The sequence below is a fragment of the Melitaea cinxia genome, chromosome 13 (genome assembly GCF_905220565.1).
Source record: "Melitaea cinxia chromosome 13, ilMelCinx1.1, whole genome shotgun sequence".
Classification (NCBI taxonomy): domain Eukaryota; kingdom Metazoa; phylum Arthropoda; class Insecta; order Lepidoptera; family Nymphalidae; genus Melitaea; species Melitaea cinxia.
Window position 1 is genome coordinate 4170619 of NC_059406.1, and position 60948 is coordinate 4231566.

The following is a 60948-nucleotide window of genomic DNA, read 5'->3' on the forward strand; positions in this document are numbered from 1 at the left end:
TTATGAATTATTATGAATGTATTATTAAATAAAAGGTAAATTGCGGTTTACGAATTATGACGTATTAAAAAAAACTGCTTACTATATGTCGTTCAAACCAATTTTCGGAGGAAGTTTGCATGGTAATGTATATCATATATATTTTTTGTTTTATCTTTCTCTTATTTTAGAAGTTACACGGGGATAGGGAACACTTTTTACCACTTTGGAAGTGTCTCTTGCGCAAACTATTCAGTTTAGAATTTTTTTTTATTAGAAACCTCAATATCATTTTTAAAAGACCTATCCATAGACCACGACCCCACACGTATGGGTTTGATGAAAAAAAAATTTTGAGTTTCAGTTCTAAGCATGGGGAACCCCGAAAATTTATTGTTTTTTTTTTCTATTTTTGTGTGAAAACCTCAACGTAAAAGTTTCAACGGTATAGTTCTTATAGTTTCGGAAAAATGTCAGTTCAGTTTCAGTCCGTAATATCCCACAGCTGGGCATAGGCCTCTTTCTTCATGTAGGACAATAATCAGAGCTTAAATCCACCACGCTGCTCCAATGCGGGTTAGCGGATATATTCCCTACTATAAGTAACGATCGCTACCAGGTGTACATGATAACAACCGGGACCGATAGCTTAACGTGCTCTCCGAGGCATGGTAGGGAGACCCACAAGGACTGCAAAAACACCCAGACAACGGCAAACATCTGTATGACCAATACAAATGTTTGGGGATCGAGCCTGCAACCGCCAGCGCAACAGCCAAAAACCAGTCCTGTGACTATTGCGCCAACGCGTCGTCGTCGTCGTCATGTCGTCTAGTAAAACAGATTAAAAAAAAACGTTTTAATTTATTTACCGCTTTAACTTCACGGTTAAAAATAAACGAGGAAGCTTGACCCAGATGTTATAAAAATAAAATTATTAAAGTCTCAACGATGAGAGAAATAACCATTAAAATTTTAAAATATACACTATCACAATTTAAAAATAAAGGCTAAAACAGGAACACAACACGAATCTTTGATTGAACTGTGCGGGTCAACGGAATAGCTGACTGACTGACTGGATAAACTGAATATTTTACAAAGTAACTCTAAAAGGTACTGATATTATATAACATTGAGGTCATATTTCTTCGAAGTCTTTTGTGTATAATAGAGACACCATCAGGAAAAGTGTACGTTTGAAACGTCATATTTTTGTAGGCTCCCGATCGCCGTATGGCACTTATTACCAGCTTACATGACCCCTGTTTTATGTATTCGTGTGTATTATTTCCACCGCATAAAGTTGTTTCAGATAACCGCAAAGATCTGATTAATCTAGTGTTATGTAGAAGCGAAGGGATGGTTAATGGTATAATAAATACGTGATATTGTTAAATTATTTTAAGAAGTATTAGAACTCTTTTGTTTTTATTTTTCTACTATTTCGAAGACGTAATTTAAAATGTACTGGATGAAAGATGTAAACTGTTAAAAGCTAAAAACTAGTAGCTTGGCACCAGAATTGACATTTTACTGACATTTCATGACTTAAGAAATCAATGAACCCATAAATTTGACCTTTAGTGTAATGATACTCTTATACCATATATATCCTCGCCTAAATTGTTTTGAATTTCGTGATTTGTGATCAAATATATACGAGTACAACGTCTTAGTCGCAGTATGGATTTCAATCATGCCAAATGTTTAAATCCATTCATTGGTTTCAGGTTGATGCATGGCCAAGACACAGACTAGTAAAAAATAGAAAGCCCTACAAAGATATTCTTTAAAAAAACTTTTATATAAGGAACTAGCTGTACTCTGCGCGCGTTACTACGCTTTATTATTATAATTTTTTTTTAGTTGTACCAACTCAGAAACATTTGTATGCTCATGCACAACACTTTGCTGAAAATCATGACATGATAAAATGCATAGTTTACGAATCTATAAAGGACATACAGACAAACATTCATTTATATATATATATGTATATATATATATATATATATATATATATATATATATATATATATATAGATTTGATGTGTTATTAGATTACAAGTATAATTATACTCGGTATATACTGCCTACTTACCACATATTCCAAAGTTATATCAGAATGCAATGCTACGTGTTTTCGTATCTTATGAGAAGAGAAAGGATTCTGAATGTTGCTATTTCTTCTAGCTACCAATTTTTATCAACATAAAACTACATTTTTTGTATTTTAAACGTATATTTATACTGTTAAAAATGTTTTTGTATTTGTATAAAAAATGTGTTAGGAGTAATTACGTACCAAGATTCAGTAATTTAAAAACTGTGTTTTGTAAAAATTTACTTATACTATTTATAATAATTTAATATAAAAAAATTACAACACACTTGTTAGAAGTATTGTAAAATTACAATAATTACGTAAAATTACAATAGTAAAATACTAATCAATTGATTCTCAAGACGCTTAGCACTTTTGGAACGAAATATTGTACTTATACTAAACTTACATTCCATTTACATTTAAGTATATTAAACAAAATTTACTAATTAAGCTTACTGCAAAAAAATATTACAAAGAAAAATACTAAATTGTAATCTTTTGTGACAACTTCCTTTTGTATGTATTGTTGTATGTGTTTCGTATTGTTGTATGTGTTTCGTATTGTTGTATGTATTTAACGAAAAATTCTAGTAAACCAAATTACAAAAAATAGTTTTTTTAAATGAAATTCGACGAATAGTTGCGTAAAATTACAAAACATGTAGAATTTTCACATGAAGATCACAAAATTACAACACATATAATAAATTTCTTGAGATCTTTTGAAAAATTACTAGAATTGTTTCATAATTTCGCAGTGGGAAACATCGATTTTTAATTTTATCCAACCATTGTTTTGCAAAATAATTGGCATTTTACAAATATTTTTAACAGTGTTACAAACTGTAGTTAGTACATGTACTGGCGTGAATAAAGAGGGTCAAAAAATTCTGTCACAACTGTGAAAGAAGAAATTTGTACTAACAGGTCCAACCACTTTCAGACTAATACTATTCACAGGATATAAAATGACAATTACGACTGTATTGTATAAAAATAAATTTATTCTAATCCAGTAAAAAATCACAAGTACAAATTGGGACCACAAACACCACGCAATAGTATCTAAAATATAATGCGTACTACTTAAATTACGATCACAGCTTAGTTTTATTAAACATTAAAAAAAATCATCTGCCGCATCGAATCATTAACTCCCTTCAAATATATCACATTAAGAAATAGAAATCGGCCATGCAAGGCCAAATTGTCCTAAGAGAATCTTTTGGATAGTACCTACGGATCCTCACGAAGTTTATTCCTTGACATCGTAACCCAATGCTTTCATTTCTCTATCAAACTGTTCATCGCGGTACTGCTTAATCTTCTGTAACCATTTTCTAAATGATCCGTGGTTTCTGCAAGTTCCCCCATATCTTGGGGGGAGGCACTCAGGATCGATGTGCTGATGTAGAGACTTTAGATCACTGCCATGAAAGAATATTTTATCCCACGCCTGCTGAGGTATAAACTTCTTAAAGAGGTAGAAGAATGTATTTAGTAACCAGGAGTAATTGATTATATGACAGGTTTTCATACGGGCTGGCATTGATACCTGAAAATAAAATGATATTATAATTACTAGCTGTGCCGGCGACTTCGTCCGCGTGAAATTTAACAAAAAAGTTATTGTTCAGTTCGCAGAGTTATAAAATAAATACATTTTTAATATAAAATCCTAAGTTACTCCTTACTCCTTAGTTACTCCTTATTACATCAGCTATCTGCTAATGAAAATTTCATCAAAATCGGTCCAGCCGTTTCGGAGATTAGCCGGAACAAACAGACAGACAGAAGACAGACAAAATAGTGCAAAATGTTATTTTGGTTTATGTATCGTGTATATATCCATATGCATTTAGTAAAAAGCGTTTATTTTAATATTACAAACAGACACTCCGATTTTATTTAATTCTATAGATTAGATGTATTTTCAATGGATCTTTCTACCGCAGTGTAAGGCTAAATCAGAGCTGTTATTACCTACATTACATGTTAATTTTCTAAATTGGTTGGAAATTATCGACAAAAGGACATATTGAACTCTAGCCCGCATCTCTTGAAAGAATCTCGCGGTGTTGAAAAACCAGTTATATTAAAACATTTTTTTTTAGAGATTAAACGATACCAAATATTAATTTATGTAAATAAAATAGATACATAGAACAAGTCCTCCTATAATAAATACAACGGGCATTCAAAAATTTTTTATAGAATCAAAGGTCTTTGTACTGTAATGTCCGTAAGTACAGTAAATGCACATGGAACTAAGGATAAAATAAATATTGTAAATACTTTAGAAATTGATAAAAAAACAGAAATAAAATTTACCCCCATCAAGGAAACAATCTGATACGCGACTGTAGGTGTGAGCGTCGAAATATGCCGTAGCGTCAACCCTTCCATGTCAACTATGACTGATCCTCCAAGAACTTGGAGCTTTGGCTGACGTATCCCTATTTCAGTCATCGCCATCCCTGCTCGGACTAAATCTTCGACTGGAAATTCACTCGGGTCCCATGTTCCTACAACATGCTTTATAAGTTTATAGATAAATTACCTAAGTTAAAAGTTAATTTAAACTATATTCTTAGTGATGTGACGACCTCGTTAGGTCGTCAACATTATTTTTTGTTACAGCACTTGTATATATATGCCAAAGTTTTAAGCAATGAAAATATGACAAACGTCTTTTTATATACCTATATATATATATATATATATATATACTAGATGACCCCGCAAACATTGTTTTGTCATATATGCTATTAACCCTTATAACTTAAGGGTATGAAAAATAGATGTTGGCCGATTTTCAGACCTACTCGATATGCACACAAAATTTTATAATAATCGATCCAGCCGTTTCGGAGGAGTATCTTAACTAAAATTGTGACACGAGAATTTTATATATAAGAAAGACAACCAGCTTCATTCCTTTTATTCAAATTTTAGAATAGCAATATAATGTCTCAAGCTAGTTTTAAATAGCATTCATTGCTTGTTCGATCCAGTCTAATATCGTGGCTACTGCCAGACTGTTTTGTATACTAGTAACAGGAATATTTTTTATTCTATTGCGATTTATATTGTTTGATGTATTGAAATATTTTCGCAAATTCTTTGTATTTTAGAAATTAACTTCCATATAAAACAATCAGAACATAAACTTTCAATAAACTAAGGTAGATAAAAGATTGGGAGTTTGTATGAAAACATAAACTAAGTTATCATATCGTGACGTAGATTTTTAACGATTGAATATATTGATAACGTGAATTTATGTTTTTTTCACGATATTTTGAATAAACTTTCGATGTTTAATGTACATTTACAGTTATTAACAAACACCGGCAAATATTGCTAATGTTTCGACATCGATATTTTATCAATCAATGTGCTAACACGATATTTCTCAATATACATACATTCTTTTCTATTCAATATTTTGTTTTTATACAACTGGGTCTGCAAACTAGCGTAAAGCTCACCTAGCAGTAGGCTATTAAATTTTTACCACCCCTAACCTCTGAAACTAGATACCCTATATCCTAGTAAGAGATAGGGTAGGACATTTAGGAAAATCGGTGCTCGTCGGAGATCAAACTCGTTCATGAACAATCATGACCGGCCGTTCCATAATTGCAGAAAATGATCAAGATAAAATATTTTTTGTCTGACCTGTTTTTTAGTTACCCATTGTTGTGAACAGTGGACATACCCATTCATTGTCATTTATAGATAATAATGTTCTTGTTTTATCTACACCCAGAAAAGCTCATCACAGAAATACAACACTGCTTGAAAGCAGTATTATTTAGCTGTGATTTTTATAAGGTCGAGATACCATCCCAGTCGGACTACGCCAGATTTTAAACTGAATATTTCCTACCATGCCTTACCTCAGTTAATTTTATAATGAAACTATATCTATCGATCTAAAATCATGGGGTTTCATGCACTTTTATATTTATATTATACTGTTACAGGCTTTTTAAAACAAAACAATATATATGATAATTAATTATACATGTGCACGTTTTAAACATACACATGCAATGAAAAAATCGATGGATTTAGCCAGTAATATCCCACTGCTGGATATAGGCCTTTTTCTCCATGTAGGAGATAGCTAAAGCTTAATCCACCACGCTGCTCTAATGCAAGTTGGCGGATAAATTCCGTACTTATGAGTAATGATCATTATCAAGTATCTATGATAACAACCGGGAGCAACAGCTTGAAGTGCTTTCCGAGGCCCGGTGGGAGACCCACAAAGACAGACGACCAGACCAGAAAGAAATATTGTAAATATAAATATCCATCCCATGCGGGAATCGAACCTGCAATCGCCGGTGTGTGAGCAACTACACGGTACACGCACCAATAGACCAGAACGACGCCTTAAGATATTTAATTTTTATATAATTTATAATTAATATAAACATACGAATGCACTAATTTTACGAGTATATCATAATAAAATAAACTTGTACACCTCCGCAGCTATTTAGAAATGCCATACTAAGTAGGAGGTGAACGGAAATTAAAAAGCAGAAACTACCACTCGTAATATTACAACTGTCGCTCGCTTATTGTTTCCGATTTTCTTTCTCCGGAACACTGGAACAACTTGGAACTAATTGAATGCATGCTTCCTGCTTTTATAATTTAGATAGTACATATAGAACAACGGGTTAAGATCGACTATGTCGTTGAAACAGATACAGATAACTACACAAACTATTTAATGTTCAATTGAATAGCTTGTTGCAGCTTTCTGTTGTATTATTATTTTGTATATATAAAATTGTTGAGTCACTAAGAACGAATTTTATGAAAGTCCACATTAAGGTAGTACCAGGGACAAAATGTTCAAAGTTCAACCATTACTTAATATTCTAATGAATAGATTTGTTCGGTAGGGTGTGATGCATGACAGCATTTTAATTGATGAATCGATGGTAAAATATTTTGACCATCATCAAAACCAGTGCGGTTTAGCCTCAAAAGCTGGGTAGAGCAAGGTCTACAGGATACTGCTATACTTTAGATTTTAACTACGGAAAGGCCGTCGAAGCTTTTTCTCAGCTTTAGGTTCAAGAAAGCCAAAGTGGTATTTAAGTAATTGGAGGCTGATCCAATTTTTACTAACTATAATCGCTTAGTAGATCTCAAAAACGAAAGATATCGTGCGACTGGCATCATAAGGAAAAATTTAACTAAATAACCGACGTGTACCGTACGTAGTGTCACGCATGCTACGTCGAAACATTGCGAGATACTACTTGATAATACTGCGTTATACTAATGCCATCAGTCACCATTACTTGCGATTAGATATGGGCCTGCAATCTCAGCGAAGCAAGAACATACTGAAGTGTACTCGGCCTTTTTACTATTATTTATTTATACGGACTTGACAGCGACGTGGCTGACGCTAAGATCACGAAGAACTCAATCAATAGGGATTTCAAGATGACATACTAAACTAAACGCGCTATGTCACGTATTATATAAAATAATATAAAGCTTAAGTCTGGTAAAAGATTTAAGTACTAAAATTTTCCTCCAATAGTCATTATTGGTTCAGTTATAAAAAATCGTCGTGAATAAATACTAGCAGTTTTAAAATAAACTGAAGTGAAGCTGCAAGCTCAAAGGAGAAGGAACCCCTCACTATGGGATTTTTTTTCTTCTCCATAGGATATAAAATTTTGGTCAAAATAGTGGGCTATTTTGGAGAAACGCATATGTAATGAATTTCATAAAGCAAATATCACTAGAGTCATTTAGTATGCAGATACATTTATATGTATTTCTAATACTTTTTTTCTGTTTCAATAACAAACTACACTTTACAGATATTTGTTTTCGCAACCTATACACCGAAAAGTTACAAATATTTTTTCTTGAACTTAAGTTATGAACAAGCTATCAGTGATTAGATATAAAGTTATTATCAACCGATGCCACTGTGCTGATACGCTTATACGGTTGAGATAATTCAATCTAACTAAGCCTGACATTTATATTAAGCCCATAGTGTGCCTGATTAATCCCAGTCTATTGTAGATACAAACAAGATTCTAACCCCACTTTGATTGTTTGAAATGTTGATATGACGAAAATTTGTTAAAGCATTTTTAAGGAGCTAATAACAAATATTTTAAAGTTTAAACATTAATTAAACTACTTTTTTCTCCGTATGTTAACACAGGCAGGACGCATCGCTCGAAGACTTTTGTCTTCAAGCATTGCGGAAGCTCTGAAGATTGATTATATTCTTCTGTCTTTTGAATAATCTGCCGAACAGTATGGATGTGGTCTACGGTGCTGTAGCCATTTCGAAACCCAGCTTGCTCCGGTGGTTGGAATTCATCGAGTCTTCTGGCGAAATGATTCGTAACAACCCTCGAAAACAGCTTATAGACGTGGCTCAGGAGTGAAATCGGTCTGTAATTATTTATAATTGTAATTAGACTTATCGCCTCTCTTAAAGAACAGTACCACCACAGTCCTGGACCACGCCTCCGCCGTGGTATCTCAATGGATGACGGCGTTAAAGAGTCTTGCCAAGGCTTTTAGGGCAGGTCGGCCTGCAGCTTTAAGGAGCTCAGTCGTAACTCCGTCATCCCCTTCCGTTTTTAAGTAGCCCAAACGCTGCACTAATCTCATCTTTTGCGAAGTCTGGGATACACTCCGAATAATGGCGCAACAATGGTGGACGTGCATCTTTCGTGTCCCAAGACGCAAGCTTGCGTGCGCTCAACGAGTACAGCTGTCCATAAAAATTCTCAACCTCTTCTCGGATCTGAACGCGAGAGTAAACGGTTCTGCCATCCGCTGTTTTGAGCTTCGCAAGAAGGCTTCTCCCCAATGGTCTTTGGAAAACTTTGGACCCCCTATTCTGCTCAGTCTCAATATACTATAAGCAATCATACAATCATCAATATCTCAATATACTAAAGTATTTTATATCAAACTACAGAATCGTTTTAATTATTAAATCATCATCATCACTCTGAATCCTTTTGTGTCTTCGTAGCCGACAAAGATTGCTTCTTCTCCTTTATTGTCCCACTTCAACCTTTTTTCTTTAGGTATGTGCACAAATACTCGTTCACCAAATACTCCTTTTAGATCATTGATGTTTACTTCCCGTTTATGAAAGGATTCATATAGTGATTGGCTTTCCTGCTTGCTAAAAGATCAAAAGTCTATTAAGAAGTTACGTGGTTAGAAAAGAAACAAAATGTCGTGATGAAATATTCTTGTCGCCGATCTAAAGGTGAGTAGTGCGGTGGGTGAAGTTGCAACCTTTCTCCTAATAAAAGAGGTAAGTAATAGTGACATATAATTCATATACTTACCAAATCTGAATATAGATAGCCTCCCAACATCGGGTCTGTCGAACATGATACCTTCGTAGGCGTCGTTAACCTTCATAAGGCTCCACAAATCCACACCCTTGTAAAGATGCTCGTTCTCTTCCCGGAAGGAACAATATCGGACTAGCTGCGAAAAAAGTAAAATGATTGAAGAAAAAAGTAAATAATAAGAATTTGCTCGTATGTTAAATAACAATAAAAGGGGTGAAATAAAATCTCGAGCATACGAACTTTTACCACGTTTAAAATTTTAATAAATTAAAAATGTTGTAATCATGATAATAAAATTATTACCTTACATTTTTTTATTAAATATATATTTTTATATTGAACCCTGCCATAGTAGCCGGGATTAATAAATTATCAAAACTGTTAACAGTCATCGGAAAGTCAAACAGACAAACATAAACTTAGATTAGGCTGACATATATAAACTTAGATTAGGCTTAGGGTACATTTTATTTGACCCAGCTCTGGCTATTGGTTACCATTCGGTTTGGATATCTGTCTTTGTGGGTCTCCCCACCATGTCTCGGAGAACACGTTTAGCTGACGATCCCACTCGTTTGACTCATGGACATCTGACAGTAATGGTTACTGGTAGTATGGAATATATATGCTAAACCGTGTTATTATGTATTGTAGTGTATTGTGTTGTTATACTAAATCTATATAATAATGTATATATATTATATTATTATAGAGCCGTGTTGTTCTTGTTAGCACATTAATTAGTATGCAGGATACGGTTTATGATTCGCGTTACACACATCTATTTATGGATAACGACGTATATATATATATATATATATATATATATATATATATATATATATATATATATATATATATATATATAATTAAGGTTGATGATGATAATATCGCAACGTATGTGATCGATTCAAAAACAATGTCAATAACCTTAACGAGATACCATATGTAAAACCTGTTTCGTCGGTTGCTGAATTGCGCCTATAGATAAGTTACTAATATTCTTAGCTTGCTTTATCACCAACTTATTTGCGCAATAAATCTGTTTCATCCCAAACTATAAAACAGGACCTTTAACGGGAGACATAGCCATACTCTAACTAATTGGTCATGATTCTACCCAACGCGAATGGATTAGCGCGGAATACGTAGTTCAGTATAGCAAACGTCGATATTGTATATAAAACGTATACTTACAAGTTTATGCGCTCGCGGGACTATAAAGTTCCTTGCTCGTAGATATCTCAAGAGAAATGCGTCATCTGTCCGATGCGGCTTACATTGCCCGCGTTCTGCAAACATTTGATTAATATAATTATACTAGCTAGCTTCAGCTTTTAATATCCCACTGCTGGGAATAGTCCTCTTTCCCCATGTAGGAGAAGGATCAGAGCTTAATCTACCATGTTGCTCCAATGCGGGTTGGCGGATATATTCTCTACTATGAGTAATGGTCACTATCAGGTGTACATGATAACAACTGGAACTGACGGTTTAACGTGCTCTCCGAGGCACGGTGAGGAGATCTACAAGGACTGCACAAACAACCAGGCCATGGCAAACATCTGTATGACCAATACACATGTTTGTCATGTGCGGGGATTGAACCCGCAACCGCCAGCGCAACAGCTACAAACCAGTTCTGTGACCGTTGCGCCAACGCGTCAATGTTATTATACATTATTAATAATATAATAATGTATATAATCTTATTTATTTTTTTCTTTGTGCCACTTTGCGGCAAACAAATATACTATATTCCGCCTGAGAATAAGCGAATAACGTAGCCTATGGACGCCTGAAGCTATAAGTATTCAAAGCGCGCGTACCGACCCTATCTGTTGTCAACGCAGCTGATCCTTCAGGCTACTTTACTTAGCATGGCACATGGCATGGAATCACATACATGGAACACCCCTAGAGAACAGTATTATTTTGTTATATATTCTAGGATTGAGGTACTTCATTATCTATGACGTTCAAGAGTTTAAAAAATGTTGTTAATTTAAACGGGACCACATGACAAGCACCACCTTGCGTTTAAAAAAATAATCATCGAAATCTGTCCAAGAGTTATGACGGTACACACACATAAAAAAAAACAAGTCGAATTACAAACCTACGCCTGTTGTGGAGGTCGATTGATATATGAGAGCAATTTTTTTAAATTTATTATTCAATCAAATGAAACCAGCTGAGTTAAACAATAACCCGCTTCAATAGGCGAAGTTATAAAAGTCATTAACTTCAATGTATTAACTTTTTACATTACAAACGTAGCCTGGTAGACGAATTTTTAAAATTAGTTCAGTTATTTTTGAGTTTCACGCTAATGTCCATCATTGTCATCATATTAGGATTAGGTTTTTCTTTTACTTGGTTTTTTTCCACACATAATATATGTGCAAATCCTTTTGTTCCTAGAATAAGTGTTTCTATTTTTCATTCTATAATGAAATAGTGTAAATACTGCTTGTGTTTTTTTTTAAGTATATTATATATATATATATAAAGCAAAACACATGAGTTCATGCCACTTTTGGCGTGAACTTTTGGAGGCCTATGTCCAGCAGATATATATATCGGTCGATTTGAGTAACCTCCTCCTTTTTTGAAGTCGTTGAAAATACTAGAAACGGTAACATATATAAGTAAGTAGGTACTTCAACATTTTATGCGTAGGAACAAGGAATTTTTGTACCAACACACGCCATATACTCGTACTACACTTATTTTCTACTCTTTGTATATTTGTGTAGTTTTAGTTCTAGTATTTATAGTATAAGTATTTATATTTATTTCTTATGCGTATGTACATACTCGTAGAGGTATATGTGATTTTACTACTGATGTAGGCGTGGGTAGTTAACGAATCGCGTATAAGAAAGTGGGCGTTATACGTTATTATTATGATTATAGGTTACTAAGAATAGAGTACTATTTATTTTGTTATTGTAAACTTCTTGATTATTTATTTAGGACACATAATAATGATTTAGTATTATTTAAAGCTTAATTATTATTTTTACATCTCTAATATTTTTGAGCAATGTATTTTACAAACCTGTAATTTAGTTTACTAGCACATGCTTGCATTACAGGTTCTCCTACAGTAAGCTCCCCGCTCCCCGCTTAAACAACTTCAAATATTTTTCGTCTTTTTTTTTGTTCTTCACATTTTGAGTAAATTTCCATTGAATCGTAAGCAATTAACGCTCAAGCAATGAATCGCTTGCAAGTGACGTGATCCGTATGCGAACCGATTCGTTAAAAATCTGATTTCGTAAATTACTGTTGTTAAAACTCGAACTCGTGAAATGATAAATTTGTTTGTTTCAATATAATAACCTATAATGTTTGCATTTGTGTGAAAATATTTAAAAAAATTACAAATAAAAATAATATCTTTTTTGTCTGTTAGTTATTTATTTATTTATTTATTTATTTATATGTATTTGGGAAACAAACAGTACAACATAACACAAATAATAAAAGATAACAACGATATATCGCACAGACCAGTTAAGTTTCCACCAATAACCAATACAAACAAGAAGCAGAAAGTAAAAAATGAGATACAAATTCAAATAATAATTCAAATAATCAAATACAATGTTGGAACTCATACAATTAAATTCTTAAAAATTAATTATATAAATAAAAATCATCAAATAATTTCTTAAAAATTAACTATATAGTTAAAAATTACCAATTAAATTCTTAAAAATTAACTAAATAAATAAAAATCATCGATCAAATTCTTAAAAATTCACTATATAAATAAAAATCATCAATTAAATTCTTAAAAATTAATTAAATAAATACAAAGTTTAATAATTTCTATTCATTGATATATTGTTATAGAAATGTTTGCAACTTTGCAGTCATCCCTCACACATATGTACAAAATCTATATTTAAAATGATAAATTGACGAACTTTTAAAAATAATATTTTTAGCAAGTTTCATATTAAGTAATAAATTATTTTTAAAAAACCGATTTCAAAGCAATCTTGATAAAATTAAAAAATCCTTCTTTTGAATTCATATAATTATAATATTTTTAACTTTTGGATGAAATAAGAAAACGAAGTAGTTTTGATTGTACTATTACCATTTTTAACGCTAAAATGTATCGTGATGTTTGTAATTATGCACAGAAAGTAATACGATGTACTTTCATATAGATGTAAATATTTCCGGTAGGTAGATTTTTTTTATATTTCTTTCCTTTTTTGTGAACCATTCTAGAAAATGTAGATTACATGTGTATAAATTATCAAATATTTTGTTTAGTCTCACGAACTATTTGTAACTAGCCCATATCCGTGACTTTCCACTTGCTTCTTTTTATATTAATGACGTATCAAACGTTCAAAGGAAAAAATGTATCAAGAATATCAAAAAACAAAATAGTACTTTACCAGCAAAACTTTTTCATAAATTCCTAGTACTTATAGATATTGTAACTAATGTGATAACTTCGATTTTTATAAACGTCAATTGGCAAATAATAGTAAATTGGCCAACTTAGGTACTTTTAAATTTATTCAGTAAATATTCCGTAATGTACGTACACCAGGCAAATGATACCATTTTATTTATATAGATTGTCAGTTGTCTGCTATATATTTCTCAGATAGTAAAAAGATAATTTTAAACTTTCTATAATAAAAAGTTCAAAAAGGCGTTAGAAACGTCCACGACTTTCTAGTTTAATAAAGGATGTCATTTGTTTTAAAGTGTGTGATTATTTGCCTATGGCTACAAAATGATATGATATATAATCTTAAGTATAAAATTCTCCTGTCACAATGTTAGTTACCATACTCCTCCGAAACGGCTCGACCGATTTTTATGAAATATTGTGTGTATGTCGGGTAGGTCTGAGAATCAGCCAATATCTAATTTTCATACCCCTAAGTTATAATGGAGGGGTTAAGGGGACTAATAATGTATATGGCAAAATAACGTTTGCAGGATCAGTAGTACATAAACAATTTACTCCGAAATATATATACGCACATGACTACCGAATGACAGCACCAAATTAGATCATTCTATTTTCTTTGTGTTTGTTATCGTCTGGACAAACTTTGTATAGGAAATTTTTTTTATAAATATCAATATATTCACGAAAAAAGGTGGCACGAAGTTCGTCGGTTAGTAATAATATTTTTTTTTAATTTAAAATAATGTTTGCTTGTTTTCACTAAAACAAGCAAACATAATTTGGTGTAGGGAAATAATATGAATTAGAAAAAAAACTTGAAAACGGTGACATACAATCGTAATACAGAAAAAAGTCGTCGCCCTGTAAATTATTTATGTTACAAGGTTTATGTAACATGTAGTTACCGGTGAAAAAATTAAATTAGAAAAAAAAATTTTCTTGGTTGTACAACTTAAGATTTTACATGTAGGTACTAAGAGAGGATAATTTACGAAGATCTTACCAAATATCATTTTTCTTAACTCCGTGATAGCTGTCGCCCTGGTAGCTGGATTTTCGTTGCATATTTCAGATGCCGCAGCCAGAAGCTCCGGATCCTCTTTAGTGTTTAATTCTGCTTCATACGCTATCTCGAGGAAACATTCATACATTCTGAGCTTCTAAGTGTTACTGTTTCTGTAAAAAATAAATTAACTAAATATACGTAGAAGTACAATAAAATTAAAATCAAGAATATATTAGGCTGTCAACTTTGGCTTTATTTGAACAATATGATAACATGAAAAGTTAATCCGATGAACGATCTCACTATTTTGTATTAGTTATATAGTCTAGTAATATAATAGTATTTGGATAGAAAAGACTACCCTTCTAAAAATATTACTTTACTAATATTGTAAAAATTACAACCACTTGGAATACTGAATTGAAATAAAACAGATTTTCTTAAAATTAACGTTCTAGTTAACTATATTGTACCAACATTACATTTCCAAACGATATTTACAAACGAGGTTGAATTTTTTGTGTAACTTAGTTACGTTTTATAAAACCCTATATTGTTGGCTTCTGAAGTGAAAACGCCGAATTTGACGCCGCGTTGGCGCAACGGTCACAGCCATGGATTGTGTCTGTTGCGCTGGCGGTTTCAGGTTCGATCCCCGCACATGACAAGTATTGGTGTTTGCCGTGGTCTGGGTGTTTGTGCAGTCCTTGTGAGTCTCACCACCGTACCTCGAAGAGCACGTTAAGCCGTCGGTCCCGGTTGTTATCATGTACACCTGATAGCGATCGTTACTCATAGTAAGGTATATATCCGCCAACCCGCATTGGAGCAGCGCGGTTGATTAAGCTCTGATCCATCTCCTACATGGGGAAAGAGGCCTTTGCCAGTAGTCGGATATTACAACTGAAACATGAAGTAAAAACAGGTATTTTAAGCCTTGAAAAGTCAATTAGACATAAACGAGTTGCTCGCTAAATTTTAAATCTTCAGCTATGTATCAATTTAAGAAATATGACGAAAAGATTAAAAGATTAGCTCACTAGAAAGAATTAAAAATATAATCATTTTTTCGTACACAATGACGTAATACATAACGACATAATCTTAACTCCAGCAAGCCATTAGAATACAGCAAAACGCGAAAGTGCTACCGTGTGTAGCTTTACCTTTTGCAATTTCGTTAAAGACATTCATTTTTGTATGCAATATAAATTTCCTTTCACTTAAGTTACCTTCGGTGTATTGATGCGTTGAAAATTTAAGAACAACGAGTACAAGGTCAAACTGATCGCTTCGAGAAACGTCAGTGAACTCTATAAATAACCTTAAACGCTTATATGTTAACTTAATGCTACATATACCGTTCAATTCCACCCTTGACACGTAGTAACAGACTTGTTACGGCTTGATAAACATTCTGCAAATCAAGTTTTATTTTTAAAATATTTGTCTGGTAACCTGAATTCGCATTTGTAATCAAGTTCATTTAATTAACTGACTTACTTATTTACCATCGTACAGAAATTATTGAAGTTTAACGCAATATTTAGTCAATAATTTTGTTGAGTCTTACTGAGTTTGTACAATAGTCATTTTTTATTTTTTTTCCGAAGACGGGCAGCAGCGTCAGCGGTGCGACAAAGCCAGCCCTGTCAGCCCAGGTCACCAACCCGCCTGCCCAGCGTGGTGACTATGGGCAACACATGTGAGTTCACGCCATTTTTGGCGCGAACTTGAGGAGGCCTATGTTCAGCAGTAGACTTTTTTTTAATATAAGTAATATACATTACACATTACCACGGGCTTTTGAACCCATGTCCTTTTTTATTTCTAAAATATGCATTTTTTTTAAATCAAGGTAGGCGTTACTCAGCAACATCATTGTTTAAATTAGACTAACTAATTGTCTCCAACAGAGACGTGAGTCCACCGACCGGTTCTTATTCTAACGTATGATACAATAGCAGTAGACTGCGATAGGCTGTAGTGATGAGTGACATTTTTAAAAACAGTAGTTGATAAATGTTCCACATTATATTTCGTTGAAACGATACATATAGTACTTATATTAAGGGTTATATAATTATGATAGAAAACTCCAATATGATATTTTGAAATCCGGGTTTTTTTTGGATAGAAATATTTGGGAAGGAATATATCTTATTTACCCATCTAATGGAGCGTTAACTTAAATCAGAGTTGGGAGAGATATCTTCTGAAGTGTAAATATTTTTTATATATATATGAGCAAGTATTCAATTCTAAAAATAACTATTAGGAACGAGCAAGTAAACGTAATTCGAAACAAACAATGATTGTACGTTTTGTACATACGTGACTTTGCTTTAAAAATTCTTTACCTCACTCGACGTGTCTTCAAGGTAAGTAAATAAATATGTGCTGTTACTGTCGTGGATTCAATTCCAGTTCGAAATAAATGTTCTTAGATACACTATCAATACATAAAACGCCTCACACACAATAGCTACTATGCCATTAATGTTGGTCTGTACGTTTGTCTTCCATGTTCCCAGATCTCCGAAAAAAATACATCCTGGAAGAAGCGTTGAATGTGAATTCAAAAATGAATTAGTACTGATTTTAAAAATACAAAGTGAATAACCTTTTTATAAGTGACGTACTAGCTTAATGGCATTATGTATAGAACGCAAGGTACTATTCGGGTCAAGAGTACCTAGAATCACGTTTTTTAAATAAAAAAAGGTGTTTTTTGTGATGTACATAATTAACCAGTACTTACGACTCTATTAGTATCAATTTTTTGCAACATTGTACAACTTTTATGACTACTGCTATGTTCTTTTGAATAATAATGCTAGGTTTTATAACCGAAAAATATATCTCTTATACTATTAAACGAGCAATTCTTGTATATATATATATATATATATATATAATCTGGATCTCGGAAACGGCTCCAACGATTTTCATAAAATTTAGTATATAGGGGGTTTCGGGGGAGATAAATATGTCTAGCTAGGATTCATTTTCAGAAAATGTCGTTTTATCCCTGTTTTTAGGGAGTGAAAAAAATATCGTTAGAATACGAAGGTAAATTTCGGATCTGTCAAGTTAGTTGCAATAGCTCGGTGGGAAATCGGCCAGTCGGGATCAACCGAGAAGATCATGGTTCAAATCCCCATGTCCCTGATCAATTATTTTTTCTTTTTTTTTCTAATTGCACTCGTTATTTTTTTATTTAAATAGGCAGTTCTTATTTTTTATTATTATGACAGTGAAATCGAAAAATATTATTCATGTTTTATCATTATTAATTTTTAATAATTTTTTATTTTTATTTATATTTTTTATTATTGTCGGTAAAAAAAAAATTATTCATATTTTATAAATATGTAATTCGTAAATATGATTTTCAAAAAAACGCGATTTGTTGGAGCGCCTATCAGTTTTGAGAAACAATTACACTCAATCTTGTAATTGTGTGTGACACGCGTTGGCGCAACGGTTACGCCATGGATTGTACCTGTTGCGCTGGCGGTTGAGGGTTCGATCCCCGCACGTGACAAACATTTGTATTGGCCATACAGGTGTTTGCCGTGGTCTAGGTATTTGTGCAGTCCTTGTGGGTCTCCACACCGTGCCTCGGAGAGCACGTTAAGCCGTCGGCCCCGGTTGTTATCATCTACACCTGATAGCGATCGTTACTCGCTTAGTAAGGAAAATATACGCCAACCCGCATTGGAGCAGCGTGGTGGATTAAGCTCTGATCCTTCTCCTACATGGAGAAAGAGGCCTATGCCCAGTAGTGGGATATTACAGGCTGAAGCGTTGTAATTGTGTATTTTGTATCAATTTTTAATTTAACGTTATTTTTTATTTTTATTTTGCGTTTATTAATTATTTTAAAAAAAACCGACTTCAGTTATATCGACAAGTAATACAACGTAGGTATACGAAAAAATAGTCAAGAAATACGCATTATCAAAGATTACTCCAAAAGTTGTAATCAGATCTCGATGAAATATGACCACATGATAAACATCGGCTTTCGATTAAGTTAAAAATCATCAAAATCAGTACACCCAGTAGTATGTTAAGTATTATGTAGTTAATATTAAGTTATGCGGATTTTCGAGAGTTTCCCTTGATTTCTCTAGGAAGTTATCCCCGAACATACATGAAAATATATATATACTAGCGACGCGCTCCGGCTTCGCACGGGTATAAAATATAATTATAGCCTATGTCATTCACTGAAAAATGATTAAAATCGATCCAGCCCGCATGCGTTAACTTTTGAGTAAAAGCCGGCCGGAACTGCCGCAAACGTTACGTATCGCAATTTTTCAATTTATAAAATCTTCAAAAATATTCTTTTAAATCATATGCTGTAAAGGGCCATATAGATCTATATTAAATCAACAATGTATTTAAGGTATTTAATTAGATAAGGATTAATGCTGTATTGGTTAAAATCGCTTTGAAAATTAGCCATTATTTGTCGTAAAAAGTATTTGACAAAAAAATGTTATTGTGGGGTATCCATAAGAGATAGACATATACCATAGCGGAGCTTTCTGTAGAACTTTTCAATGTTTATAATACTTAGTACATTATTTTGATAAATCTCGTAGGGTTCAGGCTGCGTTTGCAATGTAAGCGGAAAAAATGTAATTATTTACGACATCACATTAGATACCTCAAAAATAACAGTATTTTTCCACTATTTAATGGATGTTATTATACATATAAACTTTCCTCTTGAATCACTCTATCTATTAAAAAAAAAACACATCAAAATCCGTTGCGTAGTTTTAAAGATTTAAGCATACATAGGGACATAGGGACAGAGAAAGCGACTTTGTTTTATACTATGTAGTGATATATATATATATATATCGCACCTTCGGTGCAACAAAGTCAAAACAGCTCATTTCTTAATTTTACAGGAGAGGACTTTTTTTTTGGCTTTTACGTCCTCAGTTCTGGATTACTATTTATAGTAGGTTTGAAATCTTTATAAAATTAATAGTTTACTTTCTTTGCGATAGTTTAAAAATCTTATATTAAATTATCAAAAAGTCCTAATAAAAGACATAACAAAAAAAGTGTCCTGAATTGTGACTTTGTTGCACCGAAGGTGGGATATATATATATTGAGTTTCCTTCAGCCGAATTGAGTAACCTCCTCCTTTTTGAAGTCGGTTAAAAAAAGACTTCATCCAAACCGGCAGCGAATCATTTTAACTCTCTCTTCTACTACTAATCCTTCACGATTTACTAAAAATACCGAGCTGGGCTCGGTCACCCAGGTACTTATATTAATTCGCTAAAGTTTAAGATGTATGCCTCTCTTTTTAGAAAAACCTCATAATTACTCCATATAAACTATATATCATTTTATAGATAATTACTTGCTCTACCGGTATCTATAACTGAAAAACTTACACTATTTAAAAAAGAACGTTAGGTAGAATTAAGAAAAAGGAAGGCTATTTTTTTTTCAAATCAACGCAGGTGAAACCGCCGGGCCCAGCTAGTAGTATATCATTATTTTAATATACTTATAATCATAGGTAAGCCAGCCCCTGTTTTTAACCAAATTGTTCAATTGTTTGGCTATATTCTTTAATGCCGTAACCACACATCATCCGTAACAACACAGCATTTCACCACGATCGCCCGTTGACCCGCTGATTCAGAGCCTATATTAGAGTAGGTGGCAAACAATTTGAACGTTTATTATAAAACTACGTATTTGAAATTGTTGTTTAAAATATTAACAACACCCCAACCAGGTTAAAATGCACTTTCACTGATTTTCGAAATAAAATTCTTATTTTATTATTTGTTTTGGTTATAAGATAAATAGGGCTAGATAAACACAGGTAGCAATAACTCGGTAATTTGACAATAAAAAAATTGAGTTAAATACCATTTAAGAAACTTCATGAAGCAGGCATGTTTTTTAAACTATAGGCCACCTATGTCCCCTATGTTTTTCTATACCACAGGTGCTCAAACTTTATTATAAAAAAATCGAATACACTATTTTTCATTTTTAAGTATTTAAAAAAAAGAAGCTGTTGTGGCTAGAAATATTTTGTAATGCGCGTTAGCAAGGCCGATTATCCACGGTTATTTCCAGAGAAAATCAATTCGTTATTACTGAATTTGCAGCCATAGTGCCCAAAAGTTTGAACAAAGGTATCGAATTTCGTACTTAATTTTTTTTTTAAAAATCCTAGACCGTTGCAGATAGATTTTTTTTCTGGGTTAGCCCTGTGCCCCTCCACAAGCATCTGCGGGGTTATCCATTAATTACCGGACAACCTGTATATAAGATTATATATAGTGCTCGACTCGTGACTGAAATAAAACGATAAACTTTGCAGGGTAATGTAATCAAACAATTAATACATTTCAAACCGATGCGACTTGATATGTGGGAAGTGATATGATAAAATTTTAAATCACGATTGAATTAGTAACATCCCACTGCTGGGTATAGGACTCTTTCTCCATATTGGGGAAGGATTAGAGCTTAATCTACTGTGCTCCACTGTGGGTTCGCGCATGTATTACCTACTATGAGTAACGATCATATTTATGATAACAACAGGGACAGCTTAACGTGCTCGGGGCACTTTGAGGAGACCCAAAATTTTAAATACCTTTCACTAATTAGTAATTTATTTATATATAGTTTTACTAGTAAATATATTTTTTATCAAAAAGAGTATTTGAACCAATTCTACTTCACCTTGACCTCACGTCTGTAAGTATATAATAAATCATCAAATAAATAAATAAAATATCGTGTATTGCTTAAATTACCTTTATTAGCTTTTCCTTAACATTTTTCGTGTTTTAATTTACGTAATATTATTAATCTAGTTTGAATACACATAAACGGCATTACATCATGCTGATTTATTAATTAATAATTTTGATTATAATTTGATTGATAGGCAGTACAATAAAACAATAATTCGTTCAAAATCGGTTCACAAACGATGAAGTTATCCGCGAACATACATAAAAAAAGTATAATATATACGGTCAAATTGAGAAACCTCTCCCTTTTTTTGTTGGTTAAAAATATATTACATTATTACTACACAAATAAATGTGTTACTTGGTCATAATAATAATATATTCTTTATTGTACACCAAAATATAAACAAACAGTAGTAATTACAAAAAAAAAAGATGTACAAAGGCGATCTTATCGCTGAAGGGCGATTTCTTCCAGATAACCTTTGGGCACAGGACATGATATAGTAGTGACGGATAGGAAGTGTACAATATTCTTAAGGATGAATAAAAATAGTTTATGATAGATTTATTAATTCATACAAATACACATATAAGTACAAATATCTATACATAAATAATCAAAATAGTATTAATATACGTGTATAAATGTAAAATATATATTGATAATATAAAATATGCATGTTAAAATTCTGAATTTATCTATAATAACAAAATGAATCGCTAAGTGTATGATTGGACTAATTTGCCTAATACTTTTGTTAAGTTTTCTAACACATTCGTAAAAGGTTCTTACAGGAAGAAATTTTACAAATTAATTGGCCAAAAAACTTCAAAAATTTAAGAAAACAACAATTATTTAAACTTTACGCATTTTATAGGTTGGCAGACGGGAAGTCTGCCGGGTTAACTAGTTTACAATGTAAATAAATATATCACTGACACATTTGTGGTTAGCGAATTAAGAAAAAAATCCTCATTAATAATTATGTTGACAAAATCCTAATAATGCGTCAACATTAAATTTAAATTCGTCCATTGATACAAGTAAATACTAGTATGAGGAAATAAATAAATCCTTGAGATCTATATACGTAAGTAAATGAGTAGTGTTGTCTTTGATGCACGTATAAATAGTGTGGTGTGATTTCTCCATAGTACTGTCAGTTCAATACACTGTCAGTCACTGTGTAACACACTGTGTTAGTTAACACACAAACATAAACACATACTTAATCACATTCACACACTTATAAAATGCAAATTACTTACTAACAATTTTTATCTTTTGTAAATTTGTTTCATATTGTTACCGTTTATGTGAAAACGTAATCCCATAACAAGTATTCCTGATAACTTGTTGGGAAGACTCCGTGTAGCTAATATTTAAATATAAATATAAATATCTTATAACTAGCCCTTTTTATTTAGTTTTCGTAATAATTTTAGCGCGGGTGAGGTAACTCATAACAGTGCCTCAAAAGAGAACCTATAACAATACCGGGGATCCTAAATTACCAATAACAAAGATATTACTTAACCCATTTGAGCTAGTGACCATGAAATATAAAAAAAAAATTGAAAAAAATTTGTACGCAGAACGACTTTGTTTCTATTGCCCTACAGTTGTCTATAGAATAATATCCCGAGTAGAAATTTTTTCGTCTTCCTTAGAAGGACCGGACCAGGCATGCCTGATCAGGACTAGATAAGACATGTAACGCAGATGATTTGTCTGGACCTGATCAGGATGAGATGAGATTTCCTGATCTGGACCCGATCAGGAAATCTCATCTCATCCTGATCAGCCGGTTCGGTCCGGTCCTTTTACCTTTTTTCTAGTCGGGATACGTATACTAGCTGACGATGGCGCGAGCATTCCTGTACGAAGGGACCGAACCCTATACCTGGTATGTACGCAAGAGGAGAAGAGATTGCTGACTGACCAGGAATACGGGTCCGGTGAGGGATCGCACGTTTTAACCATCCATGAGGCGCAGGGCCAGACCTATGAGGACGTCATCGTCCTCCAGACAAATACAAGGAGGCTCAAGATCCACGACAGCGTTTCGCACGCTGTAGTCGCGGTGACTAGACACACCAACACCTGTGTCTATTACACCGACGACCGTGACGATGCAATTGGTCGCTTTGTGGCGAAGGCAGCGGAAGCTTCTAAAAAAGACATCCTCGAGCACAGCCTCAGGATGGCGATTCACCACAGGGATGCCGCCGTTATTGAGGGTGTGCTCGAAATGCTAAAACCTGCTGTGGTGTGAAGACAACACAACAGAATTGTAGCACACTTATTTGTAAGAGTAAATTGTATTTTAATGTAGGGAAAAAAATAACAAAATACTAGGTTAAGTGTATATTGTAAGTAGGCCAAGTAGGTCATAAGTGTACATATACGTTAACTAGAAAATAAGTGTACATATATTATAGATAGCAAGTAAGTGTATATATAAACATAGATAATAATGACAATAATAATTAAAGTAAGGCGCAAAAAATAATAAAAAAAAAAATTAAAACATTAAAATAGGGCTATCGCCTTTTTGCGGAACTGAGATGGCTATTCCCGACATACGAAACAGAAAGAGTGCGTCAGCTGAGCGCGAAATAAGTAAACAAGCGAGTGTTTTGCCTTCTCTGTCGCCCCAATGTAATAGTAAAGTCGAGACAGCGATTACAAAACAATCTGCATCGACTGAGTGCAACAACATATGTGAAAAAGCAGTAGACGTGCCATCTCTGTCACCCCGCTGTAATCATAATATCGAAACAGCGATGACAAATCAACCTGTCACGGCGACCTCTCCTATGCGCGCGATCATGATGACTCATGAACGGAGCACGGTAAATAGCCGATGGCCCAAGTCAAAGACGTTTTCCGAAAGCGTAAAGGATAAAGGAGAATGGAAAAAACAAGATGTAACAGACGAATGGAAAACCAAACAGCGGAAGCGATTAAGAAATAGACTGATAGGTATCGAAGGGAAAGCAAACGTACAACCGAATGAGAAATTCCGGGCGGCAAAAATCATGGATGCCCTTTTTATAAATAATGTGGACAAAGATACCACGGAAAAAGATATTCTCGACTATATTAAGCAAAAAACTAATGTTCTTGATATAACATTAAAAAAGATCCAGATGCAAAAAATAAGACCCTATAACGCTTATAAAATTTTTGTACCACACACCAAGACACAGATGTTTTTGAATGATGACTTGTGGCCGGAAGGAATAACGTTTCGTCGCTTTGTGTACTTTAATAGGGATAATTATAATCAGGGAGAAGACAAGAAATTAAATAAGTTTAATGGATAAATGCACTAATATGATAACCTTTAATTGCCGATCCGTTATGAGGTCGATTGAATGTGTGAGAGGTTTGTGCAAATCAGCTGATATAATAGCCTTGCAGGAAACATGGTTGCTACCACAGGATATCCCATTTTTGGGCAGCATTGATCCGGACTTTCAGTACACAGGAAAATCTGCGGTTGACACGGGCGCTGGTATCTTGCGCGGGCGGCCTTACGGGGGTGTTGCTTTAATGTGGCGAAAAAGTAAGTTTAGCTCAGTGTCGGAGGTGCGGTGTAAAAGTGATCGGTTAACGGCTATTAGAATAGAACTGGCGGATCGCCCGCTATTAGTGTTCAGTGCCTATATGCCGACAGATACGGCCGATTATCATAATATTATAGAATATACGGAATGCCTTAGTGAGGTTGCGGCAATTGGTCAGGAATGTGACATTGACTTAGTGTTTGTGCTGGGTGACTTTAATTCACACCCAGGAGCTCGGTTTGGAGAAGAGCTAAAGAATTTTTGTACAGAACAGAATTGGAAGTGCGCGGACATTGAGATTTTAGGACTGAACTCGAATTCACACACGTATGTAAGTGACATTTCCTATACTAAACGTTGGTTGGACCACTGTGTAGTGTCGGAGGCGGGATGGAAAGCAGTTGTAGATGCTAAGATACACTATGATGTTTACTGGTCAGATCATTACCCATTACAAATTAAATGTAATTTAAATACAATTAGGAGTGAGTTTGTTTGTAATAATATTAATGAAAATAATGATGTTATATGGGGGGAAAGAAATTTGGAAGAGATAAAATTATATCATGAGCAGTGCGATATTTTGTTAAAACATATAGAGTTTCCTGAGGTGTTAAATCAGTGTAGTAATATTAGTTGTTGTAATCAGGAACATAGGGTTATTATTGATAGTTTGTATAGTAATATTGTTAATGTATTAAAAATTGCATCTAGTCGAAGCTGTAGTAAAAATAAGAATAAGAGAAAAAAACATGTTGTAGGATGGAACAAGCACGTTAGGTTAGCACATCGGGACGCGCGATGTGGGTTTCAGGACTGGGTTCTATATGGTAGGCCTAAAACGGGAGATATATATAACAACATGGTCTATACTAGAAAAGTTTTTAAGGAAAGATTGAAATGGTGCCTAGATAATAAAGAACAGATACAAATGGACATGATAGCTTCACATCATTATAATAAAGACTTTGGGAAATTCTGGAAACAAACGAGTAAACTGAATCCCAGGTCGCGAGTTCCGGTTAGTGTGAACGGTGTTAGCGAGCCCTCTGAAATTGCAGAGCTCTTTAAAAACCAGTTTAAAGTAGAATCTGTACTTGTTCCATCGGAGGAATATTCATTGAATCTGGGAGATGATTCCAAGTTAGTTGAACAGGTGGTATTTTCTGAGGTAGAGGTAAAAGCAGCTATAAAGAGCATAAAGCGCGGGAAATCACCTGGACATGACTCCCTAAGCATTGAACATGTACAGTATGCGGGTGAGCATATGTCTAAGGTACTGGCGTTGTTTTATACTGCTTGCGTGTGTCACTCATACCTACCTGAGGAAATGATGAGGACCCTGGTGGTACCTATTGTGAAAAACCGTACAGGGGATGTCTTTGATAGACGTAACTATAGACCCATATCATTGGCCACCATCATTGCAAAAGTACTGGACAGTGTGCTCAGTAGCCGATTGGATACGCATCTAAATCTGCATGACGCACAGTTCGGATTTAGACCCGGACTGTCCACTGAAAGTGCAGTGCTGTGTCTTAAGCATACTGTCCAATACTATACGAACAGGAACACACCAGTTTATGCGTGTTTCCTGGACCTTTCAAAGGCCTTTGATTTGGTGTCTTACAATAAGCTGTGGCATAAATTAAAGACAGAGACCACACTACCTGAAGGCCTTATACGTCTATTGAAGTACTGGTACGGTAACCAGAATAACATTATTAGTTGGGCGGGCTCGCTGTCGGAGCCATACAGGCTGGAATGTGGGGTAAGGCAGGGAGGAGTGACCTCGCCGAAGCTTTTTAGCTTGTATGTGAACCGTCTGATTGAGGAGCTGAGCAGCACCAAAGTCGGATGCTCTATTGATGGTACATTTGTTAACAATATAAGTTACGCTGACGACATGGTGCTGCTGAGCCCTTCAATCAAAGCCCTTAGAAAATTATTAGGGATCTGTGAGAGGTATGCAGTGGCTCATGGCCTTAGGTATAATCCCGAAAAGAGCGAAATGCTTATATTTAAAGCAGGTAATAAATGTTATCCCACAGTACCGTCGGTAACAATAAGTGGCACCTCGCTTAAAATAGTAACAAAGTTCAAGTACTTGGGGCATTGGGTAAATGCTGACCAGAGCGATGATATGGACATGGAACGGGAACGTAGGGCGCTGGCGGTCAGAAGTAACATGCTTATCCGCAGGTTTGCAAAGTGCACAAATGAAGTTAAAATAACTCTATTCAGAGCATACTGTCAATCTTTTTACACTTGCAGCCTGTGGATTAAATATACTAAGAAGGCCTACAGCGTCCTGCGTGTCCAGTATAATAATGCGTTTAGGGCGCTGTTGGGGCTCCCGCGACACTGCAGTGCCTCGGGGATGTTCGCAGAGGAGCATACAGATGGCTTTTATGCAATTATGCGTAAGCGTGTGGCATCTCTGTGGAGGCGGATACGCGCGAGCACCAACAGCATCCTGCGTACAGTTGCGGACCGGTTTGACGGATCCATAATAAAACATTGGATCACCATGCATGTTATGCCGTCGGACCGAGCCGCTAAATAAATTAATAACATTAGCATGATAGGTACATACGATATGGATGAAAGCCACGAAGAGTGAAAGGAGGATTGAATGATACTGATTAACTTGATATATATATTTTTTCATGTCTATTTTGTGTTCTGTGTGTTTTTAATTCATTGTATTTAACTCCTTAATTATAAATTGTTAATAATGATAATGAAATGGTAAATAAATTAATAATTAAATTATAATTCACATTAATATAATATTTAAAAAAGGGAATGCACATTTTAGTTGTTTTAAAATTGTTGTTATTATTATTAAGAAATATTATTATAGTTATTGTTAATTCAAAATTTATTAAAATGTAATTATTTAATTATTTAAATGTAATTGTACTAACATTAGACTATAAGCATCATTGTTACTAACACTATATGGGCTAGTCCCGAAATAAAGATTATTATTATTATTATTATTATAAAAAATAAAAAAGTCAATGTCTTTTTGCATGTAAGATATCAATTAAGTTAGCATAATTTTGGTCAGTGGGCTCACGTCTACATTAGGGATACTAAGATAGAATAATTAGTTCTCTTAATGTAAGCTGCAGTAGTGTACCAAGTTAACGATCAGTAACAAAACTAAAAATATGAATAACAAAAGCACGGGCATTATAAGCCCGTGGACATAACTTTATATATAAAAATAATAATTTAAAAACACATTTTGCATTTGGTATATATAGTAACAGTGCCAGCCCGGATTTAAGCCGCGACTGGCTCGTATCGATTCACATGTTTTATTCATTGGGCTATAATCAGCTAATGCTTCATGTTATGCTATTTAATTGATTATTTTTTTTGTAACCGTTAGTTTTAAGCATACTGTACATTTATTTAATTTTTAATGTACACCATAAATACATTTTGAACAAAGTTTAAAGATAGTTACAGATTATGTTGTACAATGGACGGACTTACGCCGATTAATTATTTCTACTAGACAAAAACACAACAAGAAAGTAAATTTTATATCGCGAGCGGGTAGGTGATGTAGTTTGTGTATGTGTACGGAAGACTTTGTTACGATAGCACTACAGATGTTTACAGTGGCGTATTTTAAGTTTTAGTGCTCTGGGCCATTTTAATTTACCGCCCCGTAAATTGAGGGAATAAGGTAAAAAAGCAGCGTATGTATTAGGGATGTGTTAAAAAAACCTTTTTTTAAGCCTCCCCCATATTCCATTAAAATAATCGAGTCAAGGGAAATATCTGGAATATATTTCCGTTGATCCTTTGTTTATTTATACATTATTGTAAAAAATCAGTTATTTTTTTCACATCATCCCTAGTACGTATGTTTGGCTGGCGCCGTCCCTCGTGCTAAACTTCCATCGCCCCTCCTAGGATGCCGCCCAGAGCCATGGCCCTTTTAGCCTTTAGGGTAAATAAGCCCATAGTTGTTTAAAGTGTATCATAAACGATAACTCGACTTCTTCTTCTCTTTCTAAAAATAACTCGACTTCTAGGCAGTGTATCAAGATTAAACATGCACCAGATTTTAATGGAAAACCACAAGGGTCACAACCGTTAAAAACCCGTATTTTTTTTAGAAATTTTTTTGTGTTACGTAAAATTAAGTACAGGTTCAGGTATACCTACGAAGTTTGAACTAAAAGGGACTCCAAGCTAAAGAGATATAAAAATATAATCTTTGAGCAACTGTGAATTTTAGCAAAATGGTTTTTACAACCCTAATACATATTTTCTGTTTTATTTAAATATTTTTAAATGATATTAATTTAACACACGACTTTCTTTGTGGATTTTATAACGGATGCAATAAAAAAAACCTGGGTCGTTCCTAAAGAAATTTCACTCGGGTATAATGAGTATCGGAGGTGGCACCAGGGTAATGACCCCTGCTAGGGCTTACCCACCTAAGCAGAAAGGTGTAGCTTACAGAGTAGTACCCCAACAACAAAAAATTTTGAGCAAAGTGGGCTAACAAGTTCAACGACATATACAGAGCATTTGTATGATACTTTGTATAGGTACTATATCTGAGTATTTTTGTTTCATTGTGGACAACGCGTTGACGCAGCTGTCACAGTAGGTAACTGGCTGATATGCAAGCGATTGCGTGTTAGATCCTTACACACAATAAATACTTGTATGTTATTATTGTCATGCAGATGTTTCGTGACGTGATCTGGGCGTTTGTATTTGTATCGTATGCACCCGCGACCTCGACAAAAGAATTCATACCTTACAGGGGACTGTTCAGAGTGAACCATTTATCTACTTATAGGCAGGATAATGCTTAAATGCCTCGTAGACAAGTACGAATACAAAGAAAGGAATATTTTAAACCAAAGTTATAAAACAGACGTTTAACCATAATTTGTAGTACAATTTTTCGAGCATCAAAACACTATTTACCGTTTAATTTAAAGCATTGGTTTGTATTTCTGTATGGACGTGTCCAGAATATTTGATAACCCAGAGAGGTCGTTGTTCGATATTAGTCATTGCATTAGGTATGTTACGGAGCTCCGTAACACTAACCGAAGCTATCAAATAATCCGAAATAATTTTTTGTTCATTGACATCGAAATAATATTATTCATAAATTGTACCTGTGGGCTGCTTTTCCTGTTCCATTGATAGAACAGTATTAATAACGATAACGAGTGTACGCGTATATTTGTGTGCGTGCAAATTAAAAAAAACACAATAAATAAGATGAAGATGAAACTCGAAATTATAAATATTAGTAGTTTATAACCTGTGTTGTTGTAAAATATATACAGACACAATATCAGTTATCGTACTTGTATACGTATTTATTTAACAAAACACCTAAAATCGAATACGGTAAATTTGAGAATTGAGGTCATAGTAGCAAAAATAAAAGTGGGTATAGTTCAATTGGTAAATCTTTAGTTAAGTGGGCTCCAATTTATGGGGTCCTGGGGGAAGAGGGGGTGAAGGGAGGGGGGAGGGTGGGTTTTTTACCCCCCTCGTAGTGTGCTTTTCGCGTAAACCCCGTGGTTTCGAAGATATCGTGTTTGAAGTTTTGAGGTTAACTTTACGTGATTCAGAGATATTACAATACCTTAGAGCTCCGCGTCTGACTCCACCTTAACTCCGGTGCTGCGGGAAGTGCACTCATATGCTCTGTTCACCAACTTTCACACTTTATTTTCGAACAAATTTACGTAAAAACGATCTCGATTGCAAGATCAACAAACGATACGAACTGACGTTTAACGACTAACAAATAGACACCGTTGACCAAAATAAGGCGTCACTTAGCATTTCCTTTAAAACACAAAGCTTTAGATTAGGAAAAACCGAATTTCGGGACCGTGGGGGGAAGGGGGGGGGGCGCTACCCCTGGTACCACTGTCACACCTCAGAACCCCATGGTTATGGAGATATCCATGGTTAAAGTTTTGAGGTTAGAAGAAGAATTTCGAAAGTTAGAGGAACGCTTGGCTCCGGCGCTGCGGGAAGTGCAGCCCTTCCGCCCTTGCGTGCGAAAGCACGCTCACTCATGCTCCGTTCCGCAGCGGAGGCTGGTCGCCTTCGGCGACCAGCCTCAGCCGCTCCTCTACGCATTCGTTCGCGCGCTTTCGCACGGCGGGCGAGGGCTGCCCTCCCTCCGCGCCTCCGCGGCACAAAAAAAACACTCTAGGGGTAGGACAGACCAAGACCACGTGGACAGTGGGGTGCTCCGATTCGGTTTTGGGTATTTTTCGAATTTCTAAACCTATATTCTAGCACGCAATGTTACTAATTTTATTAGAATATTATGTCTGACGCGTTATTTTGTTTAAAAGTGTCGATTTGTCAGTCGTTAAGCGTCAGTTCGTATCGTTTGTTGATCTTGCAATCGAGATCGTTTTTACGTAAATTTGTTCGAAAATAAAGTGTGAAAGTTGGTGAATGGAGCATATGAGTGCACTTCCCGCTGCACCGGAGTTAAGGTGGAGTCAGACACGGAGTTCTAAGGTATTGTAATATCTCTGAATCACGTAAAGTTAACCCCAAAACTTCAAACACGAAATCTTCGAAACCACGGGGTTTACGTGAAATGCACACTACGGGGGGCTAAAAAACCCACCCTCCCCACCTCCCTTTACCCCCCCACCCCCATTTCACCCCATAAATCGGAGCCCACTTAACTAACGAATGACCGTTCAATTTAAACATTCAAGAAACAAAAAAAATGTGATCAACAATGCAGTTTACGATACGGTACTTACAAAAATATCGTTTACATGACTAAAGCATGACGATGATTATTTAAACATATAAAGGCAACAGGACCTTTTACTATAGGCAGTAATCAAAACATCAGCTGTTACAATTATTATCATATAGCCATTTACCGTAATATAAAATACGTTTACTTACATGCAGTTAAAATCACAAAACCAATTTGTATAATTAGTTTAATTTCAAAACACAATGGTACATGACGTTCAAGAAATAAAATAAAAAAAGTTATTAAAAGCACATCAACAACGCATCATCACAAGTCACAACACCACACCGCTCGAAAGACAACACAAAAATAATATCTTTGTCTAATCGTGTACACCCACAACCGAAACAGTATACATTCGATTCGCCTCAATTTATTCGGGAAAAACAACAAATATTTAAGTAAAGATTTAAAAAATTAAGAATATTTAAGTAATTAAAAAGTTAAGAATTCTCTATCACTTTGTCTGGTGTTTCTCGTTTGAAAACAATAGCACGATTTCACTTGGTTGCTTTTTAAAAATACTGTCGTGTGTCAAATGACATTGCTTGCCTACTACTGACGCAATACTGTCGGTCATTAATAATTTATATCGATGCGTAACAGCCAAAAAGGGTTAAGCGACATTTTTCGAGAAACTGTTAATAAGATCAAACTATATATATAACTCAGTTTCTCAAAAAATGTCGCTTAACCCTTTTTGGCTGTTAGGCATCGATATATAGACTAGAGTGACTTGCTGTAATGCACTAGTAGGTACGTAATTATTTTTTTGTTAAAACCTATTTTAATTAATCTACTAATCTTAGAATATAATTGTTACTTTTTTACTCTGTTAATTAAAAGTTATAAATATTTGTGAATCAAAAAAGGTTCAAAATGAATTGCTGTCAATTCTTAAAAAGTAATTAATTTCGACTAAGAAGAAATATTTTTAATCGATGTAATATATACAATTTGATATATCAAGCCTAAATACTCGTATTTTATTTATGCCGAAACCAAATCATACTTGTGCAGTGAACGAGCAACAGTTGTGTAAGATCTTATAATATCGGCTCGAGACGAGGCCACTCTTCTCGCCTTGACTTGAACCTTTAGTCATAACCGGTTGGTTTTATGTTCGCCTGGTACTTAACTTTTCGTTGCGTGTTATTTGGATTAAAATTTTTCCATAAGGTGTTTTAATTAATTTGCTTGTTATTATTATTATTATTATTTTTTAATTATTTATTTATTTAATTTCATTAATTTAAATCAAATTCTACACAGTACAATTCTGTACGAAGTTAACTTACAACGTTATTAAGATTTGAAATTTGACTGCAAATTAAGCTAGGGATTGACTGTTAACCTGTGTTTAGGATATCAAATAGCAATGAAAGCCATAATTTTGGTTATTTTTAGTTAAAATAATGTACAGATTATAAATTTTTGTTTTTAACCGACGTCAAAAAAGGAGGAGGTTACTCGATTCGACTGTATATACATATATATATTCTTTCCAATATATATATATATATATTGGAACGAAGTTCCTTACGGCAGGCTTGACATTTGGCTAGGCAACCGAACTGAAAAAAATGTGATACTAAAACCGTAATAAAAATATATAACGGAAGTGACGTAATATTAGCCACACGACTGTATAATATGACGTTTGTAAAACTAAAATTATTTATGTAAGTTATACTGTCGACAAAAATAAATAAGACATATGTTTTTTATTTCACTTAATAGTTTGAATTATTATTATTATTATTATTTTGTTTGATTTATTTTATTTTACGATTTTTGTTATTTTCTAAAATACTAAATTTCCTTAATACTTTTCTGTACTTAATTAAAAACCCATCAACAAAATTAAAAAAAAATCAAGAACTGGAAAATATATATAAAATTTAATATTATTTTTTTCAAATTGTGTTGCTTCTATACTATCCGAAGGAACTTCGTTCCTACCTGGTGTCCCATGACACCACATAATTTTACTTTATTTTTATGTATCTGCCAGTGAAAGTCCCGTCAAAATCGGTCCAGCCGTTTCAGGGATTAGCCGGAACAATCAGACAGAGGTTATTTTAATATAACAAACAGACACCCTAATTTTCTTTATTTCTATAGATAATATAAATGATTATAATAAGTTCAATGTACCTTTGTTACATTGCCGCTACAATTCTTCCGCTATTTCAAAAACTTGGTCCATTGGTCGCATTTGTAACTAAAAAGACGACGCCTTTGGCTTCTTTGTTTACAGCTAGCTCTTGATCCTGGATTTATTTTATTTATATTTTTAACCAACTTCAAAAAAAGGAGGAGGTTACTCAATTCGACGCTACATAATTTTTTTTAGAAAGGAGATATCCCTAGTTTGGTACCATGATGAGAAAAAAAAGATCTGATGATGGGATCCCAGAAAAATCGAGGGAAACTCTCTAAAATCCGCATAACTTTTTACTGGGTGCACCGATTTTGATAATTTTTAATTTAATCGAAAGCCGGTGCTTATCATGTGGTTACATTTAAATTTCATCGAGATCTGATTTCAACTTTTGGAGTAATATTTGATAATGCGTATTTACTTGACTATTTTTTCGTCTACCTACGTTGTATTACTTGTCGATATACCTGACTAGAAAAAAGGTCAGGCTCAACCAGATCATGTATCTGGACCAGAACAGGATAGAATGAGGCATGCCAGATCCGGCAAGCTCTATCAAGACCAGGTCTGGTCCAGACAAGGATAGCCTGATATAAAATATAATCAAGTATGGTAAGGCATACTGGATCAGGACCCGGTCTGGTCCAGATCAGGATAGCCTGATGTAAAATATAATCAAGTATGGTAAGGCATACTGGATCAGGACCCGGTCCGGTCCAGATCAGGAGAGCCTGAAAGAAATACGCGAACAGAGCCTGAATCGCGCTATTAATGTTTTTAAGCGCACTTAGTATATATACAGTTATCAGGACAGTCTAGCAGACAGTCCATTTCCACACAGTGGAGCAGTCGTAAGTAGTAGGAAGCAGTTAATTAGTAGTTATTTATTAGAAGTTAATAAATAAAATTAATAATAATTAACATAAAAATAAATAATTAATATTTAAAGTAAAAACATAAATAAATATTTACAATACATTGGAAAAAATATACATTCGTGTTTTTTAAAAGGATCGGACCGAACCGGCTGATCAGGATGAGATGAGATTTCCTGGTCTGAACCCGATCAGGAAATCTCATATCATCCTGATCAGGTCCAGACCAATCATCTGCATTACATGCTTTATCTAGTCCTGATCAGGCATGCCTGGGCCCTTTGAAAGAAGACGAAAAAATTTCTACTCGGGTAATTGAAGTCGGTTTTTCTTCGTTTGCCTGCAAACACAATTATTTAGTTTCGATTGCATATAAAAATTCTTTTAAAGTTTTAGCAGTTTAAAGTTTAGTTTTCAAAAATAATTAGAGCCACATATTTTTTAAAGAACTGAAAATTAAGGCAAACAATTTTACATATAGCATTGTGAATGTTTTTACTACAACCTGCTGTTATGGTTCTTGAAGTCCCCTGAAAATCTTCGCGGATTTGATTCCCGCTCAGGATAGATATTTATTTCTAGCCTGGTATTGGTACAAATATTTTCTCTGGTAGGTGTATTTTATACATATGTTGTAACATGTTAGGCTGTCTGTCTCAGTTGTGATCATATAGACATTATTACTTGTTATAGGAAAATTTATCGACTACCCGCAGTGAAACAACGTGGTGTTTAAGCGTCAACTCTTCAATATAATGTCTGTTACTGAATCAATCATATATAGTTTTATATCTTTTCTGTTCCTGAATTTTAATGGTTCGATATAGCCACTCGAAAACTTACAGGTATATCATTAACACTCATGAAAAGCCGGATCAGATCGTAAGTATATATATTTGTACGTATAATTTATTTTACGCTAATAATCTTTGTATTTTACTTATACATACATTAAACTAGCTTAGACTGGGTTTCATTGCAGAATGATTATACGAAATTACGAATAATAAATAAAAACGAAAAAACAAGTGTGCTTTAGACCACACGACTGAAGTAAAACTTCTTTAGCTCCATCTAACTTGTATCTCCCTATCAACTTCCGTTCGCCTCGCCTGATCACACTTTTCGTAATGTTTTCATCACTCATTCACAAGCTTACTCCCAAAATCAAGCGTGCGTAAAGAAATTTTATTTCAATTAAATAATAAAATATAATGCTAAAGAGAAAAAAAAATCCTATATTTATTTCACTGGATTCTGAGATTACAGGACCGAATGGAGTGGTGAGCATTAGGGGAGGCCTACAGTGGACTTGTAACGGCTGATGGATGGATATTCAATTCAAGAAGTAAACAGTAAATACTTGATAATGAATGCCCTTTGAGCAATTCATGTTTCAATTGAATTAACATCAACTACAAAATTTCTACTAACTAAATTTCTGAAAATGTTTTTTAGCTGTCTATCAAAGCGATCAATTTCGTCGTCTAGTATTTTTCCATTACTTTATAAATTTAAATGCTACGTACTGATTCTGAGCTATAAATTGTGATGTAACTTACTTTCACAAAACCGCAGTTTTGATGGAAGATTTGAATCACTGAGCGCACATATTACAACTGTAAGATTCGTTTAGAAATTACTCAACTAAATAACAATATAAAGTCAAATTAGTAATATAACTGTAAAAAGAACAAAATATTTTATTATGACCACTAGAGGCTATGACACGGCCATAAGTATATTAAAAAGTAATGAGATTATTCAGGAAAGAAGGCTGTGAGTTCTGCAGACTGTGGCCACGTGTGAGTATGCGTGACACTGCTTTCTGTACCAGGGTTGATGGTTCATACACTAATTTTAATTATGCACAAAAAATGAAATACACTTCACACTTTTAAATGTAATATTTGTGTCTGTTATATGTATTAAAACAAAATAGCATGTATATCAATCAGATATTGGCCTGTGTACATCTGTACCTATAAACTGCGAAAAAAAAAGAAGTCAATACAGTATATGTAATATATTATACATTATGTATATACTAGCTGTGCCCGCAAATAATATTTATAAAGAAATCATACAATTTTTTATTGTAGGTACAATCTCTTCGAGGCGACCTTTGGGCAAAGGATATGAAGAAAATATAGCAAAGAAAAACGTACCAATGAAAATATATATTTTCGCTTTTGCTTAAAATAAAATAAAAACATCTTACTTACTGCTTACAATTTAGTGGAATGTAATTTCTGCAGAGCACAACATATTAAGTTTTTCGGCCTTGATTTTGTAACACCACGATATCGCTGTTATGAAATGTTTAAATCTAGACCTAAATTTCAATCCAACAATAAATATTGCCAAACAATAAATACTTTTATAGTGTAACTCATGTAAACTACTAGCTGACCCGACGAACTCCGTATCTTCATATTTTTGTCCGTGCATACGTTTTTTTTTAATACTACTCGGTCGTCATACAAACGTATAAGCTCACCTACTGGTAAGCGATTACCGTCGCTTATAGACGCCTGTGACATAAGCATCGCAAGCGTGTTGCCGACCCTACCCTCTATCCCCCTAGGAGCTCTTTTCACCTTACTTATCACAGGAACGCAACACTGCTTGAAAGCAGTATTAGTAAGCTGTGTATCTTCTGTTAAGTCGAGGTACTTCCCCAGTTGGGCTGCTCTAATTTTGAGCAGGATATTTTCTGCTGTGACCTACCTCCGTAATTTAATTTTTTATTTTTGTCAAAAAAAAAAAAACATTTAATATATAAGTAAATAACTAGACACGGGTTTCAAGTATTATTTTTAGTTCTTAACATGAAATTACCGTTTAATGATTATAATTATTACCAAACTTTTTTGCTATATGTAGCTATGTATACACATATGTTCGTGTAAGATGTGAATGTATTCGTAGTTCGAAGGATGATTAAGCAAATTTCAGCTCTAATAACACAAATCCGATCTATATCAAATTCATTATTCGCTCTACAGTTTAAGTAACGTAAATTTTAAATTGAGATTTCTGTAAATTTTACCACAATTTATTTTCATACAACTTAATTCAAATTGTATATAGGTAGCTTTCCGTCAGGCTTCGCGCTCGCGGATCACACAATTTGTTCTGTTACGTTTACTCTTGTTAATATCGAGCCTTGCTTCTCAGTAATACCATAGCATTCTACTGATGAAAGAACTTTAATAATCGGTCGAGGAGTTTTTATGAGTTTATCCATTAGAAACAATGAAACAATCAAATCTTATCTTTGTCTGAAAATCGTTATTGTTGTTAATTCTCACAGGTACAAAGGTTATTCGAAGCGAATATAATAAATAAATTATTTAAATGGACTGCTTTATTGTCTTACATAGTGTATGTAGATTTGGTTTCCTTGTCTGCTTTGGCTAAAAATAACATAGAATTAAGAAAAAACGTGACTAATATTCCATCACGAAGTTCTGTTTTTTGTATTTATTTTCATATTGTTACTGTTTTAGTTCGATTTGTGGTATTTTAGTTATATAAAAATATAGAATATAATATTCCGGGTCATTAATAACAATAATAATTTTAACTAAGTTTGTATGTCAGTTTTTAAACAGTAAACAGTTTTTTGTCAGAAATTTACTCCTTAACTAATTAACGTATTATTTCAAAACTAAAATTTTCCGTTACATTAATTAAATCACAATTAATTAAAATAATAAAACTTTAAAATCAAAACAATAGTTGGTGTATACTATTAGATTATATCATTATCTTACATTAGTGGTCGCCCAGTGGTCGGTTCGACCGTAATTAATTTAAATTATAAGTTTGAATATTATTAAGGTTCTGTTGTCACAGACTATATATTATATATGTACATACTTCTATAATACTAAGCAAAAGAGTATATATGTGTGTGTCAAATACAAGGTAGTGTGTATAACGTATTTTTATCCATCATTTTAAAATGATATTAGGTCCTTGATAAGTGTGCGAAATTTCATACTCCTCGTTTCGCGCAATTTTCGTAAAAAGGGGTACAAAATTTTTTCTTCACGTATTAATATATAGATATTAATAAATAAATAAATAACTTATTTATTTGCTTGCTTGCTTCAGTCTGTAATATCCCACTACTGGGCATAGGCCTCTTTCCCCATGTAGGAACTTATTTATTATTTATAACTTAGTTATTAATAACTTATTTATTTATTCATTTATAATGATTTAATATTAATTAGCTTCAATCAATTCTTACCAAAACCAAATAACTTTGTACAAATAAAACGTTGTTTTACTCAATAATTATACAATAATTACAGGTTGAACAAGCAATTTCGATATCGAAATAAACTGAACTGCCCATTTTAATTAAAATAAATTGAAAGCTTGAAACCGTTTATAAAGGTAAACACAATTAAATAATTAACTAAAATCTATACATATACGAAAATTTTTAATTTTTAAACAATGTTTTTTTTAAATGTTTGTTTGAAGATTTTTTTCAACAAAGGTGAAAATGTCAGTTCCATTATTCCCTAACCACAATCGAGAGGTCAACGGTTAGCTCTATATTTCTGTATTATTTAAATAAAAAATGTTAAACAGTATTAAAAACAATTGGGGCACATTTAGAAAGTGATAATTATTTGTATGTACCATGTTGTGCGGGTACTACGAAATATGATTGTATTAAATTATTATTTTTAATAAGGGTAGCTCAGTTGCGTATTAAATGTTAACTAGCCACAAGTTATTTGGCTCCTATATTTTTATATTTATAAATACTTAAATTTTTATCAAAAAAGCAGTCTTTTACTGCTGCAATATATAGTATATGACAGGGATATAAAGGAAATAACTCTATTTCGTTTAGTATTTTGTATCGACATACACTACGTTTGTTAATACTTTAGTAGTTTTTTTTTTCAAAATATATCAATAGTCGAATACATTATTTGAATGAGGAAGATTTTAATGTCACGTTTTAAAAGAAGGTCGTATATGTCAGCGTTAGAATTTTAGTAAGTACTAGCTATGCCCGCGACTTCGTCCGCGTGGAATTTAACAAAATAGGTATTGTTTAGTTCGCAGAGTTGTAAATATAAAAAAAAACCTAAAATAAAAGTATCCTAAGTTATTACTTATTACATCAGCTATCTGCCAGTGAAAGTCCCGTCAAAATCGGTCCAGCCGTTTCAGAGATTAGCTGGAACAAACAGACAGACAGACAGACAAAAATTATAAAAAAAATTATTTTGGTATACATATGTACTGTGTACACATACACATGAATTTAGTAAAATGAGGTTATTTTAATATTACAAACAGACACTCCAATTTTATTTATTTCTATAGATAATATAAATGATTATAATAAGTTCAATGTACCTTTGTTACATTGGTCGCATTTGTAACTAAAAAGACGACGCCTTTGGCTTCTTTGTTTACAGCTAGCTCTTGATCCTGGATTTATTTTATTTATATTTTTAACTAACTTTAAAAAAAAGGAGGAGGTTACTCAATTCGACGGTACATAATTTTTTTTATGTATGTTCGGGGATAACTCCGTCGTTTATGAATTAAGTAAATAGTTCATATTATATTTATATAAAATAATAAAACATTTTTTTTTATAAATATATAGTTTATAAACAGCCATTTCATTAGGTCTGAATACGTTGGTATAAAAATAATTTTTTGAATGTGTTTGTATAGTCAGTTGTTTGGTTGTATATCGAAAGAGTGAAAAGGGGAAAACAAGAAGAAGAAAAGACATCGAAGGTCAGAAGAAAAGGGGTATCGTTAACCCGACAACTACTGCCCTTAACCTTACGACGTCAACATACTGAATTCTCTTTTACTAGCAAGATGTCTGTTACCTTAATGTCAATAAGTTTAGTGGTAGAAATGGAACCCTGTCATAATACAACAACAGATCACGGCAAACAACTTAACCTGAAATCAACCTATATGCTTGATATTGGGTCCTAATAATGTTAATACAATTAGAAACAAAAGTATGTCGATATTCACCTTACGCAAAATGTATTATATTATAGTATTTACTGTATGTATAGTATCTGTATATAAATAAAAATTAATGTAGAAAACGCATAACTCGATAGCTCGAACAATTCGGCTAGTTTGATTTTTTGTATGTTTTAAGGCTTACGCAAGGTTATAATACTAAAAAAAAAAATTCTACTATTAACTTTTGACAGTACGAAGTCTGTCCGGGCAGCTAGTATTCTTTTATAAAAATAACGCCTAAACAAAGAAAATAGCAACTACTATTATTACGCAAAATGGATACCTTCATTTAAACGAAACTCAGATCCGTTAATAACAAACATGATAAACATCCAGTTTTACCTCTTAATGATAATAGTACTAACTAAAATACTTAAACAAAATTTATCATGAAAATGTTATTTTTTGAAGATTACAGCTGTAAATATTATATTCACTACCTTCTTCTTCAAATAAAAGTACAAGACACGATGACACAGTACCATTAAAAATGTTACACAACTTTTTGACTATAACTTATTAAAGAAAATGACGCTATAATGTGACACATCAATGGTATTTTCACACTGCATCAATAGCGTACAGAGTAAATAATGTATGAGCTAACCTATCCCATGAATAGAGCTAAATGGACTCAGCGTTCGTAATACTCGTTATGTAACATGCTAAATGAAACGTCATTCAAAGGTACGGTAATTGTAGCGTTTACGGAATTAAGAACTAGATTACTTGACTGCTTGCATAGAAATAATATTGTATACCTAACAATGATAACATTGTGGGTCGTTTGGTGCTATTATCTCGGCCTTCTGCGACGATTACGAATGAACTATATTAAAAATAATATTATTATTATCAAAATACACTTCATAATAATGTCTGTGTATTACACACATACATACATATAGGGATATAGGATCGCCTAATACATAGTTATAACTCATAACATCAAATGTTCAGTATTTGTGTTAGTGTAAATAATATGTAACGTAACGTAAAAACGTGTTCTTCCGACATATATGTACGATTTAAATCTATACAAATGAATATAATTGTGTTTGCTCGCAAACGAAAAAAAAAACCGACTTCAATTACATCGACAAGTAATACAACGTAGCTCGACGAAAAAATAGTCAAGCAACTACGCGTTATCAAAGATTACTCAAAAAGTAGTTATCAGATCTCGATAAAATTTATATGTGACCACATGATAAACATCAGCTTTCGATTAAATTAAAAGTTATCAAAATCGGTACACCCAGTAAAAAATTATTGCGGATTTTCGAGAGTTTCCCTCGATTTCTCTAGGATCCCATCATCAGATCCTGGTTTCCTTATCATGGTACCAAACTAGGGATATCCCCTTTCCAACAAAACAAAGAATTATCAAAATCGGTACATCCAGTAGAAAGTTATGCGGTATAATACAACGTAGGTCGACGAAAAAAGCGTCAAGTAAAAACGCATTATTAGATATAACTCGAAAAGTAGTTGTTAGATCTCAAACATATACCAAAATATCATTTTTTATAATTATTGTCTGTCTTTCTGTCTGTCTGTCTGTTTGTTCCGGCTAATCTCTGAAACGACTGGATCGAATTTGATGGGACTTTCACTGGCAGATAGTTGATGTAATAAGGAATAACTTAGGCTACTTTTATTTTAGATTTTTATATAAACTGCGAACTGAACAATAACTACTTTGTTACATTCCACGCGGATGAACTCGCGAGCACAGCTAGTAAAAATATGAACTTTTAAACCACTAACTGCCTATACCATATAATTATGGAACATTTCATGAGCGAGTTTTATTCGAGCTTTGCGAGTTTTATTAACTTCAATATCCCCAACGTTATCGTATACACTTCCATACGTCGCAGCAGTTAATATGTTTCGAAATAATAATAAAAAACGTAAAGACAAAATTAACCAAACTTAATTTTCAAATAAATCTTAACAACGGCCGAACCCCAATATAAATTTTCATTCGTTATTTCATTATGCTAATAATGTCATATTACTTCCATAGAAGGAGTGTCTACTACATAACATTTGATGACAATTACTGTAACCTACATAATCGGTAAAGGTTAAAATTAAAATTATACTAATGTGCCTCTTTTGCATTAATTAATGGCATGATATGCAATAAATAAATTAAATACAAGATAAAATTAAACTGTGTGTTGAGCCAGTGACCACTCGCGATTACGTTAACGGTTGTAAGTCGATTCCAGCTCACGACACATTTATTTGAAAAGAAATGAAATAATACTTATAATATTAGTAGGCAAGGTAATGAGATGCTTCTTTGGCAATATTATCTATTGTAGACTATCCTTGTATAAATATTATCTTAAGTGTTTAAAATCATACTATTTATTTGTACATTTGTTTGCTCTTTTTTGTTAGTATCGACACTATCTTCGCGAAACTACGCACTAATTATCATCATGTAGTAAATACTCGTAGTAACAAAAATTATTTAAGCATACTTATTTATTATAATATTATGGTACCTGGGTGACCGAGCTCAGCTCGGTATTTTTAGTAAATCGTGAAGGATTAGTAGTAGAAGAGAGAGTTAAAATGGTTCGCTGCCGGTTTGGATGAAGTCTTTTTTAACCGACTTCAAAAAAGGAGGAGGTTACTCAAGTCGACCGAAGGAAACTCAATATATATATTTGGTAGCGAGAGAAAAGTGGTGTGAAGAATCACGTCCGCCATCGCAAAGGGAGGATCCTTCGACCAGACGGATGTAGTGCCTGGTGGGCTTACGCCCCGACGGTTGTTGTCAAGTTCTTGTATATATACTCAACCAATTTAATAACTTTGATAGCGCGATGTCGGATACGCCAGTTTTCTCTAGTTTGTATGCCGCGCGATAAATGTAGCTACATATATATGTATATATTTTAATGTATGTTCAGGGATAACTTCGTAGATTTTGATAATTCTTTTTTTGTTGGTAAGGAGATATTCCTATATATGTAAGTATTATGTATGTTTATTATTTTAAATATTGTCTATTAGTACTTTGTTCGAGTATTCTAATTCGCACACCAATCGTTTGTTTACTTCCTAACTGCAGTTTCTATTTCGCGTCCTATACCCAAAGGTTGTCTTTCAGTGATAAGACCGCCTTTGTACATCTTTCATATTGTGTTTTTTTGTTGTTTCTTTTAATGGTCTACAATAAAGAGTATTATTATTATTATTATTATTATCACTGGTGTGGTACCATGATAAGTAAACCAGGATCTGATGATGGAATCCCAGAGAAATCGAGGGAAACTCTCGAAAATCCGCATAACTTTTTACTGGGTGTACCGATTTTGATGATTTTTAATTAAATCGAAAGCCGATGTTTATCATGTGGTCATATTTCATCGAGATTCTGATTACAACTTTTGGGGTAATCTTTGATAATGTGTATTTCTTGACTATTTTTTCGTGTACCTACATTGTATTACTTGTCGATGTAATTGAAGTCGATTTTTTTTCGTTTGCCTGCAAACGCAATTATTAATAATGAATTAACGCAAAAAAAATTAAAAATAACGATAAATTAAAAATTGATACAAAAAATACACAGTTACAAGATTGAGAGTAATTGCTTCTCAAAACTAATAGGCGCTCGAACAAATCGTGTTTTTTTTTTAAATCATATATAAATACGAATTACATATTTATACAATATGAATAATATTTTTTTTACCGACAATAATAAAAAATATAAATTAATATAAAAAATCAAAAATAAAAAATAATTCAAAAATAATAATGATAAAATATGAATAATATTTTTGATTTTACCGACATGATAATAAAAAATAAGAACTGTCTATTTAAATAAAAAATAACGGGTATATATATATATATATATATATATATATATATATATACAAGAATTGCTCGTTTAATAGTATAAGATAACTACTGACATATCACACGTTTTTTTCGTTTAATATCGCCGATTGTTATTATTGCTATAACTTTCGAAAAGGCGGTGAAGTCTTCATTTATATTATTGTGACTGGACCCCACTAGGACCCCAAAGGTTTGAACCTCAGTAGAGACACTTGAGTATGAAGTATTTTTTATTATTAATTTTTGACAACAATGATCATAATATATATTTCAAACATATTTCAGATGTTTTATATAATCTTTAAAAGTCATTTGATAATTATTAAATTATAATTGGCAATAATTATTCATTTATAATTGGCAGAAATAGACGAAAAATACTAAAGGAGGAAGAGTGGATAAAGAACTGAGTTTTAAATACTACAGCAAGTAAATAAAATTCTTTAGGTTATTAATAGATTAATCTCAAAGGTGACCTCTCAAATTATACGGATTATGTGTTGTAGGTACTCAATAAGAATCGCTTTACAGACAAAAAAATTTACATCAATTGAATGAAGATAATATCTTTTCGCAAAATTTAGACTTTTTTGTCCCATAATACTAACGTGGTAATTTTACTGTAGGAATTTAACTATACAACCATAATGTTGTTCTGGTTCAGTTGTGCGTAGGTGCCTAAACGCAAGCGCTTGTGGGTTCGGTTCCCGGTTTTTTACAAATATTTGTTTCCAGTCTGGGCGTCAGCTTTAATGAACCTCTTCAGTAAGCGTCGTAGAGTACGTAGAGCTGTTGATCTATATTGTTATAAAAGACACCTTATAGCTAACGTTACTCGTAGTCGAGATTTATTCCGCTAATCACCCGTGGCTGAGCGTCATGTATTAAGCTTTGATCTTTTTCGTACAAGGAGAAAGAGGGCTATTCCGATCAATAGGATGTTACAAGTTAAATCTATTAAGCAGTATTTCACGATATTTGGTCCATGAATCCTAAAATACTAAACTAGGAATATCTCATTGGAGCTATTTACACTAGTTGCTTATATGATAAAAATTAAAATTAAGGGTTTGATATTTATTTAATTATTCAGAAGAGCTATGCGTCCAGAAATGTAAGTAGTCCCCTAATGTCAACTGATCTGACAGGTATTAAAACTCAACGTGGGTTAAACCTTGAGGGATTACTTATTATTAATAAAAATTATATATTCATTTTAATTATAATTATTATAATAATTTTATTTATATAATGAACTTTGTCCTCGCGGACGATAAAGAAACGTCCAGCATCTGGCTATTTGACCTACACTTGTTTTAATGAGTCAGACAAAGTAATAATTCATTTTGTTTTATTGTTATACAATGTTCTTTAGCCTGTAGCTATGACATATGAAAACGTTTGTCTCATAAAACATAATAGTAATAGTTTCCTGTCATAATCATTATTTATAAAAAAACTAGCTGTCCCCACAAACGTTGCTTTGCCATATATATTATTAACCTCCTTAATATCCCCCCCCCCCCTTATATCTTAGCGGTATGAAAAATAGATGTTGGCCAGTTCTCAGACTTACCCGATATGCACACAAAATTTTATAAAAATCTATCCAGCCGTTTCGGAGGAGTATAGTGACTAGCATTCTGATTATTTTATATATGTACAAGATAGAACTATTTAAAACTGTTAGTTAAAAGTAATTAAAAAAATACTTACATATTTTTTTATAATAAAACTATATTAGTTTGTAGAAAAATTACTATTTACACAATAAGTATACTTTTTAGGCAATTAATTTTGTTTTTAAAATCATTACATTCTTAGATAAGTTAATGATCTTGGCAATTAAAAAAAAAATATTTCGTATCGAAACCGCGTAATCATTGATTGTACGTCATAAACCTAAATAATTAATAAGGACAAATTGATAATACATGTAAGTATACTTAAGAAATATATTGACAATTTCGTCCAGTATTATCGCTTTTCAGAGAATAACTGACCACGGACCATTGTGTTATTTACTTACGTTTCTTTGCGACATGCGCTCGGTCGCATTTAACATTAATTTGTTATTTTATTTTTTAATTTATTATTAAAAAAGTAATCGAAGGTTTTTATAATAAGAAGGTTATATATAGTTCACTGGTTTGAGTGATTCGAAAGGCTGGAGGACTTGATAATAGGCGAGTAAACTGTAAATAGGCAGTTTAGTGCAATATAGATGACAAAAACGTGAGTGTACTTTGTGTATCTATTGAAGTGAAATAAATGAAAGGTAATGGATTTTGGAAATAAAGCTTAATATAATTCCGTTTACAGATAAGTATAATATTTTAATTTTGTCAGTAGTGCTATTATAAATTTCTTGACTTAGTTTTGGATGTATACGTAATTTTTATGTGATTAATAATGTTTCTAATGGAACTACTCTTTACATGTACAAATTAGTGTATTTCTAGCTCAGAACTCCTTAAAAATTTAATTTTATCAAAGTATTTCTTCAAAAACAATTTTTGTTTATGTTAAAGAAATCTTACCTAAATTTGAATATACAATACGAGAAAAAAATAAAAATTTAATGAACCTTAAATCGGGCTTGATATTTACTTGAATATTTTAGTTCCTTTATTCTAGTACTAATGCTATTACTTATATTTGAGTACTTCGTTTTAAAAGGATAAACTCATATGTAAGTTCCCTTTATCACGTTAACATGTCACTAGTAATTTCGATTTGAATTATTCATAGTCCCCATCCGTCGTGACATTGGCCAAGTAATCCGCGCTGCTTTGACGCTAGAGAAACTACTAATAGTAATTAATGAAATGAAGTTATGCAAAGTAGAGCACGCATGTTTCCTTGGTGTATTTTCGAATTTAAGTAACTGGTTTTAGGGTGTATGGTGTGACATGGCTGTTAACTAGGCGCACGTGTAATTACGGTGGAAGTTTACATAGGGTTAGTTTGTTTCAATCATTATCATTACAGCCTATATAGTCCACTGCTGGACTTAGGCCTCCACAAGTTGACGCCAAAAATAACGTGAACTCATGTGTTTTGCCCATAGTCACCACGCTGGGCAGGCGGGTTGGTGACCGCAGTACTGGCTTTGTCGCACCAAAGACGCTGCTGCCCGTCTTCGGCCTGTGTATTTCAAAGCCAGCAGTTGGATGGTTATCCCGCCATCGGTCGGCTTCTCAAGTTCCAAGGTGGTTGTGGAACCTTGTTATCCCTTAGTCGCCTCTTACGACACCCACGGGAAGAGAGGGGGTGGCTAAATTCTTTAGTGCCGTAGCCACACAGTTAGTTTGTTTAATCATTAATGATACTGACGGCATGACCTTTAAATTAGTGCTGTTATGTATTGTTGACACAGATTGACAGTAAATAGACTTTTAGAGTGTGATTATCTATACAAATAAATAAAATTGGAGTGTCTGTTTGTAATATTAAAATAACAGCTTTTTACTAAATGCATATGGATGTATACACTATACATATACCAAAATATCATTTTTTACAATTTTTGTCTCTGTCTGTCTGTTTGTTCCGGCTAATCTCTGAAACGGCTCGACTGATTTTGATGGCTCTTTCACTGGCAGATAGCTGATGTAATAAGAAGAGTAACTTAAGCTATTTTTACTTTAGAAATTTATTTATTTTATAACTTTGCGAACTGAAAAATGTCAATTGTTATTTATCTAATTCGACCCGAACGAAATCGCGGGCACAGCTAGTACATGAATATAACTTAGATTAAAATAGTAACAAAATAGATTAAGTAAATAAAAACTGTTGCTATTTTATAAAGGTAATAAATTTCCAGGTGTTAGTTATTTTATTTAAGGATCATATAAAGTAGGGCACAGCAGGATATCAGTCAGTCAGTTCAGCCTATCGCAGTCTACTGCTAGACATAGGCCTCAACAAGTTCGCGCCAGACATCATGGTTTTCTCTAATCCTCATCCAGCCTCCACCGGCAATCTTATCATAATCATCTCTTCCGTTACGCTCTTGTCAGAGCGGTCGTGGTCATCACTTCCCAGTCAAACGCTTGACGATTCGTCTCCATTCCTCCCTGACAGCTGCTTTTCGGGAGCACACGTGCAATGGAACGTACGGCAATCTTATGTAGATCGATTAATATAAAATTAAATACAATAACATAAAATGTACAAATAAGAAATAGTTATATACTAAATAGAATTTAAACAACGATCTTCTTCCATATTATTTGTTAAAAATTTGTGTTTTTCTGTTTACATTTTCTAAAATTAATTTATCTCAAAGAATGCGAAAAATCTCTGAGAATTTCTTCCGAAGTATGAAAATTTGTTGTCTCTAAGCAAGATATGAATTTTAAAAACTAGTTTAGCATTTAAAAACTCAGCTGTTTCGACCCGAATTTTTATTTATAAGCTTGCTAATATCGATTTATATGCACGGACAAATCAAAAAATAAAATAAAATAAAACTTACATAACTTCTGCGCTGATCGCTATGATTTATCGCTTATGACACATCGACAGTTTATTTCATATGTAAAATATTTTTCAACATTTACGAACGTGATATGAATTTATATGTGACCTTAACCTAATAAACTTATCAAATGGTGCTCTCTCTATAATTATACCAAAACTTATTCAATCGTTTTATATATTTACTAGCTGACACCGCAAACGTTGTTTTGTCATATATGTTATTAACCCCCTTATAACTCACGGATATGAAAAATAGATGTTGGCCGATTCTCAGACCTACCCGATAAGCACACAAAATTTTATAAAAATCGGTCCAGCCGTTTCGAAGGAGTATTGTAATTAGTATTGTGGCACTAGAATTTTATATATAAGATTTATTTATTTTATACGTTGTTTTTAGGATGTCCATATTCCAAGAAATAGCGTTTAAGGCGGAATTAGACCGGCATCTCGATCCGGAGTGCGAATACCAGGCGCGCATAATATGCGAAGAGGACTCTACTACACGCGATCGTGTCGTTCAAGAACTAAGGAATATGATCTATGGTAAAATCCATATATGGTGATTTAAGTTTATTTTTAGTTTTTATTTTTCATTTTAGTTTTGATATTTGATTGTGATTTTAATTTTGAATTTATATTAAATATGGTGATAATTTGAGACAATTTATTATATTGACATATTTTTATTTTTATTTGAATTAAATTGAGTAAGTCATTATTTTTAAGCTTTTAATTGATTGAATTTTACTTTTTAATTTAATTGAAATTGTTATTTAAATTTAGTATTGATTGAATTTCGATTTTAGTTTTAATTTTCATTGAATTCTAATATTAATTTTTGTTTAGTTTTTGATTTTAATTGCATTTTAAATAGAATTTTAGTATTGATTCTGTTTTTAAAGTTAATTATTGTAATTTTGGTTGAATTTTAGCATTTGTTTTAGTTTTTAATTTTAAATATTGTATAATATTGATTAAATTAGTATTGAATTCGGTGATGATTTAAATTTCGGTATTAATTGAATTTCAGTAAATTGATGTTGATTTAAATTTTAGTGTTGTTTGATTGGATTTTTGATTTAGTATAACTTGTTTTGTCACAATTATTGAAACTAACATAGTTAAGGGAAAAAAATGTAACTAACAAAAATATGGACATACTTCTGAAATAAATTATTATTATGTGACCGGACGCCACTCCACCCGCTCCGTATACAATAGATACACGTATTATATTACATATATAAATATAAGCGGGTGGAGGAATACGCCCCGGCAGGGAGATCAAACGGCCGGGGGTTAGGGCTGTAGGCTGAGAAACCGGCGGACAATCCTAGCCGAGTCAAGTAACACCACCTTCTGCATCCTGGCTGCGAGCGAACCGTCCCGGATCCCCAGTTGCCTCAGATGGTAAGCGAGGCTAACCGGGATCAAACCGTTGGCAGATATTACGATAGGGATTATTTCAGCGGACCCCACACCCAACATGTCGATAATCTCGTACGCCAGATCCAGATATTTACGTTTTTTCTCAGTCTCAGCTTTCACGAGGTTCTCGTCATGCGGAACGGTGATGTCCACTAAAAATACCCTCGATCGTGCCCTGTCCATCACCACGATATCAGGCTTGATCGCCAGTATCGTCCTGTCTGTGGCGATAGGCAGGTCCCAGTAGAGCCGGATTCCGTCGCGTTCGAGTACTGGCACCGGTGAATATTGGTAATACGGCATCCTCTGTTCCAGGAGATCGTACATAAGAGCAAGCTCTTGGTGGAGAATCTTGGCCTCTTGGTTATGTCTGTGCAAGTACTCAGTATTAGCAAGCGCGGAACATGGATTAACATTGACTTTTTAATGACTCAGAAATATACTGTACTAGTTTCGTTTGTTCTTTATCCAGTAAAATTTAACGTTAGTGTTTTAAGAGTTAAGACGTACCTACTACAGTTAAGTACTAATAGTTGTTATCCACATTATTATAATTGAAATATAATTAATTAATTATTCATACGAGAATTATTCATGCGATGAATTTTGACTATTCGAAGCATAGTACATAATAGTTCTACAATTTTTTTCTAATCTACTAAACTAGAGCAACGCGCATACATCGCAATGGACCGTAAGTGGAGTTTTTCAATAAGATTCTGTGACAATATCCTTTAAAATGAATTCAACTAGAAATCTAATGATAGAAATACGCCCCATAAGTTAATTTATGCTTCTTAATGAAAACATCGTAATATTTTCTCTCTTTTTCGTTATAAAATTGCTCTCAGCAACGAACAAGTAGCCATAAATTTCCAATAAATATTTTATTTTTGTTAATATCAATAGATTAAAACTAATTTGAAGTGATTGATAGTGTATTTTCAATATTAGGTTTAGTACAGCATTTAAAGTAAAAAGCGCAAGTGTTTGTTGCTATTCTCTCAAAATGAGTTTTCTGCATTTAAGTATACATTATTTACTTATATGTTTCTATATTTTGGAACCCGGACTCTTTAAAGACTAATAATTAATGTATTCCGCGGTTTACACGAATTTTGTTAGACTAAATTACCTTATAAATTACAAATTTTTTTATCAATCTGGACCGTCACTTTGTACTTGACTGCGATTACCAGGTGCTCATATATCTATAAGAGTTAATCGTATTCATTTAAATTATTTTTGGTTACGAAAGAAACCAAATTGTTAACCTTAAAATTACTTAATAAAATGTATCTCGTAAATAGTACTGAGCCATGAATATTTATTACAAGCATGAACAATATCCTGTAAAATAAGGTAAGATGAGCATTTTTTATTGAAATATAAATTTTTCAGAGCGAGGCGAGTGTCATCCACCACGTATGGATGACGCATTCTTGCTACGCTTCTTGCGCGCGCGTCTGTTCATTCCAGCGCGAGCTCATCGCCTAGTATGTTATGTTGCCCTTGTAACTATGACTCAGTTGGTTAATCTTGAGAAATTATTTATCCTGCCAATACAAATGCCAAAAAAATCATTTGAATGAACAGATAATAGATGGCGTTGGTGTTTATTTAATGCAAAAAGTAGAGCTACAATCTCTACCTATGCAATATTTTATATGTTAGAGTAACGTAAAATACTTTTGTGTTATACATTTTTAAAACATATTTGCTACTCGTAATATAAATGAGCTTATTCTATGCTATTTTTATACATAATGCACTATTCTATACTTCTTCAGATGGTGCGGTACTGTACATTCCGGGAACAAAACCCTCACTTATGGCGTGACGTGTACTGGTATGGGCTTACAAGACTAGACAATATTTTTGAAGGCGTTTTGTTTGATAGGCCGGATGTGGGTAGACTTATCATATGCAGAATGGGTTAGTCTTTTATTTGTTAAGATAAAATTGATCAGTGCTATCACTCATTATTTTTACCTCAGACATTAATAGCACAATAAAAATAAAAGTTCCTAAATTGAAAAGAGGTTTATATACATTTCTAATTTAAGCACTAAACAGTGTCTTACCTAGGTCGATTGGATTCAATAATGCGTTAGTTTCAATATTTGTCACTAGATGTCGCTAGTACGTAAAAATTCACGCTAGCGTTTGGTTCACATCAAACATATATATAATAAGAACTCAGTAGTTGTAGTATCTCTGGTTTCCCTTCAAAACGCATAAATCTTTCGCCTTTTACTAAAGATTTCCGTGGAGGGGAACTCTCAAATGAGTCTAACCAAATTTTTGATATCCTACATTATATGTAGGGCTTATGAGAATTGAAAATAAGAAATTAAATTGGCAGTCGTAAATCCCAATACCATATATTGCTTGCTGCTTGCAATTAGCATTTCATACCCTTGCGTCGCAATTCAGCTATTAAAACAAAAAGTCAGTAAGATAAGATCTTTAACCAGTTTCTTAAAAGCCGGGAAGAATTGCTTATTAAAATTATGAAAATGTAGCATGTTTGTCTTAGAACTACATAGCATACTCAATAACATAACTTTAACAGAACTTATTGCGAAAATATATACACAGCTAGGTTATTTAATAGTGTAAAGCATTAATATTTAACACATTTAAATTTTCTCTCTATCCTATAGAATTACAAGATTTTTTTTAGTGACACTTTTTAAGAACTACTTATTATAAACATTTTATTTCTATTACCAAAATTATTCTAAAACGAGATATTTACCATGTTTTTTATATTCATTTTGCGAAGCTAATATTTTATTTTTACAAGCCAATTATATTAATCTTTAGCATATTTTAATTTTAATAAATAAGTTTATACGAAATAAATTATGTTTATAAATGAGGTTTATCAAAAGTAAATTGTGTGTCCTAGGAAAATGGGATCCAAACGAGTACCCTGTGGAAGACCTAATCCGTGGTTGTCTTCTCCTCCTCGAGGTTGGCATCATGCAGCCTAAGCTTCAAGTATTGGGAGGTACAGTCATAGTGGACTGCGAAGGTATTGGCATGAAGCACGCTCGACAACTAACACCCTCTGTCGCTCTACAAGCTATAAATGTTATGGGAGTTAGTATTTTACTTTTTTTGTTATTTATTATTAATTATTATCAAAGAAGAGAACGGTATTTTGTTAATACACTATATTTTTATGCACAGGCTAGATAATTAAAAAAAATGTAGGTATTGATAGTTAATGGCAAGGCTTACAATTTGTAGATTTCTAGAAATTTTTGTTAAATTCGTTTTAATGATAAACATAATAATAACTATGACTACATATTTTTAATTCTCAGTTACAAAGAGTAATATGAATTATGTAATATTTGAAAAACCTTGTTAAGCAAAAAGTTCTTAGACATTGGGTTTTTTGTAACCAATTCGAAAATAGTTTAGATATGTGCTTATTTTTTTAAATATTAACTCTTTCAGTTCACTTTCCCGATCTACCAGCGCGGAGTCCACATAGTGAACTGTTCACGATTGTTCGAGAAACTTTTCTATGTGTTCAAAAGACTGGCGCCATCGGACGAAATGTGGCAGAGAGTACACTTTCACGGCTATGATTACAATTCTTTGCACAGGTGAAGTTAATTCTAAGCGATTTTTAACGAGTCACATCTATGTCTTCATAATGATACAAAAGTATATGATACTAATGTAAAATTTTAGTATTTTAATAGAATGTGTCATTAACCCGAGTAGAAATTTTTTTTTAAGGACCGGACCAGGCATGCCTGATCAGGACTAGATAAGGCATGTAGCGCAGATGATTGGTCTGGACCTGATCAGGATGAGATGAGATTTCCTGATCGGGTCTAGATCAGGAAATCTCATCTCATCCTGATCAGCCGGTTCGGTCCGGTACTTTTAAAAAACACGAACGTATATTCTTGAAAAAATTGTTTAACGAAAGAAAAAACGAACTGATATTATAAATATGTTACTTAACATAATCATTATGATATTTATTTTCGTTTATTTTTCCAATGCATTATTTATTTATGTTTTTACTTTAAATATTAATTATTTTTATTTAATTTTGGTATTAATTAATTATTATTATTAATTAAATTTTATTAATTAACTTCTAATAATTAACTACTAATTAACTACTTCCTACTACTTACGACTGCTTCACTGTGTAGAAATGGACTCTCTGCTAGACTGTTCTGATAACTATATATATACTAAGTGCGCTTAAAAATATTAATAGCGCGCGATTCAGGCTCAGTTCGCGTAATTTCTTTAAGGCTATTATGATCTGGACCGGACCGGGTCCTGATCTAGTATGCCTTACCATACTTGATTATATTTTACATCAGGCTATCCTGATCTGGACCGGACCGGGTCCTGATCCAGTATGCCTTACCATACTTGATTATATTTTACATCCTTGTCTGGACCAGCCCTGGTCCTGATAGAGCTTGCCGGATCTGGCATGCCTCATTCTATCCTGATCCGGTCCAGATACATGATCTGGTTGAGCCTGACCTTTTTTCTAGTCGGGAAGATGATTCGAACAATTATGATAATGATGATTGGACGGTTTTTTAGAAAATGGTATGGTGGAATGGAAAGGTGTTTTTTGATTAAGAGATTGTAAATAGCATTATGTTATATGTGCCATAAAGAAAAATTAAAATTTAATTTATTAATATAAAATGTCTGTTAATATAATACTGACAACTTTTCTAAATCATTTCGAATGTAAAATTATTTTTGTGAAACTATTATTTTATAGAGACTTAATCTTTTTTTAAGTTTTATTATATTTATCTCTATACTAAGACATCAAGTGTGTAGATAAAGATACACCATAATTATATCTTCTCTTCTCTTCTCGTTCTACTGAAATTGAAGGCATGAAATTGAAGGATAAGTCAAATCATTCTCTCTTTGTGCATGTCTCCGACTGCATGTTATGTACGACGTTGCATAAAGTTTCGAAGGACTACCGTATTAATATATTTTAAATGTACAGCACAAAATGTTTGATATTGTTTCTATTTATTTCGCTGACGTTGTGTGCATATTGAATTTTTATCATGTTCCAGCTTTTTCAGTTGATTTTCTATTAGTTGTTCTTCACGCAGGCGGGTTTTTGTTTTTTTTTTTAATTATTATTTTTTTCATCTGTATTTTAATTGTTTACAGGTATATTGACCCGGAATGTCTTCCAAAACGGTACGGTGGCTACCGTGAAACAGTTACAGTGAAAGAATGGTTGACAAAAATTAAAAAATACAAGAACAAGGAGTTCGATGAAGATTTGAGGACATTAGGATATGCTGTCGATGAGTAAAAAGACTGAAGCAATTGTGATTTATATTATACGTGACATATTGGTCCCACCACTAAGACTAGTGTCTGTCGATCAAGTTCCACCACGCGGTGTTACTGTAATCTGTAAGTTAAATATATTTTGTTATGTGAATAGCAATATTTTATTTAAACTTCAACAAACTCTACACAACAAAAACCGTGTACATAATAATGTACAAGGTTTTTATCATGTTGTCTACAGGTACATACTCGTATATAAGTGAGGGACACTTTAGTAACGTGAACCTACTACATCCGATTTTATACCTACATACAAAAGTTGTCGTATGATTTTAGATATATATATCAAGTGTTATATATCACGCAAAACTAAAAATGTATATCATGTCTAAAATAATTCTTCTATTTTACTGATTTTTATACATTACTAGCTGACTCGGCAAACGTTGTCTTGCCGCTAAACAATATTTAAAAATAGGGGTTGGTGGTAGAAGCGTGAAAATTTAGGGTTGTATGTATTTTTCAACGCCAAATCATAATAAAAGCCCTGCCTACCTGCAAGGACGTCGGCAGCGCATACAATTTGACGAAAGTTTTTCTGACTGGTGTGACGTCAAAGCCGGTGTTCCGCAGGGTGGTGTGCTGTCTCCTCTCCTGTTTTCTATTTTCATAAACTCTATTACTTTCAATTTAAATTCTCTCTACCACTTATATGCAGACGACTTCCAACTTTACCTTCCTATCCTTAATCTTCCTAACACTATAGCTGCGATTAATTCAGATTTGGCTACTGTCTCCGAATGGTGTAAGCAATATGGTCTTACGGTTAACCCATCAAAAAGTCAAGTAATCCTGATCGGTAGTCAGAAAATTACTGCAAAAATTGACTATACAAATTTGCCTCTTATTTCTTTTGATGGTGTTAAACTACCTTTTCTGGACAAAGTGAAGAACCTTGGTATCTACTTCGATCAAGCATTATCCTGGACTCACCAAATTAGTGAAGTGAGTAGGAAAATGTTTGCTGCTGCGGGGTCATTGAGACGTTTACGTAACTTTCTCCCTATTCCAACCAAAATTGCGCTTGCGAATTCACTTATGCTTTCGATTCTGGACTACGCTGACGTATGCTATCTCAACCTCACTGAATATCAGTTAAATAAACTTGAGCGACTTCAAAATGTTGCGATTCGGTTCATATTTGGCTTGCGTAAATATGACCACATTTCGGAATTTCGTAAAAAACTGAACTGGTTACCCATTCGTCTTCGCCGGAATTCTCATATATTGTCTCTTCTCTACTGTGTACTATTGCATCCGTCAACACCTGTTTACCTAAAGGATAAGTTCGAATTCCTTGGTTCACATAATGGGATTTTAAGGTCATCAGAAAACCTTAAGCTGCGTATACCCCTTCACAGAACAAACTTTTATAAAAACTCCTTTGCTGTGCAAGCTGTTTTGCTATGGAACCACTTACCCGTGGCCATAAGACGAGCTGAAAGTTTGTTTCTGTTTAAGAAGCATTTGAAAGCATATTACCTCAGTCTATAATTATTTTAAACTCACTACATTCAATTGATAAAAGATCATTAAATTTGCCATGAATCTATATATTATACGATTACTGTATTTATATATTAGTGTGTATGTAAATGTTTTTTTTTTTTATTGCGTACGTATGTGTATAATGTATCTTCTTATATATAAAAATGAATCGCAAAATGTGTTGCTAAGCGCAAAACTCGAGAACGGTTGGACCGATTTCGCTAATTCTTTTTTTAAAATGTTCCTTGAAGTACGAGGATGGTTCTTACGGAGAGAAAAATTCTAAAAAAAAAAAATTTAAATTTCCTGAAAAAGTCTAAAAACAACACTTTTCTATACTCCCATACAAAAGATTTGTAATAATACTTAAAAGTCAATTTGAACTTTAATACCATACGATAAATTTTGTGTTAGGCGATACGAAGTTCACCGGGTCAGCTAGTATGTATATATAATTGTTATATATTCTATTTTTTTTTTTTACCTGCCCATCTGAAAAGCAATATCCCTTTCATTATCAGGTTGTCTGGAAGAGATTGCTTTTTAGCAATAAGATCGCCTGGTTGTACAATTTGTTACTATAATTGCTTGTAATTTTAATTTTGTTCTTTATTTAAATGTGCAATAAAGTATATTATTATTATTATTATTATTATTATTATTATTATTATTATTATTATTATTTTCCTGAATGTCACTCCGCCCGCCCAATATATAATAGATACATAATAGATACATATATTATAATAACTACTTATATAAATAATATAGTAAATTTACTTATACTTACATATATAAATATAAGCGGGTGGAGGAATACGCCCCGGCAGGGAGATCAAACGGCCGGGGGTTAGGGCTGTAGGCTGAGAAACCGGCGGACAATCCTAGCCGAGTCAAGTAACACCGCCTTCTGCATCCTGGCTGCGAGCGAACCGTCCCGGATCCCCAGTTGCCTCAGATGGTGAGCGAGGCTAACCGGGATCAAACCGTTGGCAGATATTACGATAGGGATTATTTCAGCAGACCCCACACCCCACATGTCGACAATCTCGTGCGCCAGATCCAGATATTTACGTTTTTTCTCAGTCTCGGCTTTCACGAGGTTCTCGTCATGCGGGACGGTGATGTCCACTAAAAATACCCTCGACCGTGCCCTGTCCATCATCATTATTATTATTATTATTATTATAAAATAAAGAATAATTAATTTATCTAAAAATTAAAAAAAAATAGGGGTGGACTACCCTTAACATTTAGGGGGATGAAAAATAGATGTTGTTCGATTCTCAAACCTACCCAATATGCACACAAAATTTGATGAGAATCGGTCAAGCCGTTTCGGAGGAGTTTAACTACAAACACCGCGACACGAGAATTTTATATATTAGATTTGAGACACGAAATATTATAGCCCTGTTTCACTAATTGCAGTCAAATCTATCTGACGTATGACAATAATGAATAAAAAATAATTAAATAAACGCTTCACACTCAACGGCCCCCAGTAGGATTATCTCCTGTTTTGGGGATCCGAAAACACATACAATACACAAGCACAAACGCTCAGAACAAGACAAACATTGTATGGCCAAAACAAATGATTGCTATGTGCGGGGATCGAACCCGCGACCGCTAGCGCAACAATCAGCGATGTGACAAATTACAGTTAAAAGTTTATGGCATATTTTTCTTTTTCACCATCTAATAACAATTTATGGATTTGATATTTCTATTTACTATATATAATTATATAATATCTAAAACTTTTATAATATATAAATAGGGGATATATTTTATAATAGGAATATATATGTGATTTAATTTAATAAATCACTTACTACTAATCTTCTAATCAATACTTCTATTACTTTATATAAAATTTTAATATGGATATACAAAACTATACAATATCCAAATGGCTCTTGATATACTATAATGGTTTTACTATAACAGTTTAAGTGGAATTAATATGAATTAATTGGCCCTGAACACCTTTGCCAAAATTTTGCCCACGGTCCTGGAAACACCTCGCCTGATTATTTCTGTTAAACATATCTCTGATAATATAGAGTCAAATTTTACGTCTCTCTAAACATACATACAACGAAAAAACGACGAATACAGAAAATTTTGGTCGGTAGACTCACGCCTGCATTAGGGACACCAAGTTAGAATAATTGGTTGTCTTGATGTAAGCTGCAGTTGGGTAAGTACCAAGTTACAATTAATAACAAAAATAAAAATTGGAATAACAAAAGCACAGGCATTATAATCCTGTGGATATAACTTTATATATATATATATATATATATATATATATTGTTTTTTCTTATAGTGTCCACACTATCGATCTAAATTTTGTTCTTTGTTTGTACTAGCAATTAGCGAGAAAAGCCAGTAAAAAAATTACTCAATGTAACTTTACTGTTTTAAGCTTTTAGAAATAATTTTTTTCGTCGTGATTCCTATATCTGCCATACATATTACGTAGGTTGTGTTCTTATACAGTTGTATTATCTTTATATAATAAAGTATAAAAATATGTTTCAAGTGTGTACATTTATATGGTTTTTAATTATGTTAATAATTATATTTTAATGCTTAATAGCAATCAAAATGAGCACAATAAGAACGATTATAATAATAACGATTAGAGATTACAAAATGTATATTAATTAAATTATATTAATTATAACATTTTATGAATAAACTGTATTGTGTTCGCGTTACACGTTAATTAGGTATTTTAAATACTTTAGTTACATATATATATATATATATTTATAAACTTGTCGAAAGTAACAAATAAACAATTAGAAGTTATTTTAATTATCATTTAAACGGAATAAGTTAAATAAAAATACACCTTTTAAATTGAACTTTAAAAATTAAAATATATTTTAAATCTTTCGTCCATTGTATATGGACATGTATTACATACATATTTGTATTATTTATTATATAACATTTATAAAAACTTAGTGTTTATACTTAAAGCGACAACAATCTGAAATATTACAGGAAGTGCTTTTATTGTTACGTAATTTGTTGTTAGTTACTCCGCATAGTTATAATAGTAAATAGAATGAACTGGAATTACTGATATTAGAACGATTCATCTTATCAAGAGCGTGTTTCGTC

General features: G+C 33.0%; 3 protein-coding genes and 1 non-coding gene across 4 annotated transcripts; 3 read left to right on the plus strand and 1 right to left on the minus strand.

Moving 5' to 3' along the window:
- Window positions 1–3073: 3073 nt before the first annotated feature.
- Window positions 3074–32632, minus strand: LOC123659031 (clavesin-1-like). The gene is made up of 6 exons (XM_045594309.1): window positions 32217–32632; window positions 14928–15100; window positions 10669–10763; window positions 9463–9607; window positions 4421–4614; window positions 3074–3644 (listed from the first exon to the last, which is right to left on the minus strand). Exons 2-6 carry the CDS (start codon window positions 15073–15075, stop codon window positions 3345–3347), a joined length of 882 nt encoding a protein of 293 aa, XP_045450265.1. The 5' UTR covers window positions 15076–15100; window positions 32217–32632; the 3' UTR covers window positions 3074–3344.
- LOC123659252 lies at window positions 25060–27831 on the plus strand. The gene is made up of 2 exons (XM_045594501.1): window positions 25060–25700; window positions 25980–27831. The coding sequence occupies exons 1-2, from the start codon at window positions 25060–25062 to the stop codon at window positions 27829–27831; spliced, it is 2493 nt and encodes an 830-aa protein (XP_045450457.1).
- Window positions 32633–47179: 14547 nt separating the features above from the next.
- Window positions 47180–56410, plus strand: LOC123658998 (clavesin-2-like). Its single transcript, XM_045594282.1, has 7 exons — window positions 47180–47293; window positions 49904–50049; window positions 52336–52430; window positions 52725–52869; window positions 53849–54042; window positions 54406–54557; window positions 56131–56410. Exons 2-7 carry the CDS (start codon window positions 49905–49907, stop codon window positions 56276–56278), a joined length of 879 nt encoding a protein of 292 aa, XP_045450238.1. The 5' UTR covers window positions 47180–47293; window position 49904; the 3' UTR covers window positions 56279–56410.
- On the plus strand, window positions 53147–53264 carry LOC123659338. The gene has a single exon (XR_006744012.1). It is a non-coding gene; the product is annotated as a U5 spliceosomal RNA (small nuclear RNA).
- Window positions 56411–60948: the final 4538 nt, after the last annotated feature.

Bases quoted from the DNA above. Each gene is read 5' to 3' on its own strand.
- LOC123659252 (XM_045594501.1), top strand. From the start codon at position 25,060: ATGAGGTCGATTGAATGTGTGAGAGGTTTGTGCAAATCAGCTGATATA. The intron at 25,701-25,979 runs GTCAGATCATTA...AATTGCATCTAG, and splicing joins ATACACTATGATGTTTACTG to TCGAAGCTGTAGTAAAAATA.
- LOC123659031 (XM_045594309.1), bottom strand. From the start codon at position 15,075: ATGTATGAATGTTTCCTCGAGATAGCGTATGAAGCAGAATTAAACACT. The intron at 10,764-14,927 runs GTAAGATCTTCG...AAATGTTTGCAG, and splicing joins GTTAAGAAAAATGATATTTG to AACGCGGGCAATGTAAGCCG. The intron at 9,608-10,668 runs GTAAGTATACGT...CTTTTTTCGCAG, and splicing joins TCCCGCGAGCGCATAAACTT to CTAGTCCGATATTGTTCCTT.
- LOC123658998 (XM_045594282.1), top strand. From the start codon at position 49,905: ATGTCCATATTCCAAGAAATAGCGTTTAAGGCGGAATTAGACCGGCAT. The intron at 50,050-52,335 runs GTAAAATCCATA...TAAATTTTTCAG, and splicing joins ACTAAGGAATATGATCTATG to AGCGAGGCGAGTGTCATCCA. The intron at 52,431-52,724 runs GTATGTTATGTT...ATACTTCTTCAG, and splicing joins CAGCGCGAGCTCATCGCCTA to ATGGTGCGGTACTGTACATT.